The 71,644-nt window shown below is 39.3% G+C and overlaps 4 protein-coding genes across 4 annotated transcripts; 2 read left to right on the top strand and 2 right to left on the bottom strand.

Annotated features, from left to right (window-relative positions):
- Window positions 1-38,623: 38,623 nt before the first annotated feature.
- fkbp3 (FKBP prolyl isomerase 3) lies at window positions 38,624-40,393 on the top strand. The gene is made up of 7 exons (XM_041804466.1): window positions 38,624-38,746; window positions 39,092-39,193; window positions 39,291-39,392; window positions 39,482-39,617; window positions 39,704-39,771; window positions 39,856-39,953; window positions 40,069-40,393. The coding sequence occupies exons 1-7, from the start codon at window positions 38,642-38,644 to the stop codon at window positions 40,121-40,123; spliced, it is 666 nt and encodes a 221-aa protein (XP_041660400.1). The 5' UTR covers window positions 38,624-38,641; the 3' UTR covers window positions 40,124-40,393.
- A 1,806-nt stretch (window positions 40,394-42,199) lies between these two features.
- On the bottom strand, window positions 42,200-44,452 carry faua (FAU ubiquitin like and ribosomal protein S30 fusion a). Its single transcript, XM_041804467.1, has 5 exons — window positions 44,317-44,452; window positions 43,778-43,859; window positions 43,515-43,659; window positions 42,559-42,614; window positions 42,200-42,423 (listed from the first exon to the last, which is right to left on the bottom strand). Exons 2-5 carry the CDS (start codon window positions 43,850-43,852, stop codon window positions 42,298-42,300), a joined length of 402 nt encoding a protein of 133 aa, XP_041660401.1. The 5' UTR covers window positions 43,853-43,859; window positions 44,317-44,452; the 3' UTR covers window positions 42,200-42,297.
- Window positions 44,453-46,242: 1,790 nt separating this feature from the next.
- Window positions 46,243-55,469, bottom strand: prpf39 (PRP39 pre-mRNA processing factor 39 homolog (yeast)). Its single transcript, XM_041806056.1, has 15 exons — window positions 55,344-55,469; window positions 53,618-54,070; window positions 53,256-53,449; window positions 52,985-53,110; window positions 52,595-52,713; window positions 52,265-52,432; window positions 51,926-52,106; window positions 51,402-51,509; window positions 51,144-51,308; window positions 50,574-50,700; window positions 50,197-50,465; window positions 47,630-47,814; window positions 47,452-47,535; window positions 47,116-47,230; window positions 46,243-46,903 (listed from the first exon to the last, which is right to left on the bottom strand). The coding sequence occupies exons 1-15, from the start codon at window positions 55,354-55,356 to the stop codon at window positions 46,814-46,816; spliced, it is 2,397 nt and encodes a 798-aa protein (XP_041661990.1). The 5' UTR covers window positions 55,357-55,469; the 3' UTR covers window positions 46,243-46,813.
- A 3,398-nt stretch (window positions 55,470-58,867) lies between these two features.
- On the top strand, window positions 58,868-61,323 carry arf6a (ADP-ribosylation factor 6a). The gene is made up of 2 exons (XM_041805687.1): window positions 58,868-58,989; window positions 59,113-61,323. The coding sequence occupies exon 2, from the start codon at window positions 59,734-59,736 to the stop codon at window positions 60,259-60,261; it is 528 nt and encodes a 175-aa protein (XP_041661621.1). The 5' UTR covers window positions 58,868-58,989; window positions 59,113-59,733; the 3' UTR covers window positions 60,262-61,323.
- Window positions 61,324-71,644: the final 10,321 nt, after the last annotated feature.

The following is a 71,644-nucleotide window of genomic DNA, read 5'->3' as shown; positions in this document are numbered from 1 at the left end:
TTCAACATATGATAAGTTATTTATGTCTTATTGCAAATAAAATATGGGTTTATGAGATTTGCAAATAATTGTGTTCTTTTTTTTATTTACCTTGACAAAGTGCCCCAACTTTTTTGGAATGGGGGTTGTTTATTACCAGATCTAAGTGCAGAATTTGAGGTGTGAGAGTGTATCCAGCATTAAAAATCTCCAGTTTTTAGCTTTATGTGTGAAAAGCAGTCCGGAGTTGCTAAAGTCTTTACACTGACAATGGTTTTCCCAAGTGTTCCCAAGGCCACGTTGTATTTTTTTTACAAAATGACGCAAGGTTTTAATGCAGTGACGAATCAAAGGTCACGGCCATTCAACGCTTGTTTTTTTTTTTGCCTTGCCCCTTACATACATAGATTTCTGTAGATTCTTTGAGCGTTTATGTAGACTTTAGATGGAAAAATCCTTACAAATGCTTGAGGAGGAATGTTATTCATGAACTGCTGGACTATTTGCCCACACAATCTTTCATGAAGTGGAGAACCACAAGCCATTATGACTGTGAATGACTGAGCTTTTTTGGACCACTCCTTTTATATCCAGTCTGTGTTCTGCCTTTATTTGCGTTTTACACAACATCCCACCTTTTATGGAATTTGGGTTTGTAGAAAAATGGGTGAGTTAATGACCTTGTTCACACTGAACAGAGTTTGCTGATGCTTTCTTTTCACCTTTATTGCTTTTCTACTGCATTTGACTCAAGCATTTCTATTGGCTGTTTGCAGATGATGTCACCTTACTGTGAATAACTCCAGATGGGGACAGTGAGTGATTCTGCATGGAGAGGCGCTATCAAAATGCCAAAGATTTGTGCTGTTTTTCCACCCAGTGGTCCAGTTTGGTTTACTTCAGTTTGGCATGGTCTGGCTCAGTAAACCTTGGTCGTGATTGGGTTTCAACAGCCAGTGTACAGTACATGGACAAAAGTATTTGGCCACTCCCTTTGATTATTGAATCCAGGTGTTCCATTTAGACCCATTGCCACAGGTGTATAAAATCCTGCACCTACCCATGCAGTCTCTATTTGCAAACAATCGTGTTACAAAATGGGTCTTTCTGAAAAGCCCAGCAACTTAAAGCTGTAATGGATCAAAGCGGAATACAACATCAAATCCCAGAGCAGGAGTCACATGGTGTGTAGATGTTGCCAATGCTCTACTAATTTCATAGCTGAAGAACTCCAAACTTTTACCTGCATTAAGAGAGGGCCAATCCTAATGCATCAGCATATCAAGACATTTTGGACATATGCTTCCAACTATATGGCAGCAGTTTGGGGATGGCCCTTTTTTTATTCCAACATGACTGCCCAATTACACAAAGCAAGAACTGTAAAGAAAAGGTTTGATGAGTCTGGTGTGGAGGAACTTGACTGGCTCGCACAGAGCAACCCCAGTAAGTACCTTTGGGCTGAACTGGGAAAGAGACTGTGAGTCAGTACTTCTTGTCCAACATCAGTGGGAATCAATGGGCGTAAATTCCCACAGAATCATTTCAAAATCTTGTGGAAAGCCTTCATTTTCGTTTTGAAGAAAGAGCTCTTTTGTGGGAAAAAAACATACCCAGTTGCTTACCAAACAGGGTTTATTAGCCTGATAGTATATCACCAATTCAATTTAGAGCATGTTTACGACAAACATGATGGAGAAAAGCTGTTAAAAGGGGAGCAGCTAGCCTCTTAGCTTAGTACAAGACTCCTCACCACTCTTGGCTCCCTTCATCTGGCTAGACGCACAGTAGGACAATAGGACACAATTGATCTGTGATATCAATAGCGTCATATGAATCAGTTACCATGTTATCACGGAAAAATCCAATTTTTTTGTAAAGTGCAGGATTCAACCCTAGAGTAGGTAGAAATTTTCTGAAAACTGCAATGTGGAAGTCCATTTAGAGCTTTAATGTTCTCACTTTCCTACATTCATATTGATTCCTTGCTGCTGATCCTCACTTCCTGACCCCACAGTTGACACGTTATTGTGATATTAACTCAAAAAAGAGTCCCCATTACCTGAACCATTGGTTTCAAACAATAAGCACCCTCTTCCTCTATGTATGAAAAGTAAACAGAGCCTCACATCACACCATGAAATCTCAGGGGGCACCTGGACTCCAGGTTGGGAACTTATAACATTATCCAGCTCTTTAAGACATGTTCAGAAGGCAATTTTTCAGTAACTGATTTCTAGATCATAAGGTAATAACATTACTAGACTACAGTAATTACTAAAAATGTCTATCCCTGGTAAAAAGCCAATAAGATAGAGATCTTACAGTGTGGAAAAGTAAGGATAAAGGTTAAGAAGTAAAGACGCAGGGCCTTAAAACAGCGAAACTACTCTCGCCCTCACGTTGGCACTGGAGTGTGGCTGGAGGCTGGCTATGAGTGTAGGTAACCAGCCTTAGCAGCGTGGACTCTCCTGGGCACTGTTCTCTTCTATCTCATCCTCTGCACTCAGTGGAGCACAGCAATCGCTCCTCTCCACACCCAACCACAGATCTGCACCCGCAATTACACCCCAAATCAAATGAGTCTGGGACTGAGAGATGAATGGAGAGGGGAGAGAGAGCAGGGAAGGTGCGAGAGGCAGAGAGAGGACAGGGATGGTTTGGCAGATGTGCATACAGATTTATCATGCCAACTGTGGATGCAGAGAGAAAGTGGTGAGTGAAGCACATTGAGTGATTTAGAATTCATCTAAAGCCTGTTGGTTTAGAAAGGGCATTCATGCAGAGAAATGACTTGAGCGTTTTTGCAAAGATTCAGGGTGAACAATAGTGCCTGCACGAAAGGAGCTGAAAGCAAGTTTTTATGCAAATTGGCATGCTGAGATCTACGTTCTAGTTTCACAAAAAGCAAACTATGTTGATACCCTGTGAAGACAGGCAGAAAGGAGCGGGTAGAAATGGAAATAGTAAATGGCAGATTACATTGGTCATTTATGAAGGCAGACGACAGACTGGCATTGGAAACGGTGACTGCGACAACAGAACGGAAGGAGCCGGAGGAAAAATATTTAAATCATTTACCATCCTGTGCCACAGACTTCCAAACAGGATATGAAGGTGCTTCCTCTGCCAACGAGTCCGTGTAACTTTGGAAGAGTCCTTTAAAAGAGTATGAAGCCTTGAGGACATAAATCCATACATTTTATGTCACCCATGTTATAGAGTAGTATCAGTTGTTGCCTTTATCCTCCTGTATCATGAAAATACAGCTGGTTTTCCCGCTCATTTTCCTGAGATCTCAAGAAAATTATCATGGGAAAACCTGCATTGTTATTCCAATATTACAAGGTAAATTAGTCAAGACCTCAATCAAACAACTACAATTTACTCATTAATAAGGGGAAATTGAGTAACACCATATCCTAACAGTATGCCAGCATTAGATAACGCTTCACATTATGCAGCACTGCACACTTGCTGTCCACACTGCATCCATTAAATATGTAATCCTCTGCCCTGCAAACTTCCCTTTTCCCTTTAAACAGAGCGACATCTAGCACTTCAGCTTTGGATGTTGAAAAGTGGAAGTGTTTTTGCTTTACATTGACAAGCCTTTGATGGTGGTGGAATGGAAGTATGAAATTTCAAACTCAGATATTCATGCATCTCCACCATCAAGCTCTGTCGAGTGGGAAAATGACTCATCTAGGTCGTTTATACCGAGCAGTCCGGTTCAGTTTGGTACACCACAGTAGGCATTTATTTTCATTTACATTATCAAAAGTTGGAAAGGGTCCCAAACAACTGATCCTCACAGTCCCATTTTGTTGGCACCCTTTTAAAGGGGTGGGCTGTTGACAAATCAGGTTCCCTGACATTTATGTGGACCCGACTCCAAGTTCATGAAGCAAAGCCTGAAGGCTTACATCAGCCCAGTTCATCAGTGATGGATGTGAATCAAAGTTTTGTAATTATGAAGCTTTAGAACGTTTTTTTTTTTTCCTCTGTTTTTCAGTGCTTCATTTATTTTGTTTGCTCAAGGTAATCTTTTAAAAATCGTTCTGTGGTTTCTCAAGCTGTTTGCAAAAATTTGGGGTGTAATTTAAAACAAGATCAGATTTTCCCAGGTGTCTTACTTAATCTTGTTTGATTTTAACATCTGATAAACCTTCATTTTATTTTTAATGTGGCAAATTCACACAGTACATCTCTCATCTTTCATAATATGCCATATAAAAAATAAAAAAGTCAAAGCATCGGATACGTTCACTTCATGAAGTGAAACAGAAACAACTTCAATATTTAACCAAATAGAAATCACATTAATTTACAAAGGCTAGTATATTCAATCATTGATAAATATCAGTGGACTTTTTTGGTCTTTCTCTAATAAAGTTATGTTAATCAGACATTGCGAGACTGTTTACAACTATAAATCATAATCTATTGTCATTAGATGCCTTGTCACCTTAGATATTATTCTACCATATAGTTGATCAGCTAAAATTCAGTGCTAATTTTCCTTTAAGATAAAAGGAAGGTGAGTGGAATAGGGGGTATTATGCCTTTTTCAAGGCTTTACACCATCTTTCTGATACCCAAGTAGTAGCTTTACATGGTTTACAGCTCGAAAAACTCCTCGTTTCTCACACTGGCATCCTGAAAAACTCTTATTTTAACCTCTGTCTGAAACACTTAGTTTTTTGCTGCTGTCTCTTTGACATAAAAAAAGAAAAACTCTAAAACTGGAAATAACTTGAGATAATGAGATGTACAGTCTGGAGCCAGACCCCTCTTACCAAACTGGCCATGGTGGAAACTCATATACAGGTGAGTGTTGGTTGGGCCACCCAGGTACATTTGCCAACAGTTTTTTCTTCTTTGTTTTTTATAATCTATGTATTATTATCCATGCATAAGGTGTCTACTTATGAATAAATACAATTTTTAAAGAGAGTTTGGTTTTATTTTGAAAATTTAGATTCATAAACAATAATTTTCCCATTATATTCCTGTAGCTGATTGCTTCAGATAAGAGAGAATATATACACAAAAGTGGGAACACCCTCTCTGCCAATGTTATCCTGTGGGAAATAAAAATCTAACAGTTGGGTACTTCAAACTGTCAGTCTCCCTTGTTCCTTTGTCCTCATCCGTGTCAACTCAAGCAACAGAGAGGAAAATAGGAACAGGACAGAGTAAAAACAGCATGGTGTGGACTACTGCTTTACATGCTGGCTGTTAAGACAGCATTAGGAATCAATTGAATAAAGCCGATTTATTTGCTGCTGTGGCTCGTGCCACATGCTGTTAGGACACTGTAAAATAAAATGTGTGGAAGTGTAATTAAGACCTCTGTACTCTTGTGATGTAGCATTTAACTACTGTGTGGCATTTTAACTGTATTTGTAAGACAGTTAATCATTACTGTGCCTCATATTGAAAGTAAAGCTGTATATGGCCTCGTTCCTCCATACATCACAGACCTCCTTTATGTCCCTACTATTTCCCTTAGGTCCTCGACTGCTTCACTTTTACATGTCACACGTGGGACCCACACAAGCACCGGGGAAAGACCTTTCTGTTTTTTGCCCCAAAACCTTGGAAGTCAATCCCCCTGGACGTTACACTATCCAGCTCCACTGATGTTTTTAAAAGAAAACTGAAAACACATCTTTTTAATTTGGTTTTTAACATGAAGTAATTTTTTACTGTTCTTTTATCTTTTTACCTTCATTTTACCATCATTTTTTAATCTACAGTTTTGTGTTTTACTAATTTTTAGTTTTTTTAGTCTCTCTTCTGTAATGATTTTATTTCCTCAGTTTGTTTTCTTCTATTCTTCACTGTCTGTTTTTGTTTTCATTGATCTTTGCTGTCTGTCTCTTCCTTGTAAACCACTTTGTGCTACATGTCTTATGTATGAGAGGTGGTATACAAATAAATAAAGGTGAGTTGAGTTGAGTTATTGGCTTCAGCCTGATGAGGAAAGTATGTGGGTTTCTCTAAAGCATGCTGCCCTGAAGATGTATAGAGAAATTATACTCTCTGCCGATGATACCTACGGTGTCTCTTAGGGACACTGCCGGTAGAAGACCAAAGGTGACCACTTCCTGTCTCAATGTATGTTGATATATAGTTTAAAATACAACCAGTATTCAGCCTCCTCTCAACAATTGTTGACCATCTGGTCTTATGAGCTGATACAACCTCATTTCCCAAAAAGTTGGGGTGCTATAATAAAATGTAAAAAAAAAGAAAAAAAAAAAAAAAAGCAATGATTGTTAAATCTCATTAAACCATATTTTGTTCACAATAGAACAAACAACGTATCCTATTAACTTTGATATTTTACCTTTTCATCACAAAAACATATCTATTTTAAATTTGATGGATGCAACACTAATTAGGTTAATTGGCAATAGACCAGAAACATGACTGGGTATAAAAGGCACATTTTAGAGAGGCAGAGCCTCTCAGAAGTAACGATGGGCATAGGTTTGCCAATCAACAAAATACTGCAACAAAAATTGTTTAACAATTTCAGATAAAAATTCCTCAAAATAAAAATTGCAGTAACAATCAGGACTGTTACCAGTGCATAATTTTAAAGCCTGAATCTCTGATGGTATGTGGTTGCATTAGTGTCTATGGCATGGGTAGCTTACACATCTAGAAAGGCACTATCAGTGCTGAAGTATATCAAGGCTTTGGAGTAACACATGCTCCCATCCAGGCAATGTCTCTTCCAGGGAAGGCCTTGCATATTTCAGCAAGACAATCTGCATCCATCACATCAACATGGCTTTACAGTATAGTCTGGGTGCTAACTGGTCAGCCTGCAGTCTAGACTTTGAGACTTGCAAATCACTGCATGGTGTTTTTTTTTTTTTTTTTCCTTTTTTTTTTTTTATTGTACACAGTGTCCCAGCTTTTATGGAACTGGAATGTATTTTTACACAAAGGGTAACTATTTTCTTTGAACGTATGCATATTAGTTTATGATCAGTCTCAACTTCAAGGAAGTTTATCTCACAAACTCTTTCATAATTACAGACTTTAGTAATCTCCATAATTATCTTTTGATATCCAACAGCATTTAGATTACTTGATTGGTTATTAAGAAACCATTTCTTTGTATCATACCAAGTTTTTTTCAGAATTTCCTGCTCCTTTTCAACACTATAAAAAAGATTGTTTAAATATTTACCAGGAAAAATACATTTGAATGGAGTCTGAAAGATGACTGCAAATGCAAGACATGTATTTTATTTTTGCACGTTTTTATTCATTAAACACAAGAAACACAGCAAACATTGCTGTTGCAAGTCTTTCTAACTTGCATACATGCCATTATTCCACAGACATTAAAAAAACAGTCAAGGAAGAAATTGAAGAATCTTCTCTGTGGTGGAGTGTTTCCAACCTCTGGGGTCCATAGGCTGGTAACAGTTTCCTCTTTCACGGAGGGAAACCCGATTGGTTTGTTGTCTGGGTCTCTCTGCAAATCCAGAAGACTTGGACGCTCCTCTTTGGGCAGCTGGTCGTAACGTTCCAGCTCAGTGGGATCATCCAAAGAAGAAAGCCCAGTGGCTTTCAGGTCTGGGTGCTCATTTTTCTCCCCAGTATGCTGCGTCTCAGTCAAAGTTTAGCCTCTTCACTTTTCAGTTTGGCATCACCAGGGTTTGGATGAAGTGGAACGTCATGAGCAATGACACTGGCAGGTTGGGGCTTATCTTACTTATCTTAAATCATTATGCATACTTAGGCACCAATCATGTCCATCAAGGGAGGCCTGCCATCCGATCACAACCCCCCATATGTGCATTAGATCCCCCAGTCAAAGAGGCAAATCCTGCAGAAAAAAGTTTCACTCAAGAATGTCCTGTTTGTTTGGCCAGTGGTAGATAAAGTAGACAAAAATACAGATAAACAGGGGAGAAGCCAGAAGTGTTGGATAACTTGCAGAAACTATATCCATTTTTTTCTTTTTATTTACACAACATGGATAGGGTATGGATGTACTGAAAGGTTAAAATTGGCACTGTTTGTTTTTGAAAAGAAAATACTATCAAAAAATAGGGTTCTAGATTTAAAAATACTTTTAAAATACAGAAAACTAGAAAAGCACTCGCAGAATGCATACCTCCGCCATTAGCCCTATCTCCTAATAGTACAGAATCCTTTAAAAAAGTTCCTGGATCCAGACGGCAATCCAGATCACTCCCAAAATCTAATCAGTTCTTCCTTTTGCAATTTCTGACATTTCCTCAAAATTTCATCAACCCAGTCATATAACCTCCTTGGCGGAGGTACTTAGAAATTATACCAATCAAAGCTTGTACATATCTAAATCGTAATTGTGATACATAGCTAATGTATGTATTACTGTATATAATGTGGCATTCCTGTACATTGAGAGGAAAGCCAGAGTCAACATTGTTGTTGCGTAAGCATACTGTCATGGTTTGGGGTTTTGTTGTGTTCATTTTTAGTTACTTAGGTTTCTTGTGCTCCTTGTGTTTGATTTACTGCCTCCTATGTTCCCTAGTCTTTGTGTTTTCCAGTTTAGTTTCTAGTTGTGTGTCATTTTGTAGTCCTCGTCCCTCCATGTGTTCCTTGTTCTCCTGTTCAGTGTTTCCTGTTTTATTTTGTAGTTTTCTTCTCCCTGTGTGTGTTCTCTGGCTTTCTTCCTGCCCTTGTGTTTTTCCCTCCACATTAATTGCCTTCACCTGTGTCTCGTTTTCCCTCACCTGTGTCACTGGCCTCACCTGTCTCCCTGTGTCTAATCACTCCCTGCCTATTTAGTTTCTGTGTCTTTCTGTGCCTTTATCAGTTTGTCTGTGTATCCTGCCTGTGCTTCCCCAGCTTTAAAACCTCTTTTAATTTTGCTCCAGTGTTCCCCTTGTGTTTTATTTTGTGAGTTTTAGTTTATGTATTTTTTTAGCCTTTAGTGCATTTTGGTTTTGGATTAGTTTTGTTGTATTTTTGCCTAATCAAACCTTTTTGCATATGTGCCTTGTGGTTGGGTCCTACTTTTGTTTGATTTCTCTGAAATCCTGACACATACTAGGCCAGTAAAGCTGATTCTGAGTGCAGGCCCACTGTCTTCTCTAGTGTCAGGAATACATTTCGGTCATCTCACATGCACATTTGCACTAATAGATCATACTAACTGTAACTGTAACTAACTGTAAAGTACTGTGGTAAAATGCCACGACATACGTGTTTGTGCACCAAGTAACCTACCATATTACTTAGTAATTTAATGTATGTGCTGTCCTCAGATGTTGAAGTAATGAATATTATTGTTGTAACTGAGATACTGTGAGAAGGCTCCCCCATCTCATGTGCACATTTAGTCTGCGTACAGCCTTACATATTACATACAGTACTTCGGATTGTGTGTAGTCAGCATTCTTGCATCCTTTACACGTCTTGCAGCCATGCTATCATTACACAGACCTGTATGTACTGGAAAACAGTAACAAAGTAGCTACACATTTGTTTGGGCCATATTCAAATCATATGTCTTCTCTTGTAGACAGAGTTCTTATCGATACCACTAACAATACTTTTCTACAGTTTAGGGTAAAGACAAAATGAGGACAAAGACTTTCAATAGAAGTGGTAAAAACTGAGTTGTGTTTGAGTTAAAATGTCATGATGCAGTCTGTAACATTTACATCCCTCAGATACCAACAATTTCCTCATACTCACAGCTGCATTTATCGAAGTTTCTCGTCAAAAACTAAATTTTCCGATTTTTTATGGGAAATTTGAACATATAACATATACCATAACAGTCGTCTAATTTACTGAGGTTACCTGAATGCACCATATTTTCCATCTTTCATCTCGTGAAGTTTGCTGACTAACTTCAGTTCTGTCAATTCCAGCACGGATTTCTACACTGGGTTAATATTTTTAACAAACTGGACTTGTTGTAAAGTTTGGGAGCACTTCTCAGCATTTATCTGAGCACATGAAGAAGAAAACTGTCTTAGAGAATTTGAAGAGTTTGTTATGACTGCCTATTCCTCCCAGCACAGGCCGAGTCTGTCTTCCTCAAGCTGACAGTTAAAGGTACCACATTCTGGCTTATAGGTATATCTTAAAATGACCTTGTTTTATGGAGCCTGTGAAACTTGATAGCAGTATCGATAATCCAAAATGTTATTGATTTTCAGGTTTTTAAAAATTCAGAACGGGTGTTGATCCCCATGCCTAATCGTCATGTGTCACTTCTGTGCAGAGTTTAAGTAAATAATAAGTAAGTTTGGTTACTTATCATGATTGAGTAAATGTTGTGGTTAATTTGATGTCAGTTAATTGCAGGTGTCAGCAACAAAATTAGCTTGATTACATAGTGCCATTGTATTATCCTGACAGTTTGTGAGTATGTGAAACACTTTTCATGTATCACCCCTTTCCTATTTTCCTCTCTGTCGCTCACGGTAAGATGAATGAGGCACAATCTAACATTTCCATTTCTTCAAGTTGTCCTCTTGTTTTTTTGCTACAGCACCTCATCCCCATCACACCTTATGCTGTCACTTGAAATTCATGAATGTGTTTTTTGAGACTGATGAGGAGCATTCTTCAGTTGACTGGACCAACAATAAATCCCCTGAACAACACTCTCACAGAGGAAATCATCACCTTTTTAGAGCTCTCAGGTAAGAGCTAAAATTGTCACAGACCATGTCCACGCTGATCAGTGCCATCACTCTGAGAAAAACTAGACAGCACAAAGCCTCAAAGAGGCAATAAACTCTTTTTATAAAGCCAAATAATTCTGATTCAGAGAATGACATTCTTTAATGCAAGACCAGGCTTTGCTAAGTCTACTTGCATATATCTTTTGGGGGAGTTTTCCATTTAAAAAGTGTAAGAAGAGTGTACAACAAACATGTACTGTCTTTTGTGTCAGTATATATATTGTCGCCTCGGCTTTTTGCCCGTTTAACTTTCAATGGTAGCCCCTAAAAACTCAGTTTCAGTGTGATTCACTGTCACTCTTAAGCCCGCTGATGGCAGAGAGCATCACACAGTCGATGAGCAGAAAGATACCTCTTTCATGTTCAAACAACACTCTGAAGCTCTTCAAACTGAGAGGCATGATGTGCCATCACCGGGTTACACCTCTCTGCCTCCTGCTCAGGTGTACAGGCTGCTTCACAAGCATATGAGTCATCTCTGGATGTATAAAATCTGTAATACACAAATAGAAAATGAACAAAGTAATGCATTTATATAAATACTGAACTGATATGCATTCTTGGTGCCATTGAGTTCAGATATTTTTATCAGCCTAATGGATGTAGGATCCTTTCATAAGAGCTCTCTGACTGTGGGCACATTTCACTCCAGAATGCCTGGATAGTCTTGAGATTTCAGTGGACCCTGCACAGATTCAAGACACTTTGTGCCAGATGCAGCAAAGCAGCCCCAGAACCGAGCCTTCTCCATGTTTCACAGTAGGTACAGTGTTCTTTTCTTTGTTGGCTTCACTTTTGCATCTGTGAACATAGAGCTGATGTGACTTACCAAAAAGCTCCAGTTTTTTCTCATTTGTCAAAAGGACAATCTCCAAGATTCTTTGTGCCTGGTCAATATGAATTTTGGCAAACCCAAGGCTGGCTTTTTTATGATTTGTTTTTAACAGTGAAGTCTTCCTCAGCCGTCTTCCATCAAGTCCACTTTGGCTCAAACAGCAACGGATGCTGTGTTTTTACACTGATGTACTTTGACCTTGGAGTTCCCCTCTAATCTTTTTAGGAGTTTTTCTTGGCTCTTTGGTTATCCTTCATACATCTGTCATCAATTTTCCCCTTGTGGCCACGTCCAGGGAGATTGGCTACAGTCCCTGGACCTTTAACCTCTGAATAACATGTGCAACTCTAGTCACAGGAACATCAAGCTGCTTGGGGATGGTCTTATAGCCTTTACCTTTAACATGTTTATCTATCATTTTCTTTCTAATCTCATGGGACAGCTGTCTCCTTAGCTTTCTGTGGTCCATGTTCAGTGTGGCACACACCATGAGGAGCACAGTGACTACTTTTCACCATTTAAATATACAGACCGACTGATTAAAAGTTTGAAGACACCCTTGATGTTAATTACAGGACACAACTTAGTTTAACATGTCCCTATGGTCAAATTATTTGCAATCTATTCTAGTGGTACCATGCCAGTTTCATTAATTTGTTTTTTAAATCGATTCTGTGGAACCATGATTCAAAGGCAATGTTGGACTTTCATTAGTTCATTTTATATAAATTTGTATTTATTATTTTCGCAGCTTCAAGTTAATTCAGTGACCACTGTGGTTTCTTTTTCTTTAACAGAAGGGTACCAACAATTTTGTCCACATGTAAAGTACATAATGTCATCAACAGATTAAGAGAATCTGGAGAAGTCTCTGTGCAAAAGGGAGAAGGCCAAAGGTTGACACAGGATGTTTGGGCCCACAGGCAGCACCAAGTTAAAACCAGGCGTAATTCTGTTCTGTATGGGCTCAGGAATACCTCCAGAAATCATCGTCTGTCAACACAATTCCCCATGCCCTCCACAAATGCACGTTAAAGCTGTAAGAAGAAGCCGTATGTACACAGGATCCAGAAACGCTGCCATCAAACCTGATTTAAAACGGATCAAGGCTGAATATGAAAGTGTGGTCACATGAATCAAAATTTGAAATTCTTTTTAAATACCATGGATGCCATGTCCTGAAGACTAAAGAGGAGAGAGGCCATCCAGCTTGTTATCATTGCACAATTATGATGGTATTGGGATGCATTAGTGCCTATGGCATGGACAGCTTACACATCTGGAAAGTTACTATCACTGCTGAAAAGTATATAGAGGCTTTAAAGCAACATATGCTCCCATCCAGGCAATGTCTCTTTCAGGGAAGGCCTTGACTATTTCAGCAATACAGTCCTAAACCACATACCACATCCATCACAACAGCATGGCTTCACAATATTCACCAGCCTGCAGTCCAGACCTTTCACCAATAGGCAATATTTGGCACATCATAAAATGAAAACTCCAGCAAAGATAACCCAGGAATATTGAGCAGAAACTTTCATCAGACAAGAATGGGAAAACATTCCTCTCCCAGAACTCCAGAAACAGGCCTCTTAACTTGAAGTTTACAGATTGTTGTTAAATCAAGAGGGGATGCTACATGATGGTTTACATGGCCCTGAAAGGAATGGTTCCTACAGTTATGCCATAGTTGACCTGTTGTGAGGGCCAGTTCTCTTCCCAGTCCAGCCCCAACAGCAATGGACCTACTGTTTCAATTAGTCAGACCATGTTAAATTTCTTCTTAAGTGTAGACATGAGTGTTGAATGGTTTGCTGTAGTCAATTGTATTTTTTCTTTTTGGACAACAGCAGTAATCCTGGAGCATTATGAGTAAATGGGTCCATGCTGAGGGATTTTGACACACTGTTTAGTCTCTGGACAAGACAGGCTCTAAGCAGGCGAGAATTGTAAATGCTTCAATGTGAATGACTCAAAGCAGAAATGAATGAGACAACAGGGTGACTGGCCCATTGCACTTACAAAGAGGCAGAGAAAACAGAGAGCTTTTTCTTTGTTTTCCTCTAGAGAGGAGAAAAGAGGGCATAAGGTGTGTTATTCTGTGAGTGACACAGAATGAAGAGATGGGTAGTGAAGGGAGATAAGGTTCATTAGAGGAGGTGAGCAGGAACAAAGCCTAATCTCCATTTTAACCTTACCTTTAGAGGAGGAGCGCAGTTGCTGCTGTGATAAAGGACTAGTGCAGCCCCGAGCTATGCACAGAATACTGATTAATCCCTTACCATTGTTATCAGGAGACGTCAGCTAATGCTGCGATGCTGAATCGCACTCAGCTGCTGTGGCTGAGGACATTTTCTCTCTATCTTTCCCTTCTCCTTTTTTCTCTCTCCTGTCCATTCTTTTGGTCTATCCATCTCTCTCTTCGTGAGGGGAGAACAGGAGCCTGGGGCCTTTGATGGCATAAGGGGGCGTTCGTGTTTTGATAAGCATTGATATCAATCTTATAAATCTGAATTTAATGACCCAATGTGCCTGGACTGTGGACATTTGTCATGGAATCCTCATATGAGGAATAAAGCTAATAGCTTCCCTGAATTCACATTGACTTTTTCGGACAAAGGATGGCTTGCTCATGCATTATGTGCTACTCTGATGACAACCTCGTGTATTCGTGTTATCGACCTATCCTACTCGCTCCCAAGTAGCATGAAAGATGGAACATTTTCATGTTAAGAGTATGAGAAGACTCTGAAAAAGCATTAAAGACATGTCAAAGGGCAGTGATGAAAAAGAACGAGGGGGAAAAAAACAGAAAAGAGAGATCAAACGGAGGAAGAGTGCTTTAGCCTCAGCATGAGCTCTTACCGTCCTTCCCTGTTTCCCTCCTCCTCCCTCCTTCCCTCTTTGAGACTGTCTCTCTTGATGGATTGGCCCATCAGTTAGAAATAATTAGGATGAGCTGGAGTCTTGTCTTGCTGAATGCAGTATCACCAGGGAGCAGGGTCAAGCCTTAAAAGCAGGACTCCATCCTGTCTTCGCTTTATGCTCCTAAGGGGGACATGAAATTGCATCATTCTGCTTTATTACTGTGATTCCTCTGTGAAGAAACATGCAAAGACAAGCAGTTAAACTCTAGTGGGTTCACCTGCTGCTCAGCCAGTGTTGTAAGCTGTTATTTTCAACCGTGTAAGTGCCAGCCTCAGCTTGATCGAACATAACACAAAGAATAGTGCCTTCAGACAATGCATCACTTGTCAGCCTGTTAATAGATAATGTAGCCTGAGTCTGAATGCGTCATCACATACGCATTCTTCCTTCCAGTATGCCTACAATGAGAATCATTCCCTCTTTAGCAGACACTCTCATCCACTGGAGGCCAGCACTCCTTCCTGCAGCCTGCTGATTATATCGTTTTAATACTCACAATCCTCAGGTGTGTGCTGTTTATTAAAGTAGAGATGGTTGAACTGAATGCACGGAGGGACTTATCAGTGTGAAGTTGTGATGTTGAATCGAGAGTAAGGAATGAAAGTGGTGTCAAGGATCTGTTCTGTGGTGAAACATAACACTGAACATGTGTCTTTATGTGGATTTGGAACAGGCTTACAACCCTGACCCAGGGGGGATTGTGGGGGAGTGCTGCAGAAATATGGGGACCCTGCATGGCCAAAGTAAGAGCTGTGTTTACATCCTTGGCACAAACACATGGCCACAGTCTATGTTAGCCTCTACCAGGTTGAATGGAGCAAAATATGACAAAAAGTAGCAAAAATATGTTAAAAGAGGCAAATAGATGTGGTAAAAAATTAACAAAAGGTGGCCAAAAATGGAGAAAAAAATGTTTTAAATGGGCAAAAAGTTGTCAAAAGTGGCAAAAAGAGGTGTCAAAAATTTGGATAAAAATATATTTTAAAAAAGACGTGGCATAAATGGATAAAAATTGGTTAAAAGTGGCAAAAAGAAAAGCAAAGTTTGATAACAACTGACAAAAAGTGTCAAGAAAGCTTCAAACACGGGTTAAAAGTGGCCAACATAGGGCAAGAGGCTGCAAAAATGGTCGAAAAGGGGGGAGGGGATGATAAATGTAGCATAAATTGGGTAAAAGTGGCACAATAAAGAGCTTAGAGTGGCAAAAAGAAGTAGCAAAATTGGTGACAATTGGCATAGAAATTGGTCAAAATGGGCAATAAGTAGCAAAAATGAGCAAGAAGTGGCCATAAATGGAGCAGAAAAAGGAAAAATAGGTTAAAGTTGGCAAAAATGGGTTCCAAGTGACAAAAGATGTGGCAAAAATGGTTGAAAGAAGCAAAAATGCTAAAATTGACAACAACAAACAGCAAAAATAGGTGAAAAATGGTTTAAAAAATACATTTGTAAGATTTGTTTTTGGGCTTTTTATGTCTTCACTGATAATTAGATAGAGGAGCACAGTTGACAGAACTGGAAACAGGGACAAGGGACATTGTGACCACTATTCATGGTCGTGATGTCTCTTGTCCCTGTTTCCCTGTGATGTCCTTAAACTGATTCTTTCTTTATTCAGAGCCTGCTAGATGTAGACTCTCCTACCTTTTCAGTGGTGTTGTTTTGTGCTTTTTTTCCTCTGCCTACATTTTTAATATACCTCTGAAGCCTCGTCTATGTTAGGGAGCGAACCTCCAGGTAAAAATCCACATCTGAATCCGTTCCTAACAGCCGGGTTCAATATATTCTACTCATATAAATCACACGTCACACCATTTGATTTTTCCTTTATTAACACATCTTTGCTCTTATTAAATTTCATACCAAAATTATATCAGATTTATTTTCGCTCAGCAGGTTCAGCCAAAAGTTTTAAGGAGCAGTGTAACACATTACTACACTGAAGCAGATACCAAATAGCCGTGCCAGTGACCTCTAACACGTACAGTATCTCCACCTGTACAGTTTGTTGTTGGAACACTTCTGCATTGGTCTTGTCTCTGCATTTCTCTCTGTGTCCTTTCTAGTGATGAGCTCTGAGCCCCAGTGGACCGTCTCACCCTCTCAGATAATGGCTTATTTGTCATGATGGCGTCTGACCTTGTGTTAATACCACTGAACAATGCCATGATGTTAGTCATCATCATCATCACTGTACCGCTTTGTCTCCATTTTTTCTTTTAATGGCACGTATAAGGCCTTGACAAAGCACATGTAAAGATTGTTACTTGTCTCTCCAGTCATACTCTCTCTATTTTTTACTGTTTGAAACTTTTATTCTTTAAGACAGAAAGTTTAGCCCTCATTACCTCTAGTGTCTCTGACAAAGATTGGACTTGTGGTCAGCGTCTCTTATACCTGAAGAAAATTTGCCATAAAGTCAAACAGACACCGGGGCTGTAGTTCATCCTCTTCACAGATTCATTATTTAAACATGACCTTTCTTCCCTCTCTCTTTTTTAAAAGTGGCACATTCATGAATTTTGTCAGACGGAGAGATAGGTTGGCACCGTGTAAAGTGCAAGGTGGTAAAGGTGCCACAGATAATCTGGATTGGGCACTTTCCTCTCCTCAATTATTGAGATGAATTTGACTCTAAGAGTGAATGAAAAGTGCAGACAGGGACACAGTGAGTGGATTAAGTATTGTTCTGTTTCAAGTCTTTCTCCAAAATGAAGGAACTGATCAAACTGCAGCTATTTTCTTCTGGGAGATTGTAAGTTAAAGTTTTAATTTACCAGCTATTGACTTACAACACAACCAAAAGACAATGAATAAAGAAAATCTCAGGGAAATAGAGGCATTTTAATAGCCTCTCAGCTTCTGTGAGATATCAGCTAAAATATTTATTTATTGCCCCCTAATGAATTGCTAGCTAAAATGAACATAGCTTACAGTGGCTAGGTTTATCAGCTACCTAATGGTCACATTTATACTATATTATTTTGCAAAAGACAAAAAGTTGTGTGGTATAATCCAGCTATTAGTAGTAGGCTGTGTCCAAGTTACTGGCATAAGCCATATGTATCTGTAACCCTTATAATCAGAGCATTGTTTTTATTTTTGTTAAATTATTTGTTGTTGCTCTGTATTTTTTTGGTTTGTGACATGTAAGGTAATGTATATTTTCTCACAGGAAAAGAGCCTGTAAAAGAAATGTGAAGATTTATGTGTTAATGACGTTGCAAGGCTGTTCAGGGTATTGACCAGCAGGGGGAGCAGACAGGCAAGGAGAGGTAGTGAAGTGTGAGCGCGAGGAGGAGAGCAGGGAAGAGAAGCGAGTAGGGAAGAGAACGCAAAAGCAGGATGATTAGCAGAGACACAAGTCTTGAACTGACTTTTGGAGTTTTATTTGGACTTTCTAAAGTTGTCAGCTAGATAACTGTAACTGCACACACGGAAAAGTACGTCAGACGGTCAGCCCGATGTTCGTTTGCAGAATGGACTTGAACGTGTGCTGTGTTTACCAGTTTGTTAGCATAACAAACGGACATTAGCCTTTAGCCTACAGCCTCTCTAGCTCGGTGGGACTTTGTGGAGCTGGAGTTTTCAGTCATCGACCACATTGCTGCTTGGACGACAGCTGCTTGCTGAGCGAAGGGGCCATTAAGTTTTAGGCCACACCGAACCCATGCATCGACCCAGGCCTGCAAGTAAAGTTATATTTATAAGTGCTGGCTTTAAATAAGGTATGACATGCATTTTTTTTTTACAGTGTGGGCCTAAAATGTGCTATATACAAACTGTGCTTTGACACAACATTTTCATAAGTAAATGTTCTAAAAACTTCAGATTTACATGGTTTTCATTGTGTTGCTAGTGATTTAAGCCATTTTTTTTTCAGGTTTAGGCTGTTTATTTGTGGACTGTTTGGGTACAAAAGCGCAAAAATCTACTGAGGGGAAGCTCTTACATTAAGGTACTTACCTGAAATGTTTTTTTTCAAACTCTGTGATTTGAAAGGATTTTAAAGTTTTTTCTCCAAGAATATAAAAGGAGTTTAAAACAAATTTCTCAAACTAAACAATACACAGAGTTGAAACTGGTTAATGTGGTTACAGTTTAAAGAACCCAGGGCCCTGCTCTGACTAGTATAGGGAGCAGGAGCATTACTAGTACAATCACTGACCATTACTTACTCTGTTCATTTTCAGATAGGAACATTTATCTGTATTTGTTACATATTCATTGAAAGCTATAGTTTTAAAGATTTATTTTTGGGGTTTTCATGCCTTTATTTGGATGGAGCACAGTAGATGGAACAGGAAACAGGGATAAGAGATTGGGAAATTAAATGAAAGGAAACCACGGGTAGTACCACAGCCTTGGCCAACTGCATATGTGGGACACGGCCTAACCAGCTGCTATGAAGTGAAACTGATCATAGTTACACTTGTGTTGCTTGTAAAAATGCAATGGTATTGTTAATTTTGTGGTATCCCAGTGACAGAGGCATCCCAATGTTGTCCTGGGCATGGTGGTTTCAAACAAAAGCTGTTCAGGGCAAAAAATGTAGTTTTTTAGTGGAGCAGAGCAAAAGGAAGTGGGAACTACAGTTACCGTAAGCGCTTGCGTACCCCTCATCCTTTGTGATCTACTCACTGGCTTGCTCTAACAGCAATAGAATGGAGGATGCTACAGCTGGCAAGAGAGAACTGAGTGACTAAGTTTTGGATATTGTGGAGGCTCCAGCGACTTTTAAATCAGACATGTGGAAGCGGTTTGGTTTCCTGGTATCAGGAAGTGAGAAAGGAGAAAAAGGTGAGAGACAAACAAACAACAACATGCACACACTGCCAGACTGTGGGGACACACTTGATGGGGACTACAAGTAACATGAGTAGCCCCTTGGTAAATCATCACCCTGAAAAGATTTTTGAAGATGTCAGGAGCAGAATCAGGCCAGGCTGAAAGACTCTTAAGGAAGCTTTCACAATCCCACTTCACCAACAGCACAAAAGCTCAACAGAATAAATCACCAAAGACCTGCAGCTGTTTTCAGCTGTGGACAATGAAGGTTCTAGACGGTTAGTACACACGGAGCCAAAGTATAAGTACATATTTTTAAGCCTAATGCACACCTATGGCACTTTTTTTGCACATATTGAAACAGTCAAAGTGCAATTGTTGTTTAATAGATGCCAACTTTTCCAAGTTTTCATTTGTTGTTTTGGGGTCTTTCTGATGCTACATTAAATACCTTGTTACCGAGGTATTATTGTACAATGAGATTTTGATACCATTACATTCCTACTTACTAGATGTTACTTTGCTTTTAAAGACTGGCAATGACTTGCAAAAATTCACAGCTAATGGTAATATAAGCTAAATGTACCCAAGGCTAGCGTTTGGTAGCTAGCAAAACAAATTGTCTGAATAACATTACCTGCTTAATACTGGAAAAAACTAGCATAACGTGTTATTAGAAACAGCAGCACATTTCAATCAAAAAAAGGGCATTAAAGGCAAAATAAGTTCCCTTTCTTTAAGCAAGTAATGAAAACAAAAATGAAAGTTACAAGAATCTAATAGTGAGTAAAAAAAGTTGTCAAAGTTCGATTAAAATTGCCAAACGTCTGTTAGCAACTTTAATATAGAGGTAGAGATAGAAAACAGGTGGTTACCGTTGTCACTTCCTGTAAGTGCAAATCAAGAGTGTGTTATTTAGGATAATACGTACACGCTGTGTTGAGGTGCTCGGTACTGCATTTAAGTGTGCTGTCATTACAGTATACTTACAGAATTAGAGACACACTTGTTAGCTTATGGTGCCTAAGGGTAATGTAAATAGTTAGCTTGTGATTAAGACAGGTGAAGTCTGGTGTCGATTCCAAATTAATACTAATGTCACCTCATTATTCATAGCAACAGTATTTGTTTGCATACAGCCTACATTAGATTAAAAGGCATAAATCCTATGCTAAGGGTAATTTGTCCTAGCAGGAGCTAAAAGTAACATTTTTTTAATCTTAACTCAAAATACAGACAGTATATTTTGATACATTGTGTATGCACTGCTGAATATTTTTGCATGAGTAGGTGTGGGCATACCTGGGTGTTTGCAGAGCCTTTCATGTTCATTGCATGGTGCTTGTTCGTGTCAGCCTCACATCCTGATCAAACCTTGAGCCTGAGTGGCTCAGCTGGCGGGAGAGGACAGGGCAGGACAGCTGCACATAAAAAATATGACCGGTCACCTCTTTTATGGCTTTTGTACTTTAATGTCCTGTGGTTTTTGCACCAGGTGTGTACCCTGAGTATGAACAGGATTTAACACACATCACTTCATCCCTGAAATACCCTCTGCCCCCAGTCTGTCTCATCTTCCTCCAAAGTGCATTCGGGCTCATGCATGGGTCTGAGCTGCTTATGGAGTACGATTTTATTTGCAAACAACATAATGAGTTCATGACTCTATGACACTGCCTGTCACGTTCACCCATCTTTCCTGTTCCCCTTCATCCGTAAGAGGAGAGATTCAGCCTCAGGAATAACCTCCAGGAGTTGTTTCATAAATACTAAGCACAGGAAACATGTCGTGTTATCAGAAGTTGTCTTCTCTCTGCAGCCATGATGTATTTTACATGGCAGCCGCAGTGAAACCTGCTTCATCCCAGCGATGAGACGAAACGGAGGAAGATGGAATTTCATCTCCTGAACGTGAACCCATTTTCAATTACATAAAACCCTCTCACGCACGGTGATGGTCTGTGTTTTTATAAAAGACAGGTAAGGCTAAAAATACAATCCAATCTTTGAAGAAATGGGGGAAAGAAGTCACTACATCCCAGGTTTAAAAATACATTCTGCTTAGTGTGAGTAAAGCAAAATTGCTCTGTGTATTACTCCACATCCAAATAGGAAGAACAAGGTGTGCCATCTTTTTTGTAAAAATAAAAAAATATTTAGTTGAAATTTGGAGGAGCTAGGTGCCAGGCCTTGTTGGGTATATGGGCATAGCTTAAAGGGAGGCTGATGTAGGCAGTGATTCACATATTGTAAGTGCACACTCCTAAATGAAACATGGAAGTGATAACATGCTTAAATCATTCAGCCACAATGCTGAGCAGTTAAAAAAATAAATGGAGCTTTGAAAACTGGCATATTTTTGAATGATGAACATATCAATAAGATGGAAATCTGTGTTATGATTCAAATAATAAATGTGCCAAGTCTCCCTTCATTCTGTTTCCTGAAATTAAAAATACTAGCTTTCAGTCATACAGTGCACTTGCCACATTCAAATCAAATAAAAATGAAAAAAGGACTCATAATCTAAACCTTCAGTTTTGAGGTATGTCTTTCAATGTCGCTGAGCCCTGCTTGTGACTCAAAACCTGCTTGCAATCAGAATTCCCCTCACTACTGAGTTGCATCGACCATCTCAGTCCAGAGGTTTCTCCTTCAGGGCACACGTGTGTACCTCATCCTAAGGTTGGTAAACACAAATCAAAGCTGTGTTTGGAGATGGATCCTGAGGGTAGGGGCAGGGAGGCTGTGAGGTGTATGTGAGTCTGGATGAGATGGGCCTTGATCTCAGGCTGGGGGGCAAGCCCTGAATGAAGGCTGAGACAATATCATTTCATAGATCAGCAGGTGGGTTTATAATGTATGAATCGATTTCCAATGTATGAGTATATGGACATTAAAATGTTTATTTTCTTTCAACATAATCTGTGTGTGATTTTGATCAGGCTGGCACTAAGAGATGTGACTAGTTGTTTACTGACAGAGTAGGCTCAATGAAAACCAGCATTAAGAGTATGATATTGCATGTGCATTCCAACATATTGTCTGTTTGGCTGGTAGTGGTGTTTGGCGGTTATCAGCTAAAGATAATTGCAACTAGAAAAGCACTCAGAGAGCGCAGACTTCTGCCATTAGTCCTATCTCCTAATAGTACAGAATCCTTTAAAAAAGTTCCTGGATCCAGACGGTGATCCTGATCAGTCCCAAAATCTAATCAGTTCTTCCTTATGCCATTTCTGACATTTCCTGAAATTTTCATCCAAATATGCCATAACTTTTCGAGCTATGTTGCTAACAAACAAACAAAGAAAACTAACTAACTAACTAACAAACCCTGCCAATCACATAACCTCCTTGGCGGAGGTAAAATTGACAACAGGGGCATAGACTACAGAGACACTAGTATTTAACCTACAGGCCCTCCTATAACACTTTTAGGACCCTTCAGTTGTGTTTTTGCTCTCGTTTTGACAGTTTTTATGCTGACATTAGGATATCTGACAAAGATGCTCCGTTTTTAATGAATTTTAGAATTTCAGCATCCACACTGTGTTGACAAAAATTTCCACTGTGTAGACAAAAAACTTAGAGCTGTTTTTGGTTGTTTTGACTTGCACTGAAACCACTTTTTTTCATTCTCACGCCATTGCAATACAGTATGAATATGAAATCCTGTTAAGTCCTCAGTAACCCTGTCATTCAAAGGCAACAAAAAAATGCACACACAAATAATCACCATCAGATGTTGCCATTTTTTCATGTTTGCAGAGAGGCATTGTGGGAGATAAATAGCTTGTTTGAACTGATAGGATGTAACAGTGACTGTAGGCCAATGGAATAAATTATTTCAACTAGAACTATATGGGGTGTTTTCTATGGATGTTAGAGTCTAGTGTGTACGTGTATTGAGAATTTAGTGTGGGTGTGTGTGTGTGGGGGTGTGTGTGTGTGTGTGTGGGGATGTGTAGGTGTAGCCAAAACTATATGAAAATGTGAATTTGTTTATGTTGTGAATGCATCCTGGACTTAAATCTTCAAAGATGTTACTTTTATTGTTTTCATCTCATTCACATTTCTTACAGGACTGATTTGCAGAGACATTGCATGGTATTTCTAATAGGTTACATTATATGGTGCAAAATACTACTCTCAGGGTTATAGAGATTTAAAGGGTTATAAGATAAGTGTATTCATTTGAAAATGGTGTCTTTGTATTCCTTGACATTTGCAACCATGTCTAACCTTGCAAAGCAGATGGATTCGCCCCTTTCCATTTTTCTCACAGGTGAATCCATCTTGCAGAGCTCCTGTCTGAACTGTTTGGGCCTGGTTAGAATGTGACAGGACCAATCAGCGTCGAGGGGCAGTACTTTAGGGCGCTGCAAAGTTGTGACGTAAGCAAGCAGCGACAAGAGGCCGGTGCAATTATGGTGGAAGAGATTTGCATGGATGCTGCTATTGTGTCAGTTTCATCTGAACTTGATGACATTTCTTCTTAAAAAGAAGAACAAAGAACAGCAGTGAGTGTTTTTCTTTACAGAAACGACAAAAGTCGTGTACTGGCATGTCTACAGTCACCATAGTTTGTTATGAAGTTCTGTATGGAGTTTACTTCTCGGTAGCGGCTACACTTGTTTTGTTGCTCTGAATGGCCCGTAAAGATGTGACAAACAGAACGTTCATCCAATCACCCTCAGAGTTTTTGTTTTTTTTACAAAGGCTCTGCCCTTTCCTAAACTCTGTCCATGAGATGTTATCCATCTGATGTGTCATGCGTCATAAAAAAGTTCGGTAACCAAGAAGCAGCCAACCCCTGCAGAACAGAATGTAAACAATGCCGCCAGGCGCCTCAGTTTGTTTATGCAGGTGCACCTGCTAATAAGAGTTAGAAGTTTAGCCAGGGACAGAGTTGTACATTTCTACCTGTCTGCAAACAAAAAAAATGTTTACATGTTTCAAATCAATTTTTAAAAAGTCCAAAAAGTTTATTGGATAATTTGCATGTAATATTTCTTTTTTTATTATTTATGAAGGCTATTTATTTATGGTTTCCCTTTTTTAGGGCTACAAGGGGGAAGTGTGAGGGTTTGTTTGTTTGTTTGTTTGTTTGTTTGTTTGTTTGTTTGTTTTTTGGTAATTGCACAAATGGTAATAATCTGTCAAAATCAGTGTTGTTGCTAATCACTGATGATCCCTGCACAACAAATCTTTGTATTCATCAAATAGAAAATCATTAATTTTGTGTTTAAAAAATTGGCATTATCTAAATAAACTGGTTGAAATGCAAAAATGAATTCACATTTGGTATTCCTGATGAGAAATGAGTTAATGACTAAAACAAGTTTTTTTATGTTTGATATTTTTCAACATATCCAATGACCTAAAATGGCCTTAAGGGAAAAGGTGTTAATTATTAAAGGGTGGCCTGAGGGTTGAATTAGGGGTTTGGATGTTTACTACCTCATACAGAGTTTGGACAAAAAGCAGAAAAGCCACAAACACAAAATTAAGGACAATCCCATGGTATTATCGGTATTTGTGGAAAAGGTAAATAACATGATATCTGAATATGACAAAAAGAAACATGATATGGAATAGTGTAAGTGAGAAAGTCGATGTATGTGGTAAAACAGGAAGAACAGATGAAATAAAGAGAAAATAGCAATATAAAAGAGAAAAAATTAGACAACTTTCAGTACTCTTGATGGTCTGACAAAGCCATAAATGCTCTAAGAAGAGGGCTCAAAGATGGGGTACAAGGAGTTGTGAGATCTCCCAATCCGAGTAATCCCTGAGCAAAGAGGAAGGAGAAGAGCACAGTGGGAAGATACATGCTTATGCCACCTCCTTGCCAAAATACCAGCAGTCATATGTGCTTAACTCTGGGCACGTAAATACCTGGAGGTGGATTAACACCTTAAAGGTGCTAATCCAGGTGAACGGCCAATCAATTAAACTTTGGGTGTTTGAATGTAGTATGTTTATGATTGGTCATATTGATATTAACCAAGTGAAATCTTGCAAATACAAACATAGTGACCTCTGTAGAAACCGCCCACTGTGAGGGTCTTGTGTGAAAGGAAAACTGAGGAAAGGCAGACTTAAAATTTTCCAGAGTACATGTGTAAAAGGGGCTAAAGATGATACTGGAGTACGAGTCAGTGGATCATTGGAGTTTCAACACTGCCTGAGGGGAACATGATTGTGTCTGCCAAATATCACAGCAGTTCATGCATCAGCTGTTGAAACATTTCACTCTGGAGCACAAATGTGAAACTCACAGTGCTGAAAGAGGAATAGTCAGGCGATTACCAAAGTAATTAGGATTCATTATTTAGGAACAATGACTGTCTGTAACTAATTTCATGGTAATCCATCCGTAGTTGCTGAAATATTTCAGTCTGGAGAAAAGTGGTGGACAAACAGGCAGACCAATTCATCATTAAAATTCTAAGCCATGCAAAAACATAATTCAGCATTTCACATGGCCTCTCTTTTTGTTGGCATGTAATTTATCTATTGTGCACTTCTTTATTTAACAGTTCAGAAGTCTGGAGGCAGACCTGAGTAAAGTTATAGCAATAGAAAATGTCATGGCCAACCTCCCACAATCATGGTTCTACCAAACTTTTTTAAAGGTTTAAGATCAAACAAAGATGAGCTGCTGACATCCTACTCAGAGGTAAAATAAAGTTATACAACAGAGCAGCAACAAATCGGATTGTTTAACTGCAAGCAGGCAAAGTGAGAGTAATGTGAGGAGACAAGAGTTTCTCGGAGCATGTGGCTCACCAGGCTGTCCCTTTAAGCCCTATGAGATATCATACCGGGACCAGCTCCAATCTGAACTTCAAATCCATCTTTTCTCTTTGGTTTCTAATTAGCCGTTAACAGATGATGCATCACAGAGACAGAAGGGAAAGAGAGCACGTAGGGCTGTACAGGAAAGCCTCCAAAGACTGATACCAGCCCCTTATGCCACCACTTCTTGTGAGTTTGAGACTTTTCAGGTGAGTGATTCCCCTCTTTCCCTCTGAACGCCTCAGATCTGGGCCAGGCTGATCTCGGTTAAACTCTTAATAAGCCCCATTTCACGGCATGCAGCCCAGAGATTAGATCTGACAGGGCAGGCATGGGCTAGGACTGAGACTACAGATCTGCAGGCTTAGATCAGGATTGGAAATGTTCCAAAGCTAGATGCAGCATGTTGGACAGAGTCCCCTGTTGCACCTTGATACCAGGAAATGATTCATTTATCAGTAAACCTGATGGACTGATCTTTAGTCCAAAATTAAGGGCCGATGTCCTCTGACAGTATTTTCTTGTGACACCGGATCATGTAAAATTAGTGCATTTTTGGCGCACATTGCCCTGAGTGTCAGCAATTTTTTGATCATTGCATCCTTTGTGTTCTTAGTTGAAATAGTTAAACCTTTGGCACATTGCTGCATTTGTAAGTGAGTATGTTGCAGTGATAAACCAACCATTATCTGATTTGTGGTCATGTAGTTTAATCAAATATTACTTATAGGATACAGACCATATTTTGAAAAACAGCCCAATATCATAACCCCTCCTCCACCAAACTTCACACTGTTGGGCACAATGCAATCAGGGAGGTAATGTTTTCCCAGCATCCAACGAACCCAGACTCACCCATTTGACTGTCAAACAGACAGGCATGATTTGTCTCCACAGAATGCGTTTCCACTGCTCCACAGTCTGGTGTCAGTGTGCTTTGCACCACTCCATCTGATGCTTGGCACTGGACTTGGTGATGTGGGCCTTGCATGCAGCTGCTTGGCCATGGAGCTCCTGACACACAGCTTTAGTGCTTACATTAGTGCCATTGGAAGTTCAGACCTCTTTAGCTATGGAATCAGCAGAGTGTTGGCAACTTTTACACACCTTAGCAGACGTGGCTGAGTTGCTGTTGTTCCCAAACGCTTCCGCTTTCTAATAATATCTCTGACTCTTGACTAGAATATCCAAGAGGAGGGAAATTTCATTAACCATCTTATTGCAAAAGTGGCATCTATCACAGTACCATACTTGAAGTCACTATGCTCTTCAGAATGACTCATTTGTATCAAAAATGTTTGCAAAGGAGTCTGCATGGCTGGGTGCTTGATTTTATACACCTGTAGCAACACTACAATGATGTACCAGTGTGGCCAGATACTTTCATCCATATAGCATATGTTGTTTGAGCTACATGTATGCCTAATGAATTTCACTTTTCTATATCCAACTGGTTGCAGATTAATTTGCAGGTGGTGAAATGATAAAAAATATCTGATCCTATATGATTGTAAGGATTAAGAGCTGCAGTAATGCAATAGGGCAAATGTAACCATTTCTGCCAGATGTTGTAGGTTTTGATCTATCTTTCTTTCCACTCCTTAAGTGCTCCTCAATCACATGAAGTGTAAGCTGTTGGTTTAAACTGCAGCAGCATATGAATCAGACTCCATATGAAGCTAAAGATATGTTCTCACAGCCCCGGGTGCAGGCAGGTGAACTGGGCTTGCCATATGGCTTAGAGGGAGCTTATTAGGCTCTAAGCAGAAAACACATTATCCACAGTGGACCGAGGCCACCGAGAGATGATTTCCATTATGAAAGCCTTTAATTCCACTGCTGCAAGAAAAAGTAGGAGGGGAGGGGAGGGAGTGGGAAAGTGGAGAAATGCTTCAGGAGAAGATCTGCACCCAGACTGCTCGGCTCATGCATGAGTGGATGATTTCTTTGAGGCCTGTGTGTGCCTCTCACTGGCATCGAGGCGAGAGTTTGATTCTTCAGGTATTCAAGTTGTTGGCAGCCCATCTGACCTCAGTGATCTTTCTTTTACTCTCTGCTGGTCTTCCTTCTAATTAATCTAAAAATCAGGATCTCTAAGGAAAATTCATTTTGATAGTTGATAAGAAAAACTAATAGACTGCAAAAGAAAAAGAATATTTTTACACAAAAGAAGTGGTATAATGGCACATTTTCTTCCATACATGTCAAATGTTGATCTTTTTTTAAGGCAGGAACTAACTGAATTACCTCTACGATGATATGTTATTCAGACAGTCACTCTAAGGTGTTCAGAAACACATCCTTTGGTTGCACTTATTAAGAATAATTAAGCAGTATTTTACAGAATTTCACTAAGAAATCAAGCAAAGTAAGAGTTAACCATAAAGTATATAACCTACCATTTTTTCATCTACCCTTGTAAAAAACACACTTGGCATTTCAGCCACAAACACTGAAGTAACACCACCCACCCATACTGAGAATTATAGTCTCTGGAGTAGAGCAACACTGCAAACCTTTTGCTTTTTTCCTCACCATGACCTGTTATTTATTTTCATTGTTTATGGTATTTATTATTGTTGCACTCTTCAGCACAGTGAATCATGGCCAATTTTCCCTACTGTCAAACGTTATTGTAAGCCTCATTTATTGGAAATATCAATCTTTTGTAGATGGGTTATGAACCTGATTCACTCACATTAATGATGTGTGTATACTGACCCCTGGTGGATGAAAATAGAAACTGCAGCCAGAGTGAAATCCTGGTTGGCTAAAGTGAAACTCAGATGGAATGATGCTCTGTAGATGGAGGGGTGGATTAGATGGATATGTACCCTCACCTGCTACTTTATTTGGTACACCTTGCTAGTACCGGGTTAGACCCCCGTTTGTTTTCAGAACTGCCTTAATTCTTCATGGCATAGCTTCAACAAGGTGCTGGAAACATTCCTCAGAGATACTGGTCCATACTGACATGATAGCATCATGCAGTTGCTGCACATTTGTCAGGTGCAAATCCATGACACAAACCTCCCATTCCATACCATCCCAAAGGTGCTCTACTGGATTGACATCTGGTGACTTGGGGGCCAGTGGAGTACAGTGAACTCATTCTCAGGTTCAAGAAACCACTGTGACATGATTTGAGCTTTGTGGCATGAGTACACTGTGGTCATAAAGGGATGGTCAATACTCAGATAGACTGTGGTGTTTAAACAATGCTCGGTTAGTAGTAATGGGCCCAAAGTGTGCCAAGAAAATATCCCCCACGTCATTACGCCATCACCAGCAGCCTGAACTATTGATACAAGGAAGGATGGATTCTTTCATGTGTTTTACACCAAATTCTGACCCTATCATCTGAATGTTGCAGCTGAAATCAAGACTCATCAGTCCAGGCAACAATTTCCCAATCTTCTACTGTCCAAATTTGGTAAACCTGTGTGAAAAGTATACTCTGTTTCCTGTTCTTAGCTGACAGGAGTGTGGTCTTCTGCTGCTGTAGGCCTTCTTCTTCAAGGTTTGATGGATGGATGGATGGATGGATGGATGGATGGATGGATGGATGTGTGGGTGGATGGATGGATGGATTGATTGATGATTCATTAATTGATGCAGATATTAAAGATGATCAAATGGATGGATATATCATGGATGGACTGATCAATATACATTGGTGGATGGATGTTTAGACATTAAACATCCACCAAGCAATAAAATCAATACACATTTAAGGGATGTTGCATGTTTGGGAGGGGAACCATCACATTAAAATTTTTTAGCACTTTGATTTTATCAAACACTTTCTGTTCATACAAGCACAGAATCTGAACAAAAGATCAACTCACTTCCGTATTCCTGGGATAATTGCTCACATAGATCCTCAGTTATCCAGTTCTTCTGATTTACAAACTTTTTGAGGATCACAACCTTGTTTTAGCGGACAAAGTTAACACAAACTATTCATCTCATTTTCATTTTTTAAGAAATAACATCCATCCATTTCCTATCTGTAAATAAAATGGAGCCCCAAATGCAATAAGAGTAATATAGCAAACAAAATGAAACCAGTAATAGGTAATTTTTTTACATGGCCGCTCAAGACATTTTGTGTGTTATTTACCATTAATGTCAACCAAAGAAAAGATAGAATCTACTAATTAAGTATTTAATTAGGATACTAGCACTGGACGAGTCATGGATCCATAAAAGCAGATTTAGATCTTCAGTGGAGCAGTGTTAGAATGTTCCAAGGGGAGAAAAGTCAAGCTAATAATCTGATGGATAAAACCCCCTTTTTTTTCTGGTGCTGAAAAGTGACCTGAATGTCAACTTTATAACAAATACACAGTATTTTGTTTTGTATTTGTGCTAAAACCCTGTTTTTCCCATCAGACATGGTTGACTTGTCAGAAGCTAAAATAAGGCTTTGACTGACGGGGCTTGTGCTCAAATTGAGAGTATCTAAGGACATGATTTTTCAAACATTACCGGAGGATTACATTGTTTGCAATCTCTGTGCTGAGAGGCACATCTCAGGGAGTGTGTGCATCACTTGTTTGTGTAACCTGTGGATGTGAAGAGCTCTCAGGAGCTGCATCAGTGAGCTCATTTAAGCTCCTCAGCTTTGCATTCCTCAGAAACACTTCATCACTACACAATGCACTAGACATGATCCTCTGAGGCCTTTTTTACTCCTCAAACTTCTGCTGATGCATCCAGACACTCATAAACACTGAGAGACATCACTCCTTAATGCAAAAGTAAACGTTACACCAGCGGCATGAAAATGAAAGAAGGAAATGGAGAGAATTTAAAGAGGCCCTCTGGCAAAGCAATAACTAAAGTAACAGATATAAGCAAAGGTGTCAACATAAATATGATGCCATTTCAAAAACAAGATTTCTATATTTTCTTTCCTTTATATTTTGTTGTTCAGACGCCTGGGAAATTTCCTCTGAAGAAGTCTAGTAGCATCCCTCCTCTCACTGCTGTTGCCTCGTAACCAGCCCACAAAGGTTGATCATCTCCATCTTCTCACTGCTTTTTCTTAAGGTTACTGATGAATAGAAGCAGACAAGGTCAGCTGGGAGACATATTCATACAAGCCCTTTTTATGTCAGATCTTTCATCACTGGTGCGAGGAGCAAAGATTTCCAGAGGAACAGCGGGGTACAAACAGAAAGGCCGGCTGATGCAACAAAGACGAGGCTGACATGACAACCATGAGAGAGGCAGCAGGAGGCTCCGGGCTGACAGAACACATGAGGGTAATACAGGCTTTCTGTAGGGCCATCAGTGGGAAATATGCTGGAAGAAAAATCTATAAATCTATATATCATTGCATAAGCAGACATGTTGCATTGAACAAAATAACAGCTGAGACAAATGTTTTACTTATTCATTATGTGATTCAGGTGCATTGTCAAGAGATAAAGTTAGATTATGTGAACTCTGATCCCAGATCGACAGATTCTGCTTTAATATCAATCTAAAGAGGGTGATGGAAACAGGAGATGATTCAATTAGATTCACATACATAAGACTTTATCAAGCAAAGGAGCTGTCAAAGACTCATAAATGTTCATAAATGTTTTTCACTGTTATGTTACTTATTCAGTGATGGTTCTGTATGGAAGCCAAAGGCAGACAAGCATCCTTACATTTTATTTGCCATGTTATTCCTCATAAGTTAGTTCTAGGGCTGTCAGCATTAGTTCACAAATCCTGGTTAATTAAGGTCTGTAATTAGTGCTTTAACTGTTTTTCATTGTGATTGATTGCATGCATTATTGTCCCTTTCAGCACACCTTGATTCAGCAACTGCAACGTCACCCTGCAGCCACAGTGATGTAAAAGAAGTCCACCACTGGACATCACTTTAAAAGCCACACAGTCAGCTAAATGGGCAAGTAAAAGTCATCTGAACCTTGTGTTGGCAAACAATAAACTTTTTACTGTTTATCTATTTCCTTTCAATTCATAACAAGCTCCTTTTTTCGAGAGGATTCTGGCTGTGGACCGTACGTTTTTGTTGAACACTTTCACAGGCCGTTCATCTGAGACACCGTATTTGTCAGAAAGGAAGTACAACCTATTTTCAGTTTCTGATTGGTTTTTAATTCGACTTTATTCATGAAGCCTGGCAATTAAATTCATGAAATAAACCACGTTGCAAACATTAAAGACTAAAACATTTCATAAATTAATCAAAGAAAAAGGTCAGAGGTCTAATCCAGGATTAAATTATGTATAGACCCGTTTAAGAAGCAGTTAGACAAATTGTAGCTTGTTGTAGCTTTGTTCGCTTTAGCTAAAGTGAACATAGCTGCTCTAGCTAATGTAGCTAATGTTACGTAATAAGCCAGTGTAGCTAATGTTAGCTTTAGTAACATAAGCTTTAGCAAACATAGCTAAAGCTAAACTAGCTAAGTAAACAATGAATGTATTTAGCTTCAGAGCTGCTGTGTGATCTTAAATTAGTACCTTAGCTACGTTAATCTACGTTAGCTATGTTAGCTACATAGCTACGTTATCTATAGCTAAGTAAGCTATAGAAACATTAACTTTAGCAAACTTAGCTCAAGCTAACGTAGCTATGTAGATTATCTGTCTACATGGCTTACATGGCTAAAGCTAAACTTAACATAACTTTAAGTGCATAATAATAACATAATATGAATAATATGAAAGATCAGTATCTTAGCAACCTTGGGGCAACAACACTAAAAACATTTTCATTGGTCAGTGAGAGCAGGCGTAGTGGAAACCTGATGCTTTTCATTGGTCGATAAAAATCAGTGCATGTTCCAAGCAGAGCAACAACAGCAGCTGGGATTATTTCATTAGAATGAAAACTTCAAAGATATTGATTTTCAATAGATCAAAAATAAGGAACAAATTGTGTTTTCTTATTTTAAGGAATGGCTGTCAAAGCTATTAGCAAATGTAGCTAAAGCTAACTTGGCTACATAGATAATGTAGATACATAGCTTACGTAGCTGCTTTGTGAGCTTTGCTTTGTGCGCTTAGCTTTAGCTACGAGTAACCCAATAACCCAGCTACGAGGCAATGTTAGCTACACTTGCTGTGATTGAATGTTTGACGGAGGATAAGCCTTTTTCCTACAATCAGACTTCATTAAGTGTTTTGTAATCAGGTTTTGCAGGTTAGGTTTTTAACTTTAACTTTTGGTATCCTAACTCTTACCTTATCTCTTATCCTAACCCTAAATGGAAGTTTAATCTGATTTTATTCCAAAAGTTTTAGCATGCATTTCTATTGAGATATATGGTGTCTCAGATACCAGTCTGTGAGAGAATCAATTATTAAGACCACACCATAATCTCTAATCTACCAAAAGTTCTTTATTGTCCTGAAAAAAATCAGGTCTGTTTCCAATCATGGATTCAGTTACCCTAAATGCCTAACTACAGCAATTCTGAGATATAATCACAATTAAGAAGTTTTAATAATTTGACAGCTCTAGTTATTTCAAGTTTGTTTCCTTACTTTCTCCACCTGTTTGTCTTGTATCCCCAGAATTGCAAAAGCATGTAAGAAACATATAAATAGGCTTAACTTACCTCATTAGTGTGAGAAGGCAGTGTGATACCTATCACACTGACCAGCCTAATGTTTGTTCCTCGGATCTCCAGATCGTGTTATAATGAGAAAAAAACAACTTTGTTACCTCAGGATGATGTGTCAGTGGTGAGGGAATTGTTTAGATCTCATGAAAACAGCCCAAATTAACTCATCACACTAATATCTCAAGATAATACATTGACAACTCTGATAAACAACCATAAATGGCTTACTCTCACAGGAAAGTCGAGTAAATTAAATGCATGGATGCATATCTGCTCAGTGCTTCAGTAGTTTTGCCATCAAACTTTCAAAAAACTGCAGCTTTCACTTTTAATTAACTAGCTGTCTTTTTAATGGACTCATGTCATTCACAGAGCTCGAGCTTGATAAAGGATTATTGTTTGTCTTGATTTACTATATTGATTTACTAGTGTTTCAAAGGCGTCTAGCCTCAAGGTTGATGTTTTCAGACATTTCTCTTGTATTCAGTTAAAAATAACAGAAAAAAAAATCACTAAAAGTTGCTTGTGAAGACAAAAGAAGGGGATTTTTAATTAGATCATCTAGATCATGGGTGTCCAAACCACCTGCAGGCCAACTGCAGCCCCTGGTTCAGTTTTAATTGGCTCACAGCACATTCTAAAAATAAAATAAAAATATGCATGCATGAGTGTGAACAGGAATGTCTGTCTCTATGTGACAGCAGGCCTGTCCACAGAGAAGGCTGGGTCCCTCGAAGTCTCAATAAAAGGGTCCAAAAAAGGAACATTAGAATAAGTGTATTGGGCCTTCTCTAGATGATATCAGCACATGCACATTGGATCTGTAGTGTTAGTGTCAGCCCAAGGGTTACCATAGCTGACATTAGAGCATGAAGCTCGGGCTTCACGGTTGTACTTCTTTGTTTCAACACTGGGTGGTGTTGTTGTGTTAATTCTGTAAACAAACATTTTGACAAGAGACAAAAGGTTTACAGAAGCAAGTAACAGCACAAATCACACACCTTTGTGCTCCCATCTTCTCCATCTGAAGGTCCAAGTTACAAAGCACATCATCTATTAAGCATAAATACTTGTTTATAAGCATCATGCAGTTTGCTCTTGTTCAGTGTCTGAATGTGGAAATAAGCCATCAGCAGTTCCCTCTCTGCTGCACAGAGCCTTGTTCTCAAGTCTTATTTGCCACCCTAAAATCCTTAGCAGTGATCAGCTACTTGTCTTGATAGCCACTAATGGAAAATTATAATGAATGATGTTTTTTTTTTAAGCATCTTGAAGAATATCTTTTTTCCTTTGTTTGAGTTGCTTAACTAACTTTAATACATTAAAACTGCGGTATATAATAGTGGCTGAGTTGTCCTTGAATATTTATATATTTGGCCCTCAGTAATAGAAAACTTTGGACACCTCTGATGTTTTAAATAAAAACATGATTATTAGGCCTGGTAAGATCTGTAATTTATACTGTGTGAAGTGGATCTCTATAAGATCTCTTAAGCCAGGACATCATACCGAGGATGCAGTTGTATAAATAATGAGCTGGATAGTGTACTTTCAAACAGTACTGGATACAGGAAAAAAAATAACAGAGATAAAAATCTAAGAAGGGTGCTGTTACATGAAAATGACTATGCTTTGCATGGCTGCTTTCCTGTCAGTGGTGAGGCTGCTGCAGACTGTGAATAGAAACAGAAAAATAAGGCACAGAGAAATTAGGTGCATCCACTGTGGTATGATAATGAAGAAGATGATTTAACAAAGTAAAGACCTTTAATGCCTATAATACAACATTTTAAAAAAGGCAAGAGCACAACCACCTATCCTTTATCTTTACAAGTTATCCTACTTTGGGTCATAGGGAGAGTGAGTCCAATCTCAGCTGTCACTGGTCTGAAGGCAGGGTACACCTGGACTGACTGCCAGTCAATCACAGGGCTAGCACCCTCAAACTCAAAATATCACAATGCTATGAGTTCCTGCCCGTCTCTGTCATGTTTTGTTTCCACTGTCTGTACTGTTTGAACGCAGTATTGTCGCAGCTTTCTGCAAGTATTGTATGTATGTTGTCCTTCAACCGTCATGTTCTGTCTTGCAGTTTTAAAAAAAATCACAGGGTTAACAACAAGCATACCCAGAGAAAACTCACATGTAAAGGGAGAGCATGCAAACTCCACATGTTTGACCAGGATTTGAACAAAAAACCTTCTTGCTGTGAAGGGCTAGCACTAACCACTGTGTGACTGTGCAGTTAATGGCACAATCATGACAAGAGTAGATGTGAAAATGCATTTTATAAAACAAATCCCACAGAAAGATCAATCAATAAACTTCTTTGTATGTCCCCCTTTCTGACTTTAGACTTTCATAATGTACCCATTTTACTCATTTTTACTCATTCACTAGGTCATTTTTGTCATTGCACTCAAATTGCTCAACAGTTATCCCTTAGTCTGCACAGCTTTCGCAGAATGCCTTTGGGCATTAGACACTTCAGCAACATGAGTGAAGTTATTGACTCAGTTAGAGAAGTCCTGCCTATGGTGAGCAATGTCAACTTACTGTGCCCCCTTGGATGTTTTACCCTTGTATTGATTTTTAAAATTAATCATGGTCAATAAAAGTTGGCTTTTTGACAAAAAAAAAACTCTTTAATGTCAAAGTGAAAACCGATTTCTACAATTCAATGTCAATTGAATAAAATATGTAATGTAAGATGAGTGACTGCATAAGTATTCAGCCACTTCAAGTTAGTAGTTAGTGCTTACAAATCTGGACACTGTGATTTTACTCCATTCTTCTTTCTAAAACTGCTCAAGCTCCATCGGGTTACACAGGGATCTGGCATGAACAGCCCTTTTTGAGTCCAGCCACATATTCTTTATTAGAATGAGGTCTGGGCATTGACTTACCCACTCTAGCATATTCACCTTGTCTTTAAACCATTTCTGTGTAGCTTTGGCTGTATGTTTCAGGTAATTGTCTTGCTGGTAAAAAAAAAAAAATGTTCTTCCAAGCTGTAGTTCTATTGTCTAATGGTTGTGGTGATGTGCATGTTTGCTGTCTGCCAAACATAGCCAAAAAAGCCATTTTGGTCTCATCAGACCAAAGAACTTTCTTCCACTTGACTATGGAGTCTCCCACATGCCTTTTAGAAAACTCTAGTCCACTCAGTTTATGATGACAGCCAGATCTTGGCAGATTTGCATATCTGCCATATTCCTTCCATATCTCCATGATGGGGATGTTTTTTTTGCCTTTGAAAGTTTTTTTTTGCATCCATCCCCTTACTTTTACTTTTCAATAACCCTTTCTCTGAGTTGCTTGGAGTGTTCCTTTCTCTTCATTGTGTAATGGTAGCCAGGAATACTAATGAACCAGTGACTGGACCATCCAGACACAGATGTCTTTATACTACAATCACTTGAGACACATTCACTGCATTCAAAGAATCCCCATTTCATTAACTGTTAGACTACTAGCATCAATTTGCTGGACCTCTGGTGAATTAGATCAGCCACTTTAAAGAGGATGAATATTTATGCAGTCACTTATTTTGCATTACATATTTTTATTGAATCAATATTACTTTGTAGAAATCTGTTTTCACTTCGACATGAAAGAGTTTTATTGTATTTTTTTTCTTGCCAAAAAGCCAAATTATATTGACCATGAATGATTTATAAAAACTAATAAAAGGGTAAAACATCAAAGGGGTGAATAGTTTTTGTAAGCACTGCAGCATGGACTGTATGTGGAACACAATGAAAGAGCACTGCCTAGTTCAGTGTGCACCTTTCAGTTATTGGCACATTTAGTCACTAAAATTAGTCTACCTTTGGTGGTATTAATGTAAAAAAAAAAATTTTAAGTTTCTTTAAGTGTAGGAAAGTTTCCATAGCTTAGTTAAACATATGCAAGTTAAGTTGACCTAACATAAATGTACAAGTATATTGAGTGGATATAACTTGAAATGGCTAAATACATGCAATTTATTCAGTTAATATGACTATTTTTAATTAGGTGATTGGTTTCCTCTAGTACAGTGGTTCTCAGCTAGTACGTCAGGAGCTTTTTTTCATTCGGTGATCTGTGGTTAGTAGTACCAAACATGAACACTACGATCCTCTTCTGCACTGAAAACAGCTTACAACCTCTCTGCAAGGCATTTCTGGATTGAGAGTTGGCCTACACTTATCTTGAGCTCACCTTGATGAGATCCACATTAATGCAAACATGCTTAATATCATATTAAAATGTTTTCTGCATTTTTGTGACACATTAAAAGAAACAAGGAAGTCGACACCTGTGGTCACAACTGAATAAAGTAACGGGGAAAAGAGCAAGTAAAAACTGGTAAATTTCCACAGACAAATAAATAAAATTGAAGATATTTTATGTCCAACATGCCAAGAAACATTTATTTATTCAATATACAAAATGAATGAATAAAGATTTATTAAAGTTGTTCCTATACGATTTTTCCAGCCTTAGATATTGAATGATCTAAAACTGAAACCTGGTACTTATATCTAATGGTCAAAACATTTATAATAGTTTGTCATGAACAGTAATGATTCTTTAAATATGTTTTCTTTAAAATGGTTCTATCACATATCCTCCACTCTTGCATTTCACTTATTTCTCCTCTAGATGGCAGGAAACACATAATGTAGCTATACACGCTATATAGTCTACACTTATTAGTTCCCTGTATTGTAAATATTGTTAATTTAATGTTGACGAGTATTGTGCGTACATCTTTTATAGCTTTCATTCATACGGACAGCTTCTGCTATTGCGTTTGTATCTCTTGATTTCGTATCTCCGTTTCCAGTGGTTACATTTTTTTTCTTTTTAACGGATTTTTCCCCTTAATTCACCCTAATTATTACCCGACAAACTAGTGTTTTCTTATTAAATAGCTGTCACGATAAATGAGAAGTTTATACAGTTTTTGATATACGCCACAGGGGTCAAAGTTGAACAGTACGCCTCTCAAAATGGCGGAAGAACCAACACGGGAGTGGAGCGATGAGCAGCTCAAAAGTGATGATTTACCCAAAAAAGACATTATAAAGTTCATTCAGGACAATGCAGCACACTCGGTATGTTTGCTAATTTTTTCCCCTTGGGATTTTATTTTTAATAGTTTAAGGTTTAAGTGTTAATGCTGCCTTCAAACAGCAGCATGCTGCATGGTTAGCTAAGATGAGCTAACAGGAAGGCTGGAGTGATATAGCATCATTTTAGCCTATAGGTGAAATGGACTATAATTAAATTACGCCGATATTGTGCATAATGAAGTTAAAACGTGTATCATCTGCATATCAGACTAGCACAGCTACATATACTCATCACTATTGCTTTAGTCAGGTTATAATCTGTCCATGACGTACAGGTACATAAGTGTTTAATATCTTACCTGTATTATTGTCACGTTTCCGTTTCAGTTCCTCAATGAGCACAAACTGCTGGGAAACATAAAAAATGTGGCCAAAACAGCAAAGAAAGAGCAATTGATCGTCGCCTACAATGCGCTCTTTGAGAGCAAAGTAAGTGGTGCTAATAAGACCTCATTTTACTGCATCCATGGAGCTCATGTGTTTGCATCCAGCCACAATAGTGTCGTGTTTTCTCTCTCATTTGCAGAGGTTCAAAGGCACTGAGCCGGTTGAAGTAGTAACTGAGCAGGTGAAAGCTGTGAAAATTGAAGAGAAACCCAAAGAAGTCAAGACAGAAGTCATAGATGAGGTACTGATCCAACATATTAAATTCAGGATGTTGGTTGTTTCAATATTTACTGTGTGTGCTTAGCAACTATTATGTACTATATCTTGAAGGGTCCGCCCAAGTACACAAAGTCAGTGCTGAAGAAAGGTGACAAAGAAAACTTCCCAAAGAAAGGCGACACTGTGGGCTGCTGGTACACTGGCTCTTTGGAGGATGGAACTGTGTTTGACACAAATATTCCCCCAAGTATGTTTGAGTTTAAGCTTCAAGTGTAACTCGACTGTGAACAGTAGAAGCAGTATGATGGTCAACTATCACTGTTGTCTCTACAGCAGCTAGAAAGAAGAAGCAGACTAAACCACTGACCTTCAAAGTGGGCATGGGCAAAGTCATCAGAGGAGTGAGTTGCCTTTTAACTGCATGTGTATTTCTGTCATGGCTCATTTCTTCACTATGCATCATCTGTTATGTTTCTCTTTCATAGTGGGACGAGGCCCTTCTGACAATGAGCAAGGGTGAAACAGCCCGACTGGAGATTGAACCAGAGTGGGCCTATGGAAAAAAGGGTCTCCCTGACTCCAAGTATCCTTCTCTTCAGATGTGTTTACTTTGCATGTCATGTACACATTTTAACAGTATGCTTTAATGAAAATTTTTCCATAAATCATCGATTTCTCCTTAACTCCAGCTTCACCAGAATTCCGCCCAATGCAAAGCTGATTTTTGAGGTTGAACTGGTGTCTGTGGATTGATCAAGTTTTGGCCAGCATGCACTACATTTCAAAGCTGGAGGGACGTTAAATCCCTGCTGACTTTATTGTAAAGAGTCAAATTGAAAAAAGCCATTAGTTTGCAATTTTCTGTTTTTACTTGTTACAAGGAACAGCCAGTTATTACAGCATTTTAAGTTTTGGCTTGTCAATAATGTAAATATGAGACACCCTGAAACCTTACTCTCTGTATTTTTGTTTTGTTCTTATGCATGTACCATGTAAATGATATAAACACGTTTCAGAGACTAAGGAACAATGGTTGTTAATTTTCTCCTCACTAATAATGAAATCATAACCATTTTTATATGCAGTTTATGTATTTGAACTTTGATATAGCTAAATTATATTTTATATATAACGTGTTAAGTTAAATGTGTTGGTAGCAAAGTAATCTGTACACAACTAGATTTGCTGTTTTAAAATCTTAGGACTACACGGATCAAACAACAGGATTCCTACACATTTACACATTTCTAAAAATCAATTTTAAGATTTTTAAAATCTTTTAAGACCCAAACTGCAAATTAAAAAAAAAAAACTTCTTGCACAGAAAACAGCCAAAAATGAGGGGTTTGAGATTTCTCAGTACACTAAACCAGGTCTGAATTTTCTGATTTCATGTATGTTTATAAAATGACATATGGTTTGGAGCAAAGACATTTTTGGGGTCATAAATGCCCAAATCAGATGTTTTCTGGTACAATTAATGTCTCTTCCATATGGTAGTATTTATGCTGACATATTTTCAGGTGTGCTAACCTGATATTTCATTATTAAAAGAGGGAAATAGCACTCTTTGTCAGGGAGGAGCAGTCAAAATCGGGGCAGCCTTACCTATTTTTAAGGGGCAACTTGGTAAGCCCGAGAACTGTAACATGGACAATTATATACACTACGAGAATTAATAAAAGCATCTAATTTGACCGTCAGCAATGATTTGTCAGACATGTCTTACAGTCCCATTTAAATTTTAAGACCTTTCGTGAGTAAAAGATGACCTTTTATGACCTTGAATTTCAAATGTCCAATTTTGGACTTTTCAAGGATCTGCAGGAACCATGATAAAAATAAAATGAACAACTTCTAGGGAATCCCACAAATGTAGATATACTGACATTAGATAAAGAATTGTGTCTTGTATGCATGATGTATGGAAAAACCCTAGATATCAACGATATCAACTAAGGATGCATAGTAGTATTAGCATTAAGGTATTAGCAAATAACCTAAGAAGTTAAAATACCTATCATCATATATGAAAATTTCAGTGAATATATTGGCTGTACATATTGGAAGTATAACATATCAGCCATAAATACCAGTAAGATGTCTGTGTACCACCAGGTATAGGTGGATGCCTAGGGCATCAAACTCTCAGGCCCACCATCAGCCCTGAACATTTTAAATGAAACTCAATGTAAATTGTATACTACCACACTCATCTTGACTCAGCCTCTTTTCACAAGACACTTGGTGTTAGTACTATTAAAAGAAAAGCATGTGCACAGTACATACTGGTATCAGTATCAGCTACAATGTGCTTGGAATATTAAAAGTCCAACAGCATGCATCCTTTTCATTTAGAAAATTACAATACCCTCACAAGTAGGCTACTGCTGTTCAATGTACGCTTATACTGGCCTTCATCAGTAACATTCCCTTTATTCTCCTCACTTAAAATAATCTTGTCAAAATTAAAAAAGCTTTAAGGACAACACTCCAGAGGCAAAGATAAAGAGAACAATGCACTATAAAATCTGGCATCAATACCCAGAGTGCATTACACAACACTGACAGCCTACTTGTCAGTTTTAAATTGTTTTTCTTTGTAGAAAGTCTGCACATAAGACACAAATGTTCATGTATTTAAGTCAGTCTTAATGTGCAAGATTAAACCCATTAATGGCACAGTTTACCATCAAGTGAGTAAATTAGCATTGCCTACATCTTTAATTCCTCATTATGTGAACACTGTGTCATAACACACCCCAAGTGGCAACTACTCCATCCAACAAAGCTGTGTACAACTGAAGGATACATCTCACAAAAGCTTTGTCCAAGTCAAATGGTTTATTCTGTACAGAAAGAGAACATTGAACTTGGTAAAAACTGATGAGGGATGACTGTGTTTCTCCTTTCAGGCATAGAAGCACTTAGGAGTTGGCGTTGGGTCCCTTCTTCTTTCCGAAGGTGGGCACAACGTTCACAAAGCGCCTGTTGTACTGGATGCGACGCTTAGCACGGCCGGTCTTCTTCTTCTTCTTCTCCTGCTTGTCAACCTAAAAATTAAAGCAGTCAAAGACATGCAATTGTTATTCGTGTTGTCATTAAAAAAAGTAAAGAAAAAAAAATAAAAAGATGGGTTAATATTATGATGATTAGCTGGGATAAAAGGCAACAGGAAAAGGTCTTACCTTGGGTGTCTGTCCCCTGACTTTACCGGCACGAGCCAGAGAGCCGTGAACCTTACCTGAAGAAGGGAAAAAGACAAAAGGTTAAATGGGGAAATTCTCTACGCCAGTGGTTCTCAAGTGTTGGGCCAGGACTCAAAAGTGGGTTTGTCGAGGTCCTCCAAGTAAGTGCTTCGAAAACACTGTGGCAAAAAGGCTATGGTGTACAGAACACGTAAGTAAATATACATAAATACTTGATATGACTTAGTTTTTCTCTGAGAGCAAGTGCATTTCAGTTATTTTCTCTGGATCAATACTGATTTCCTGTTCTTAGGATGAAGAAACTGGTTCTCCCAAGATGCTGAGGAAATTTCTCAAGAAATTACCAAACTTTTTTAAGTATCTCAGGAAAAAGGTTGCCATGCAGACGCCCCCAACTTTAACATGCTCATTTTGTTCTGTCTCCTCGTTTGGTCAAGTTTTGTTCCATCTAGGGTCCGAAACAAGACAATTTTGAGTTTAATTTAGAGCAGTAGAAATTTGGGCCCCAATTTCTCAAAGAGTGGTGGAATTGGTCCCGATGCCTGACCAGTTGAGAGCTACTGCTCTAAGTAAACCAAGGCTCCTGCAAATGCTTTGAACACAAACAAGGAGGCATGATCTGCAAAAAAAAACATTTGTTGTGTTCTTCCATAATAATGCTTATTTACATGACCAATGACTGGCCTTAAAAGGCAGCAGAAACTAGTGCTCAGGCAAAATAAAGTGAGATGAACAAATATGAAAGACGCAACGTTTTTATAAAGTGTATTAAAGACAGTCTGATCTCAATAGCATCCATATATAAGTCGCTAAACACCAAGTTTGTGTATTCCTTTCTAAGTATATCCAGCAAGCCTTCTGGCAATACCATGTTTCACTTCCTATACATTTTTCTCACAAGCATAAACTCTTTTTACTGTAGCCTCTTTACTGACCTCCCAGCAGCCTGCCAGCTACCTCCAGGGTGCAGTGCTCTGTGACCCCACAGGATGCCAGAGAGGCATCATCCTCCAGTGGGCACCCAGCAAGCAACAGCACCTGATCCTCAACCAGGAGACCCTCAACTTCCTGGACATGAGCCTGAGCGACACAGGAATAAATATGAATCAAAAGTGTCATTATAAACATCACCCTAATTTCACATTAGGACTACTTTGGGAGAAAACGTCTAGTACATCGTTAACATTATTAGTTTTACCTTAATCTGTCCGACAGTCTCCTGTCCGGTCACCTCAAGGGTGTGAGTATTCTGGGCACGCAAGAAGAGCTGCATCTTGTTGCTAAAAAATAAAGGACCCAAAGAATTGTTAATTGGCATTTATTGCTGCGGAAATAAAACTTGTGGCGTTACATCAGCCAACCAGCACACATTTCTACCAATACCGACAAGAAAGGTGAATGTCCGGTAGTCTGATGTAACTAGTACATGTGCATACACATAACCATCACCCTATGGCGACTGGCGGATAAATAAAATTAAAAAGAAACGGCGCAAACAACGTGCTGAGAACTTGTACAGACATGTCTCTCTCGGTATCGCTAATGCTATGCTAGCATAACTAGCCACATGGGGAACGCGTTTCATAAAGTTCCTTAAAAATACACATAATTTGACAAAATAACTGATAATTGGATAAACCGTGACATAAATGACTATTATGGCGCCACATTTACTAACCAGAACCTTTGTGGGATTTACATTAGTTGGGTTTTTCAATGAAATTGTTCGGGCCTTACCTCGTTTGATGCTAGTCGTTCAACACTAGGCATAAAAAGGGCTGTATGAGGGTCGCGACTGCGCATGTGCGGATTTACGTATCCAGGGTTGGAACCCGTAGCCACGCCCACTGAACTTTGGAGTATGATACAACTGCATGCAAGACTGAAACGTTTTTAATGTTTTTGTTGTCAGGTACGCCTCAGTATCATTGCAAACATAAACAAGTCTAATTACAGCCATTAAACCTTCAGTCAAACCAGGTCATTATAAACAAGCTACAGCTTAAACAGTCCTAGGTGCATGGCTCTTCAGTTACACGTACGCGCAGGTAAAGAAAATGTTTGCGCATTAACTATTAGTTATGATTCCTTCCAGAACAAATATGTTGTGGACTTTAGGAACTTTTTTAATTATAAAAATGTGAACGTAATATCTCCTCATTGCTCACGTCAGCTTTCCAAAAAAACAAGTTAGGATATCAGTCAACAGAGGAATTTGTACAGGTGCATCTCAATAAATTAGAATATCGTGGAAAAGTTTGTAATTAAAAAAGTAAAACTTCCATATATTTTAGATTCATCAATAAAAATTGAAATATTTAAAGCCTTTTTTTCTGTTGATATGATGATGATTATGGCTTACAGCAAGCAAAAATCCACCATCTCAATAGTAGAATATCACAAAACATCCGTACATAAAAAAACTGATTTATGATACAGAAATGTTGACCATCTGGAAAATCATTCACGCAATACTTGGTTAGGGCCCCTTCTACTTTAATTACTGCATCAATGCGGTGTGGCATGGAGGCAATCTGCCTGAGGCACTGCTGGGGTTTTTATGGAGCCCTGATTACTCTGATCGCAGCCTTCAGCTTGTTTGTATTTAGTCTGGTGCCTTTCAGCATTCTCTTCATAAAACCTTATTCTTGACAGGGTTCAGGTCTGGCTAGTCAGCTGGCCAATCAAACAGTATTACCACGGACAGCAAACCAGTTTCAGGGATTTTTTTCTTTGCTTTGGAGGTGCCAAGTCCTGCTGGAAAAAAAATCAGTATCTCTAACAAGCTTCTCAACATGGAAGCACAAAGTGCTCTAAAATCTCCTGGTAGACGGGTGACTGCTTGACTCTAGACTTGATAAAGCACAGTGGACCAACAGCAGCAGATGACATGGCAACCAAAACCATCTCTGACTGTGAAAACTTTACAGTGGACTTCAGGCATCTTTGATTCTGAGTCTCTCTGGTCTTCCTCCAGTTCTTTTTCTCCTTTGCCCAAGTGATGCGCTAATGATGTCTATGGTTCAGAAATGGCCCAACACTAGGAACACAACTCTCATGTAGCCTATTTCCTGGACGTCTGTGGTGGTTCTTGATCCACTGACTCCACTCCTTATGAAGCTCCTCTAAGTTCTTGAATCTGCTTTGTTTGACCATCCTTTGAAAGCTGAGCATATCCCTGCTACTTGTGCACCTTTAATTTACCACATTTTCACTTCCAGTCAACTTTTTAATGAATGTTTTTATACAGCAATCTGACAACAGCCTGTCTTTCAACACTGGCCTCCTGTGGTTTACCCTCCTTGTGGAGGATATTGACTGTCCTCTGGGCAAATGTCACCATGATTGCAATTGTGTAGCACCAGAATGATACAATAACAGCTTGTAACTGTGAAAAAAATTGGACGTTTTCCACTATATTTTTATAATCCAAGATAGTATATTTCCAAATTTCATGAGGCATACACTGTAATCAAGATTAAAATGAAAGACAGTTGAAATATTTCAATTTGTATTTGATGCATTATCTAGAATAAACACAGTCTTACCTTTTTGAATCAAATCATTGGAAAATACTTTTTTTTTCTATTATTTTAGATGCTCCTGTATGCCTCTTGGCATATTTGGAAATAGGATATAAGTATGAGAAATAAACACGACACATCAGCATATCAATCTCTTTATTATGAAATCAAGTCAAAATAAAAAAGGAGGAACTCTTCATTTTCTCAATGAAAACAACCATGAAATATTAAAAATCTTTTCATTTTTGGGAAAGAGAATCACACAACTCAGAGGTACATCTATGAATGCCTCCTTGACAGGTTCAAATCTTTAACACAAAGAAAGAGATCAAACTAAGTCATCCGATCTAAAAGATAAAAAGTCTTTTTCACACAGGAAAAATAATTCTGCCTTCAGTTAACATGCATTAAACAATCAAAAAAAGCAGCCAGTGTTGGAGATGATGAATGATCGATTAGATCTTATAAACATAACTAATCAGCAGGACTGCCATTGAGGGCCAAGTAGTTTAAATTTTTTTTTTTTTTCAGATAATGGCTACAAACCTGGTATAGTTTATCAGATAAGCACACAGTAAACCACAGAGGAGGAAAAAATCAGTTTGTTTTCTCCCAATGACAGCTTGTTGAGTAGTCATGTTCAGAGACATAGGCAGGTCAGAAAGGATGCTTTTCACTGAGTCTCCATCTTCACATCAGGATTTTGTCCATTATGTAGGAGGAGGGGGGTAGTACTGGTTATACTGGGCATATTGGTTGTACTGCCCCCATGAGTTTTGTCCCCAACCGCCGTACTGTTGCTAAAACAGAGAAAAAAGTACATGTTAAATCTACTTTGGAAGTTTTTAACTAGCTTTAACAATTGAGTTCAGTGGGAATTTATTCTCCATTTCAAACTATAAGATTTGAACCTATTTCTGTTATTCTTGTGCATGGTCTTGCTTAATTGTGGCATTAAGTTAAAGAAACAAAAATTTAAATTGCCAAAGTCTGTTCAGATACAACACCCCACCTGGTACCAGTTGTAGTTGTATGCAGAGTTGTTAGCTTGTGTGTCCGTCACTGCGTTCGCTGCAGCTGAAGGGTCATCATCCACACGCTGTCTCTTGGCGTCTGGTTCCTGGGAGCTGGAGACAAAAAGTTTAAAATGAATAAAATTATTAGAGTTTAGGATGCATCACGGAGCCAGCACGACATCAGTTAACTTTTCAGATGTTTAACTAGTGTCAAACACCCACTTTTATGCAATGAGTAACCAACTCCAGGACACTGATTGGACTGTTGATAGTTGAATGGAAAGTTACTTAAAAACGTGTGTAAATGACCAAAGCCCTGTCCCGTTATTTACCTGTCATACCCGTTTTCTGCCTTCCTCTTTGAGGGTTCATTTTCTTTCTGTAGTTTCTTATGTTCCTCGTATGCAGCCACAAGCCTTGAAGATGTAAAGGTAAAATGTTAACTCAACGTGGAACCTGAATAAATAAATTTAAAAACCTCCCATCTCTTACAGGAAATAATAAACATACACATTGATGTCGCTGCCAAAGTCCTCAAGGAACTCGACTTTGCGCTGGCTGAAAAGGAGGCGGGATTCAAGAGGCATGGGGCTCTGCAGGGCTCTGTCAAAACAAGCCAAGATCTCAGCCTCGTTCTGTGTCACGTCCCCACTGTATTCCAGCTCCAGCAGGTTCAGATACAGCTTTGGACTCGTCTGTAGAGCAAAAAAACACAGGGGTTTAAATTCACAAATACAATATGGGCATTATGAGAAGAAAGTAGGTTTGATGTTTTATGCATACATTAGTGTCCTTTACCATTTTGCAAAACATCGAGATTTTAATTGTCTGATCTTTAAGTAACAGAAAAACAAAACACTACCTATTTTTCTTAACATGCGTCCATTCACAGAGATGACACTAAAGTGATGTATAACTGAAACGAATACTGATCTTCTGGTTTAATAAAAATTCTTGGAAATTCTTGAAAAATTATCACAAAATTTGCAAAGAAATTTTTTTTTTTTTTTTTTGGATAAATAAAACAGTCTCCAGGCGCACCGGTAGTCGAGTGGTTAAGGTGCACGCCATATACGCAGGCAACCCCGGTTTGAATCCGGCCTGTGGCACTATTTCCTGCATGTCTCTCCCCGCTCTCCTCCCTGTTTCCGACTCTATCCACTGTCCTATCTAATAAAGGCAAAAAAGGCCAAAAATAAATCTTTAAAAAAATTTAAAAAAAAAAAAAAAATTCTCCTGTCTTTTACAAAGTCAACACACAGCAGTAGTAATTCAGGGCAGAGATATCTGAATCATATTAAAGGGTGCGACTGTGGAAACTGTTGAACATTGTACTGATATCTACAGAGGGCTTTGTTGCTCATTAACTTAAACAGCATGTTTATGAATTATTACAACTACAGATAGAGACAGATACCGCATTAACTCAGAGGGAAATTCAAGGTATCCAGTCACAGCTTACAGACCCCACCCCAATACCGAAACAAAAATTACACAGACTTATACACATAAGTGAGAACCTCACAAAGTTATAATTATATTACAATCAAATATAAACCATAACGAAAAGATAAATAAAAACAAAAAAATTAAAAACTGAAAAATAAAAGCCTTTTTGAGGAACTCAAATTAACCCATGTACAATTTAAACCAAAAATACAAAAAAAACAAGGAAAGATCTCGAGCGTTTGATGGATGAATAAAAAGTTTAATTATACAAGCATTTTTTTCTAGGATATACAAGTCTTTGTGCATTGATAGTATGGTTGCAGCCCCTGAGTAGCCAGATGCAGTGTGTCGCTGCCTCCATTGACTGAGCGTGTCTGCTGACGTGCAGACAGCTGCACAAACTTTAACTAAAACATTTTATGAAGGTAAACACTGTCATCAGTAAAGATTCATGGCAGTCACATCAGTAAATATGTTACTCACATAAAGAAGACAGGTTTTAACTTCCAAATTTAAGTGTTTATTTTTAATCTGTATTTTATTACTGTTGGATGAGCTCGACAGAGGAGTGCCTAACCCTAACTCTGTGTAAGAGAAGAGAGAAGAGGAAGTCCGCCGGTGCTGCGTCTCTTCAATAAGGTCATTCATTAAAGTGTGCTGCCTATTTTAATCTGAAGCTTCCCATTTCCACGTTTTAACTATTTCTCCAGCCACATCCTGCCGATGCTCTCTCACACCCAGATCTTATGACAATTACGCTGATGCGCGTCATCAACGAGCAGCCTATAACACACACGGATCACATGTGGAGAAAACGTCATATCTCGTGAAATTTGTACAAACGTGGGTGTTTTATTTGATCTTTAATGCACTAATGATCATAAATATTGTCAAAAGAGCAGAAATATAAAACCAAAGCTCCAAAATGAGGTAGGGTGAAATGATTTGTCTGGAGAGCTGCAGGTGTGAGGCAGGGCTGGTTTTAGTCATTTGGAGCCCCAGGGCAAAGACCAATATGAGGCCCCACCACCTTTAACTAAAGAATTAATAATGAGTGGAAAAAAATTAGAAAGCACCTCTTTTATGTTAATAAAGCCACAGAACTACAGTAAATGTTTTAAGTTTGGTGAAAGCGGGGTCACTTTATTAATCCCTAGGGGGATTTATCTGTCTTTGTTAAAGGTTTGCACTTTATATTTATTCAAATTGTTTGCCAATTTATGAAATAAAAAATTGAAATAATTTATTCTATTTGAGATTTCAGAGAAAAAAAAAAATCGAGATTTTGTTTTTAGCCAAAATCGTGCAGCACTAGATGGTTGATTAATGCAAATGTGCATATGAGGCAAGTTTTTTAACACAGTGAGCTTCCTACAGTATTTGAGACTTGAATTCCCCTTGGAATTAATAAAGTATCTATCTATGTAGACACAATAAAACATTAACAAAGTGCAGGATATTTTACATTCAGCAGGGCTAAAGGTGATTGTTAAATTGAAGTTCTATTTTCCAGCACTCTGTGACTCTTTCTCACTCAAACCATGGTCTAAATGTTGTCATTAAGGATATAATCTCTTTTTGCCGACATTAATGGACATGTATATCAAGAACCTTCAGCCTCCTCTCACCTGATCTTTTTCAATTGCATCCAGTAGCACCTTCCTGGCCTTGCTCAGACTCCTCTGGACCTTCATTTGCTGCCTGGCCAGCTTCACAGCATAAAACGATGTCTCTGTAGAATTCTTCCCAGACTCCATCGCCTCCCGTAAAAGGGCTTCTGCTTCCTCCAAGTTTCCATGGCGACGCTCAAGGCTGACCCTCCGAAGACGCACCATGGCCAGACCGGGGACTGCTGCTTCCAGGGACTTCAAGATGGCACGGGCCTCATCTGCGCTTCCTGTGGATAAAAAGGTGTCCTTAATAAGCATGGCCATATTTAAAAATGTATGTTGCATCAAAAATACACGCATGTAATTACAACTATTGTGGTGTGACTGTGACTGACCTTGTTGCTCCTCAAAGGCAGCCCACAGCAGGTGGATGGCTGGTTTCTTGGGCAGATGGATGGTGCACGCCTTCTTGTAGACATGTCTCACACCGTCAGTGCTGAAGCCCTCTAGATATTTTGCATACTTCAGAGTGAAAAAGAGAAAGCGAGTTGGAGGAAATGCAGGAGAGGATAGAGGAAAAAAAGAAAAGAGGAGAAAGAGAAAGGCAAAAGAGACAAGACATTTAAACCTAAAATTTCAGTTGACAGAAACAGTGAATTTCTTCATTGACAAGATCGTTTTTAGAAATTTTCTGTGTAAACCCATCAGCACCTTCATGGAACCAATTAGATAAGTTTCTGTAAGGTAGTGGGAGACGAAGAAGATGCAACGTAGTAGTTGGCAAATGCTGCAGTCATATCTTGTGTGGCAAGCTGGCCATCCCCTAATACAACAGATACAGTCACATATCAACGTTACACGCAAAGAGAGTGCAGGACGTTTTACTGTGTCGTTGTGATTATCATCGTTCTTGGGGAAGTGCAGGGAGGTAGCAGGAGTGACAGAGAGGTTAAAAGTCCTGTTACCTTGATCCAGAACTCCTCGTAGAGTGCGCAGGCGATGAGGCAGCGTTCAAAAAGCACAACCACACGCTCTGGGGTCCCGTTTTCGATTTCAAACTCCAGGTACTCCTTCCAGTTGTTTAGCTGCGTCTTCTCCAAGGCTTTGACATGGAAGTATGGTCTCTTGATCTAAAGAAAAGAAATGTTTTTATTTTAGTTTTAGTGAAAACTACAAGGGCATTTTTCCTCAAATCTATTTAGAGAAAAAAACCTGACACATACCCCTTCTTCAAACGTCCAGCGCTTGCTGACTTCATGTTCATTGTGGTTGAAAACCTCCTGTCGCACCTCGATCACCTTGTGCCGCATATTTTCAATCTCCGTAACTCTCTACACAAAGACACAACGACACAACATGGTCAATACCCTCATGAATTTATCATCAAATTACTTTCTCCACTTGATGAAATAAACATCTAGTCCTGCAGCCGAGGATTTACATCACCATGAGCTTGCCAGACACAAGCAGCCTGCAGAGGGGAGAGGTATGTTTGCACCCTGCATGTCAGCCTCTGGGTGCCTGTTCCGGGGTCAAACGGGCCACTGTTGTTTAAGGGTGAGTCCCTGACTGGATACCAACTTGAATCCCCCCTGGCATTCATTGGCTTTGCTGCTGACATAAAGAAACCTCTTCAAACCTAAACAACGCTTTCTAGCCATCATCATGGAGAATCCATCCTCCTGTGACCCCCTGCAAGCACTACTTTCATCAATGTGTCTCCCCTGCAGTCAAACTGGATTTTTACCTTTGCTGGGTCTGCAAGATCTTCTGTACCAGGCGGCAGATCCTCCTGAGGAATGGGTGTCTCGCTATCATCGCTGACCATCGGCGTCAGGCTGGTTTTAGAGAGCTCGAGCCTCAGCTGAACAAACTCCTCCTCTGACAGGAAATGTTTGGGGTTGTTGTTCTGCACATGATCTTTGAACCTGTTTAGTTTAAAGAAAGTATTTAAGTTTCAATATGGAAACATTTTGGTAAGATTTTACTGCTAGTCTCATTTTTTGTCTTCATGATTCAAAGTCTCACTGAGGAGCTGATAAAACCAAAAAAACTTTGGGATTTGAATTATGTTCGTTTCTGTTACCTTTGGAAGTGCTGGGAATATAGCTGAGTTGGGATGCCCAAGATGCGATCATAAATGGCAGTGACATTAGCCAGCTTTGCCTGCTCGGTCTCCCAGTTGATGAAGGATTCCCACAGACGGTCCGAGCGAAAGTCTGTGCCTGCTGCCAGCACAGCATGTTCATAGGCACTAATGACAGAAAAAAGGAAGGAAAATATTAATTTCATGCAACTATTTGTCATTTTGAAACTGACCAGGAAATATCTTTGAAGTCTAAAATGAAAATTTATCAGTAACGGTTTCTGCTATGAATGTGAAGGAAAAAAATCACTAAAACAATCTTTCACTCACGCTCGGATGCGTCCCTCAGTGTCAGGGTCAGCAGGATCCGAGTTCTCTTTAATGAAGGTGAGGTAGTGCAGCCACAGGTCCACACTGAGAGGGATGGCCTGCAAACCTCTTCTGTACACCTAGGAGGAGACAAAACAACACTGTTAATGGGAGGAACAATTTCATAGCATTCATAAAAGACGCCTTCTATTTGACCTTCTGCCTCAGCCTCTTTTTTTGTTGAAACTATATGGCGTTACTATAGAACCAAGCCTTAGGCACCATCACATGCTCTGACACTGTGTACTTTCTTTTAAGGTATAAAGAGAGAAGACAGCTCAGTGAAAATGTGGGACAGTCAAATGTTTTACTGGCCAGAGCTACATTACTAGAAAGCGAATTTAAGCTTACCTCCTCTGCAACCTGTATATTGCCATGCTTCTTCTCTATATCTGCATACTTCTTCCAGTAGCCATAGCAGTAGGGATATCGCAAGAAGAATGCATCAAATGCTTTTCTCACAGCTGCAAGGATATTCTGCAAGAGAAAAGTCATAGCAGAAATAAGTCAATATTTCATTTTCAGTAATACTCAGGAATTTCATGATTTACAATGATATAAAAGTAAATGTTGACCTCATTCTGTTAAAGTGAATAAAATTTATCCTCATGTCTTATCTTACCTCTTGCTCTACTTGCTGCAGCAGGTAGACCCATCCATTGAAGTCTTCTGGGTTGTCCTCGCACCCTTTGAAGAGCTTTTCAAACTCACTCGGCAGCTCTGGTTCTGCAGGAACAGTCGCCTCCCCTGCTGTGTCCTTGGATGATTCTTCTAGCTCCATGCCATCTTCTGTCACCTGTGCAGCCTCAGTTGCACCTGGAGAATTTTACATTTACAAAAAGGATTTTATTTACCTTCTAATATGGTGCAGTGTTTTTTTTCCTTAGTTTGTAGCAAGATTTGGGTGGGAATATTTCTACTTTTTTTTTTGTTTTACAAAATGAAAACATAGCACCAACAACCACAAACTATAATAATGATTACCTTGACTGCCATCTTGTTCAGCAACTTGTGACTCTATTCTTATTTTATCACTGCTTTCCTGAGCCTCCTCAGACTCTGCCTTGTGTTCTGGGGGCTGTGCTGGCTCCTCTGTTGGCTGTGGTGGAGGTGGAGGAGGAGGTGGTGGTGGCTGCTCCTCTTGGAAAAGCTGAGCACTGGCAAGCTGAAATTGTTCCACAGCTTTCTCGACAGCACCCAGCCCGCTAGTAATCATCTGCTGCTCTGGTAACTGCGGCTGCTCTGGAGCATCCTGGGACGCATCTGAATCCTCAGGCAAAATGCTGGTAAGGGGTTCTGGAGCAACTTGGTCAAGTGACCAGTCAGCAGCTTGGCCTAGAACTGGAAGATCAGGAAGAAAGGCATCCCCATTGCTTTCCATGACAGGGGACTCTGTGTCCAGCATTCCAGTGATTGTGTCGTCTGAGAGTTGTGGGCCTGTTGAAAAGACAGGGTCATTAATGGAGCTTCAATGATTTATTATAGACAGAAAATCTAGGTTTTTAATCCACTTTATTAATTTTGATGTTAAACTTCACATACCAGTTGTTCTTTGTGCAAAAAGTATTTTTTTTTCATCAAATTTAAATGTATTTTACCATTGTAAATAACAGGATAGATTTATATTTTCGAATTTCTTTTAATACCTTTTATGCTGATCAGGCAAATTATGGTTGGATAAATCTATAATCAAAATATTTATAGCAGTAACACTAGCATGCCAGATAAGGGAAGCCAAGATAAGCTTAGTTATACATTGCGGGTTGTTTTAAGTGACCATAAAGTGGCCTATGTACTCACTATGTGCCAACAAAGTATACTGGATGTTGAATGAGAATAAAAAGATTCTAGTTTTACTTGAACTGCAAATTTATTGATGAGGATTTTCTATAACCCGTTGCGCCATATTTTCTGTCGGTAACAACCCTTTCAACAAGGTAATGAGATGATAAAATTTGCAGTAATGTGTCATTTCTTGAAATGTAGTATGTCTTAATGCCATCTAAATCGTTAACTATAAAGCAAAAAGCTCTGCAACCAAAAAGGTCACCCTCGAAGAAGCAGCAGCTGGTGCTACAGCCCACTTCCTTGTACAAACATTAAAACGACGCCAGCTTTAGCTTAAACCCGTGTGTTAACTGCTATAAATAATGCGTCCACGTGATAGCTTTCCTTATTTAATGGCAACCACCTTGTGCATTAGATATCGAAAAAGGTTTGTGAATACTTAAAATGTTCGAAAAAGATTAGTAAAATTGTAACACTCGCTGTCTATTTCACACCGTGTTGCACCGTCGAGGTTGTTTGCATAGTCAAAGTTCAATCAGAAGTTGGGCCTTGACTCAGTCTATTTCCTGAAACAAGCACCGAGCTCAAGTGTGCAGTGGCTGATGGCAGCTTCACATTTATGCTCGCTAGTTACCGAAAACGTGTATTCCTTATGAAATCAGTCGAAACTTACACGCTACAACTGGAATATAATTCGAGTTCAAGAATTAACACAATTGAGGTTTGCAACATTAAACTCTAACACGAAGAGAACAACTACAACGTGCTGGGGATATGCCTTCGTATCCAGGAATTAGTCGGTACCATCGGCTTTTCCACGTTAGCTAGCCGGCTAGCGTCGGCAGTTACACAAGCAACTATCTCTACAGTTAAACCTATTTTACACGAGTTGAATGAATAAAGACACGTTTTGTGAGCTTACCAGTATTTTCCATGAAATTTCAGTCAACCTTGGAAACTCTAGTACAGCTTTCGAAGTCACTAACCTAGAACAGCGAGGCGCGTTTCGCCCACCATTCTTAACTGGTAACTTGGGGGAAGAACTGAGGCTTAGTGTGCGCATGCTCAGAGTGGCGCCAACCCGCGCGTACGCGCGCGTTCTAGTTCTGTTGACAGATCCCCAAGGAGTTTTCTTTGCATTATTATTGACACGTTTCTATACATTTTCTAACATGTAGATACATTTTTTACGACGAGAAAACGATTATAAATGCAAAAATGAAGGAAATAAGAGTTGGTTCATGCAGAGGTAACACTGATTAATCCTATTATCAGAGTTAACGTTGCACAGTTACTGAGGGAATGGCAGGCTGTGGTGCTTTTACAGTCTCAAATGTGTAAAGATGTATCATTAAAACTTAAAAAGATAAACATACTAAAAATGATTAGGTCACATAACAACTTTCAACATCAGTTGCATGGACTTTGAACTTAATTAAGATTGGTGATGAGGTTTTTGTTAGCAATAAAGAACTTTTAATCTATGCACCAATGTGAAGGCCAATGTTTAAAAGATAATGTTTTTTAGTTGTTACTTTGTCGGTTGTACATTGCAGCAAAACAGTTGCTGATAACAGCAAAACTGATAAGTTGCCTATAGTATGAGGGCTGATAAAACTTTTATTGCTTTCACTGCCATTTTCCTCTTCTCCTGACTTTTCACTTCCCCTTGGAGAAGTCTTACTTTGCTCCAATGAAAGTGTTGCTGCACTGGCAAAGACGTGGGGAAGATGCTGTGAAAGATCTTAGGTAACAAAGACATGAGAATGAGGATTTTTGTTGCTGGTGTAAAATTTTTGTCCATAGACCTGTAAAATCTGCAAATATAGTGAAACCGTTCTAACATAGTTTACCATCCTAAATGTACCTGATTAGGCTTACATACAGGCCTAACACATAGGAAGTGTTTATTAAAGAAATATAAGGCTGCATATTTATATTGGTTGTCACTGCAAACTCTTAAAGTGTCTGTGCATTGTAAGCCTGAAAAAAATCCCATAAGGATGAAGCCATATACTGCATTTGTACAAGGGCCAGATTTTGTTTTGATGGGCACTCTCGGCCAGACTTTGAAATTAACTAAAGTGAAATAAATATCTTGGTCCAAAATAATATTATTGTACTAGTATTGTCTTTCAAAATGTAAGTAATTTTAAGCATGAACAGTGAGATCAGGTCTTAACGCCTGTTGATTGAAACTTTGGCTACATATTTCTAGGACTGGCACAATTCCCATTTTTAGGTCTGACGTTAATACATGGAGTCCTGGTTGGTGAAACACAATGGAAAAGCAGGTCTTTTTTATTCTCAGGCAGGAAAATCACACTTGAAGAACCTGAAGTGAAAAATTGACACTGAAAACTGTAGATTTAACCAGAGCTAGACTGCTAAGTACGTGTTCATGATGCATCATATTTACTTAAAAAAAAGGGGGGGGGGGGGGGGTCAAACAATAGCTCATTCTTCATAAAACTCTTGCAATCTTGATTGTTTTAGAGTTGACTGATAGCCATAGGGATTTGAACCAAATGCTATCCTAACAACCACAACATCTTTTTTTCCTCCCCACATTTTCTGAACTTAATCATCTTTTGGTGGCTGTGCGGGTTTATGAACATAGTCCTAAGGAATTAAAATATGTTAAAAACTGATTTCCACCATGTGAATACTGGAGGCCGAGTTTGTTTGATATAAAAAGCTCCAGTAGGCCTATGTATTGCCTCTGTAACCTTTAGAGGTCACTTTTTCTTTTTTTTTACCAAAATCTTTGAAATACATGTGTACAAAGTCAGTTAACTATAGACTGAGGCTATTTCACGGGATTAAAACTGATATACTTCAACATGTGGCAAAGCCTCACCAGGTTTGTGTTCTATGATTTATCTTAGCTGCTTTCTTGCTCTGTTGCTGTTTTCTACTTAAAACACCGTGAGACTGTAGTTCCTGCTGCCCTGCCCACTCACAACCTCCACGTCACAGACTGATCACACGGAACCGTTTTGAATGAATGATGAGGCATGTCGTAGAAAACCAACCTGAAATCCTCTATAAAGAGTATTTTTTCATTTATCCTTTAACATCTGTTTCGTAGTACGCATAATATCTTTGCTATATTAAACATCATAGACGATTTCATGCATAATGGAAGCCTACATGAGCTAATGGACCGGTCTGACGATCCGTTTTTTTAATGAGCGCGCATGCGAAATGGCGTATGCCGCATTTAGGTGCGGTTGGAAATCTTACAGTTTTGTAGTGTTTTCCCCCCATATCTTGGATGGCTTGTTCAGAGCAGTGGTTCTCAGTTGGTCTGGCGTAAGTAGGCTACTCATCATCGCCTCCTTAATGACAAATCGCGACCCAAATTTCAGTCAATTTGTTTTTAGATATTGTTTTCAAATATTGCTTTATCTTAATTGGCACATATGTAGCTGATGCCCTGTTTTTCCAAACTTAGTTCCAACCTTGTAGACCAGTTGGATCGGCATAAAAGAGAAAGCAATACTGTTAAAATAAATCACCAAACCTGCTCTTCTCAGAAAATAATGTGTTTATGTCTTCATCATGATAAGAAGTTTAATAAGTAATGAAATATTCAGAAAATGCAAGTTATTAAAACCCAGATACTTTTGTGCCACATTTTAACCCCATTTCACCACCTTTCCACCAATTTCTGCTACTTTTGAGCCTTTTTTGCCACTTTCTGCCATTGGTTTCCTCAGTTGACCCATTTTTGCCATTATAACCCCTTTTCAGGCTTTTTTCAAAGCACGTTTTTTCCATTTATGAAACAATTCACTATTTGTTACACTCATTTTTGCCACCATTTTTTCTGGCAGTCTTCTTCCACTTTAACCCATTTCTGCTACTTTTAAATCAAATTCTACCTCCTTTTCTGCACGCTTGCCTCTTTAAACACATTTTAATTCTGTTTCAGAAAAGTGGTCCACATTTTAAAGAAGGGTATAATAGCACAAATAAATAAAAACGTTTCGCTGATTTGATAAGAGTAGTCATTATTCAGGTGAAAGGAATAAAATATGGTCATTACAGTTTAACGTTACTGTGGACCGTGATTTTGCTGACGTCCGTGGGCCCCCAATTGAGCAGTGCCCCAGAAGGATCTCCCCTTTTCCCCCCATCTGCGTGGTCTTCATTACTGTTGGCTGATTAATTCTTAAACAAAGTAACACGTGAAATAAACAAAGAACATTTAGCATGTTGTTTAAAAAATTCGCTTAATAGAAAAAAAACAGCACATCATAAGGTATGATAGTGCGAGAAAGAGTGATCAAAAGTCATTCAAAGCTTTCTACAGACTGAGTTGTTTGCGTCTTCAAATTTCTGAGCTCACGAGGCGCCCCTGAACGCAGCGCCAGTGTGTGAGAGCAGTGTAGAGGAAGTGGCGGCTGATCTAGGTCCGCACCTTTTCCGGTAACACAGCACCGCCACCGCTGTGACTGAACGGCTGGAGAGAGAGCGAGAGAGGGAGGGAGGAAGAGAGCCAGAGAGCGGCAAGAGCGGGGAATAACAGCCCGGGGACAGGGGGTGGATTGCCGCAGACGGAGGTACGTATCCCGCTCTTTTGCTTCTCTGGTTTGGTTTGGCTTTTCAGCCGGCGGAGAGAGTGTTTTTTTCGGATCCAAAGTTGTCCTCTGTTTCTAACACCCCTCCCTTCTCTTGTGTCACAGGGGGAAGAGAAGAAAGTCGGGTGAATCAATGACCTTTTGAAGCGCTCTTCCTCTGGGTGTCCCGGTGTAGACACAGACCGGAGAGACGCACATTTTGGTGCATTTTTTTGAAAGACGTTGCGCTTTGAAATTCATCGACTGGACTGGACAAGTGTGGACACCCGGCAGCTAAGGAGGAAGTGGGAACCCCGGGCTTTGACTGGGCCTGATTTATAGCGTAAAAACTGCCGAACCCTTCTCTAAAGGGGGTTTCGAGGAGATCAAATGGTTTGAATGTGGATTTTGGAGGAAGTTTTAAACAAGGGGATGTCATTTTTTTCCTCTACATTGGAGAGCAGTGGATCATGAAAGTATATCCCCACCCAGTTCAGCGAGGGCTCCACTCAAACTGCTCCCTCTGAAAGCTCACCCTCTCAGGTCACATCATTTTTCAAATGCAGCTAATTGTAGCCGGTCTGTTCTCAAAGTGAACCAAATCCTTTAGAATTGGACACTTGTACGAGCCCACTTCTGCCATCACGTGGAAGGCTTTCACTGTAACTTCCCTCTCCTGTTAACTTTCCCTCTCATTAGAGAAGCCTTAATTTCTTCCCATCAAAGTATTTATGCACAGAAAACACAATGGGGAAAATGCTGTCAAAGATCTTTGGCAACAAGGAGATGAGGATATTGATGCTTGGACTTGATGCTGCTGGGAAAACAACCATCCTGTACAAGCTGAAGCTGGGACAGTCTGTCACCACCATCCCCACTGTGGGATTCAACGTGGAGACGGTCACCTATAAGAATGTGAAGTTCAACGTGTGGGATGTGGGCGGCCAGGACAAGATCAGGCCGCTCTGGAGACATTACTACACAGGCACCCAGGGTCTCATTTTCGTGGTGGACTGCGCCGACAGGGACAGGATCGACGAGGCCAGGCAGGAGCTCCACCGGATCATCAACGACCGGGAGATGAACGACACCATCATCCTCATCTTCGCCAACAAGCAGGACCTCCCAGACGCCATGAAGCCCCACGAGATCCAGGAGAAGCTGGGCCTGACTCGGATCAGGGATAGGAATTGGTACGTTCAGCCTTCGTGTGCGACAACAGGGGATGGACTATGCGAAGGCCTTACCTGGCTTACCTCAAATTACAAATATTAAAGGTTCCTCTCACCAGCATGGACATTTGATGGGAAAAAGTAGCTGAGAATGACAACAAGAGTTGAAAATGCAATCTGAAGCAATTAATACCATGACCTCTCTGCTGAGTATCAAAGAGAGTGTCGATTATTGTTTATTTTTTCCTTTTGATAATGATGATTTCACTATAACCGCAGATTTCATTTAAACAAAGGACTATTGTTTTTGCTGGCTTTCTTTTTCTATTTGCTTTAGATCACATTCTGTATAACCCTTAAATACAGTAAGCTTAATTTTGGTGACATTTCCTTTACTTTCCTTGTTTTATTTTGTATCATTTCCTCGAAAGGGACATGTGGACACACTTCATTCAGTATTCTCCCAACCCAGCTACATACCCAAAGGATGGAGAAGTCCAGAAAAACCATCAGCATATCACTTTTGTGACTTAAACTGCCTCTGTACTTTGTCCGAATGTGTATTCTGGATGGACCTTGATAAATAATTGTTTTTGATTGTACTGGAGTGAATGAGGAAACATGTCAGTGCTTACTCCCTGTGCCGTGATTACATCCATCATGTCTGCTGTGGCGGTTTGTTAAAAGACACTATGTGGACGCTGGATATTCACACTGTGATATGGATATATACTTTTGTTGTTTCAGGGTCTTGATCTGTTACCACCAGTCTTATTCTCGCCTTTTTTGTCCTATCTGAGCTTCCATAACTTGAGTATTTCTAGTTTCTGCTGCCTTAAAGGAGGCTACAGGTGCCCAGAAGTTAAGACAGCTACTACAGCTGAAGCTTTGCTCCACTGCTGAGTTTGCACTTTGGAGGGAAAAGAGGGGGTGGGGTCACCAGCGAGCTGTGTACGCACATTTTGACTGACTTTTGGACCCCAGCAAATGTTTAAAAAATCCCCAACCCCCCTCCAACTCCAATGTAGGTGCTTCGTCCTTTCTCTTTCTTTAACCTAAATCATCTTCAGGTTCTTACACTCACCAGCTTTCTGTTAATAGATCTGCTCTTTAATTGTTGTTCCTTTTTTGCTATGCTGATGAAATAATAAAAAATATATCCAGATCAGTGCAGAAGTGATGCCTTTTTCAATGAGCAGCTGTGTTCAAAGTCAAACGTCTATTTCACTTCTGAAAAAGATGAGCTGATAGAAGAGGAAGTGAAAGCACAGGGCGTTAGGTTAAAAGAAAAAAAAAAAGGACAAGTTAGAGCAAACTGTGAAGTGAAGTGAGCCCTGGCCGGTTTCCTTTCTGCACATGCATGTGTGACTCACTGGCTGTGAATAAATGATGACATCTCTGGTTTCAGAGAAGTGATTGTCAGGTAAACCAGAAGCTTTTTCTTAAGGTTGAAGAGAATCAGTTTGTTGAACCAAGGAGCTAAATCTATGAATGGTGTTTAAATGGGTGAAAGTCACAAGATTAAACAGAAACTCATGGTATAACTTCGGTACATCTGTTCAATCAAAGAGGCTTTTCAAAGTTAAATCAGTTACTTTCATAAGCAGGATGTGACACATTTCTTCCAAACAACGATAAACATTGTCATGAAAAAACTTCCAGTCTAGTGAGAATTTTCCTCATAAGCAGACTGAATTTGGGTCATTGAGAAGTTGATGAGTGCAAATATTTCATGATTGTGTAACTGCTGAGGTTTGTTAAACAGGCCTGGGTACATGTGAGTCACTATAAGACAGAATGTGCCACAACTTTAATGCAGGTCATTCAGGTTAGAGTGTCTGTGCTTACAGTTTTAATGTGTTCCCCAGCAATGAAAAGAGGCTCTGTATGTAAAGTTGATTTCTCCAGCTATGTGCATCAAAATAGGGCGGGTGTGATCTGTATTGTTGGTGGTGACTTCACCCCATGAAGTCAGGAAACCTTTACAGGAAAAAATATGTCATGAAAGTTACTGCTTTAGCTTACAGCGCCATCTGTAAGTGTCTGGTTGAATTGTAAAGATAACTGAAAAATTAGTAAATATACAGCACACCTTTTGTCTTCAACATTGGGTGCTAGAAAATAGGCAGGGGTGATTTTAACAATTTTTAGGCCTTGGGCAAAGACCAGTATGAGGCCCCTCTCCTTTCAGCCGAAAGTAATCATTGTGAGTGAACAAAATATTTCAAAGCTCTTTTTCACTGTCTGCAAATTTTAGAGAAATAGAGGACATACACAAATGTAGGGGTGGACAACAGGGACGGAGCCAGATATGTTAAATATCCCAGGCTAAGCCCATCAAGGGGGCTGCTTCCCAAGAAATGTTTACTTATTGGGAAGTTGTGTGCACTGCTGTAACACAATTTTAAACACAAACCAAGAATTAAAATGCCAACAAATCAATTCATCATTTTGGCAAAAATGATGCAGTTCAAAAAGTCAACTCAGTGCTTGCAATTTTTTCTCAGTTTAGTTGTGCTCAAAGTGTCATTGTCACTCTAAAATACTGAAATCCCATTTTGAAGCTAAATGCCTTTCACTTCTGCCTCATAAAAACATACAACATTTCTTCTTTAAGTTACTGTGCATAGGTAGGGTAGGACCTTAGTGTAAAAGTTTATGACTGGAACTATTCATTTTCAAACAAAGAACAGAAAAAGCAACAGATGGAGTTACATATTTTGATTTATTCATCAAAAAATGTTCAAAACTGTACTTTTAAACGAGGTTAGAAGAATTGTAAAAATTGTACAAAAATATTGTTATCATTTACAGAGAGGTCTTACATACCATGTGGTTCAAAATGATTGAATCGCCATTACTTTAATGATCAGCAGTAAAAGGGGGCACAGAACATTAATGATTTTTTATGGGGTGACTGTGACTCAGTATGGAAACGCCAAAAAAAGCGTGCCGTACCGCACCGAACTGAACCGAACTGCTCATTGGAAACGACCTATATATTGAGTCAGTGGTCCCAAAGCTTGTGGGTTCGATCCCCAGCTCCTGCTATCGAATCTTGATGTGTCCTTGGACAAGACACTTAACCCCAACTTGCTCCCACGGTTTCCTCAGTAGCATTTAAATGTGTATGTATATATTTGAATGGGATTAGCTAATACTGATGGTCAATTCTCCATGGCAACCTCTGCCATGAGTGTGTAAATGGGTGTGAATGGGTAGGTGTGACCTGTGGTGTAAAGGCACTTTCAGTACTCACTAGAAAAGCGCTATGTGAACTCAAGTCCACCATCTTCATATTTTTATCTAAAGTGGAGAGAAATATGGAACTGATCAAAAGCAAGGCTATTTGCCTGCAATTTTTGATAACTTTAAAAAAATCAGCAACATAACAACAGACCATCAGTCAATTTACTGGTCAATCTTAGTCCTCACCCTCACCTATGATCATGAGCTTTAGCTAATAACACCTGCCAGGTTATCTAATGTAGGCTACATGCTGTAGATTCACAATTTCAACTATAGTGAGTTGTATCTCTGTGGTTGAATGCAATTTTTAAAAATGTAAAATAGATCATACAGATCTTTACAGAGTTTTCTTCTAGAGTGTTGGCTAAGAATGAGGTCACTGATATAGGCAGGTAAAATGAAATTCCTCAGGAAGCTGGCTAGGATCAGCCTTGGAGATATGGTGAGGAGTTCAGACATCCAGGGGGATCTTTGAGTGCCATTGCTTCTTTGTATCGAAAGGAGCCAATTGAGGTGGTTTAGACATCTGGTCAGGATACCTCAAGGTCACATCCAACTGGAGGAAGACTTTGGGGCAGGCCCAGAGCTTGCCTGAGGGATTTTTCTACCCCACCTGGTCTGGAAACACCCCAGAATCCCCCAAAAGGAGCTGGAAAATGTTGCTGGGGTTGACCAGCTTGAGAGAATGGATGGACCCAATATCTGATCGGAAAATATTGAATGTATTATAATAAACTCTGTATTGCCCAGCCCTAACCACAATGACTTTATCTTGAGACGGGAGCATGAGGCCCCCGGCCAATCATCTACCTTTGTCCAGTGGTAAAACTACCCATGGCAATATGACCAAGTGATAGAAACCAAAAAATCATATCATATACATCAATAGTCATGTGCTTTTTCTGTAAAGGAAAAATAAATGGTTGTCACAATACCTGAATAAAATTTTTTGATATGGTTATAGAAAAAATCACACTGTATTGAAACTTGTTTGATACCACAGCAGCAAAAATAGAAGTCTTTGACAACCAATAAAGGGCAATTTTTAATTTTCTATCACCAAAAATGACAGACAAACTCTGTCATCTGTCAGAAAAACTGTACAAACACATTAGCAACATCTTTCTCTAGACATATAAAGTCTCCATAGTAATCTGCGTAGTGCAAGTTTTAGACATGGAAAGTTTAGAAAGCTTGAATTGCCAGAATTAGATACCTGAAAGTCATTTAAAGCATTTTCCACAGCAACATCTCATTTGCAACAAAAGCAATGAATGGGCAGACGCTGATGATGGCAAAAGCCAGTGCTAAAGTTTAATACATGATCCTCTTTCACTTGTTGTAATGAGTGACATCATAAAAGTCACATGTCTGCAAAAGATCGGCTGCATTTCCATTTCCCTTATCCTTGCAAAGCAGATGGATATGCCCATTTCTGTGTTTCTCACTGGCGAATCCGTCTTGCAAAGGTCTCGTCTGAACCGTTTGGGCTCAGTTAGAAAGTGACAGGACCAATCAGTGATGAGGGACAGTGCTTTCGGGCGCGGCGGAGTCGTGACGTATGCAAGCAGCAACAAGAGGCCGGTGCAATTATGGCAGAAGACATTAGCGTGGATGCTGCTAAAGCGTAAGTTCATCATAACTTAATGACATTTCTTCATTCAAGGAAGAACAAATAACAACATTGAGTTGTTTTCTTTTAAAAAACAACAAAAGTTGTGTACTGACATGTCTACAGTTGCCTTGGTTTGCGTTACGCAGTTATCTATGGATTTACTCCTTGATAGAGGCCACGTCACATGTTTTGTTGCTCTGATTGGCCTGTAAAGATTTGACAGACAGAACATTCATCCAGTCACCCTCTGAGTTTTTTTCAATGCCTCCGCCCTTTCCCAAACGCTGTGTATGAGAGGCTTACCATCCATCTGACGTGTCAGGTTACATTTCCCTTAGAAATGTGCAAAATCTAAATTCCGCAGTAAAGAACTGGTAGTGGAAACACCTGAATTTCGAAAAACCTCTCAAATATTGCTAAAAAGTTTTTACGGTCTCATGAGGAGGTTTTTCAGATGTTTCAGTACAAATATATATCGCAAAAGTGCAACTGAAACACTTTTTCTGCATTTCCAGGATGTAACATGCACTGTCACTTGACCAGTTCACTCTGAGACAACATGACGCGGTCAGCGTGGACAGAAGAGGAGACAAGCCTTTTCTTAACATCATACTTCTACCCTTATACATGGCTTTTGCCATACATACAGACTTTGCCTCTGAGCTATCATCCGTTGCCTTTGTCTTTTGTTCGAAATTATCAAGGCAATGGCTGTAGATGTAATCATAAGTGTACCAACACGCAACAGGTTTTGAGCATCCAGCTTCCATGCAGCAGAGTCACGTGAGATGAGATTTTATGAGGATTGCAAGGCTCATGCCCAAAACTGCCTTCAATGGAAACACAGTCAAAACACAAGGTATTTAGTCGAAATTTAAGAAATATCGCTTTTATTTTGCGAAAACCTGCAATGGAACCTCAGCTAGTAATGATTGTCAAAATGTTATAGGTACATGTGTTTTAAAATGGTAAAATCTCTTTTATATTAATGAATAGTGGTACCATAAAGTACAGAAATGTTGAGATCTTCAGACATTTTTAAGAGAGAGAGGGAGCTGCCTAAGTTGCACAAATTGGAAGCACTTGGAAAAGTGGTAAGAACTGCAGAGGACTGAAGGTTTTCTTCACTCTTCATCAGTTCCATCAACTTTTCCAAATGTTGCAGACATATTGATGCAATTTATGCGTTGACCAGGGGGTTGCCTGCAATTTTTCCTAATCAAAAACAATAAATTACTCGACACAGAGTTATATCAAACAGGTATCTATATTATATGATTTACTATCAACATAAATGCTCCTAAATTAAATGATATAGTTCTCTTTTTAGATCAAATACCTCCAAAAATATTAGTAAGCGTATTACTGCAGCATACTATCTTACAGTAAGTAATTATTTTAACCAGAATTAGGCATTGTATCTTTCCTTTCACATTCTTATTTCTCCTTTTCTTTTCTATTTTGAATCAGCATAAACTAAATTGGTCTTGTTTGAAACCATACTGATCTATCAAAAAAACTCAATCTATTGCCCAGCCTCACTAAGAAGTAATAGCACAATAATCCCATGTTTCACTTAAAAGCGATCAAACAACAATGTATTGGGGAGTCACGGTGCTGGAATTTCTCTGCAGGAATCCTCATTCTCTGTATATTTGCTCTGTGCTGTTTGCTCTTTGGCTGCTGATCTGAAGTTTGACCTGTTGCTGTGCTGAAAGCAGTGTTTGTGTGAAGGACAGGGACAGGCAGTGCAGCTGAGACAGACGCACAAATGCTGCTGTCTTTTATCTCTCCTGAAACTGCTGTGTTTGTAGCAGGAATTCCTGCCTCCTTTTCACAGCAGGCAATTCTCATGAAAGCACTTTATTTGAACAGTTGAGGGCAGTGCCTCTGCAGTGTCAGACATGATCGTATTTGCTTACAATTTTCCATTGAAATCTACAAGCGTGTTTCTTTTCTCAGGAGAGGAAGCGTGTGAGAGGGGAGGGCAGTTTGAAATGGCTCCTGATGTTACATCAGCACTGAGCCGGTGAATCATGGAGCACATGTCAAAGACCTTTTGTACAGCTGTCAGTGAACTCAGCAGCAGATGCACTATATACACTGGTGGGTGTCAAACGCTGTCTGAGTCACCTGTGGCTCTCAGTTATAGAACAGGATGTAAGGGTTTGATTCAAAAACCTTGGGAGTTTGGGGTGTCGATATTGAACTGACATTTCCTACTCTTGAGCATTATTGTCAAAAATCACATCAGGATTCACCTAAGAGGCAGACTGTCTTAGTTTTTCTGACATTCACAGTTTCAGCCCCTGAGTGCTGCCATTGTGTATCAGTGGGTGGAGGTTGGACTGGACTATTGTACACCGTTTGAAGGGGGGGTGGTTTCAAACAATACTTTTAAACTGAGCTTATTGGCAGTTGTTTGTGTACTCAGGCGTTCCTCTTTGATTTTAATCTCACTGCAGTTCTTCATTCAGAGAACCAGGAAATAGTGAAATATCAGCATGAAAGACTCAGAAACATGGACTTTAGTTTGTACTTTCTAGGAAATGTGTATCTATTGAAATGTTGTCTCTAGCTGAATCTGCCTAGATCAGGCCGTCCTCACAAACTGAGCAAGAAGGAGACAAGTGAGAGAGGCCACCAAGACACCTATCACTACTCTGAAGAAGTTACAAGCTTCAGCAGCTGAGATGAGAGAGACTGCAAACTGTTGCCCTGTTCTTCACTTGTCAAAGCTTTATGGGGAGAAGAAAACTGGTACAAAATGCCCTTGGGCGACTAGAGTTCACCAAAAGTCATGTGGGAGACTTGATGGTCAAGTGGAAGGAAGTTCTTTGGTCAGATGAGACCAAAATGGTGCTTTTAGGCCATCAGACGAGACGCTATGTTTGGCAGACAACAAACACTGCACATCACCACAAACACACCATCCCCTCTATGAAGCACAATGGTGGCAGCATCATGCTGTGGGAATGCTTCTCGACAGCTGGCGATAGAAGGCTCATAAAGGTAGAGGGTAAAATGAATGTGGCAAAATATGGGAAAATCCCAAAGGACAATCTGATTCAGTCTGCAAGAGAACTACAGCTTGAGAGAAGATTTATTTTCCAGTAAGACAATGACCTGAAAGCTACGCAGAAATGGTTTAATGACAAGGTGAAATTCTAGAGTGGTAGAAATCTGTTTTAACTTTGACAATAAAAAGTTTATTTTTTGATTTATTTTGTCAAAAAATCCAAAAGTTTTTGACCATGATTGAGTTACATAATCAATAAAAGTGTAAAACATCCGAGGGTGAATATTTTATATGAGCACTGTAAATCTTACTAGTCTACAGTCAGTGCTTGAGTTGCTCAGTGAAGCCCTGACTGAGTTAGCTACAGTGCATATACTAAGCTAACACAGCTATAACGAGTTTAGTTTCTTTTTCTCACACCTCAGGCAGTCTCTGTCTGCCCCTGCCCACATGTTTCCATAGAGCCAGAGACTTCACACATGGTATGTTCACTTTACTTCAAGAGTCAGATGCTTAGCAAAGCACTCAGTGAGTCTTTCAACCTCAAGTGTTTCTCACAGTGATTGTACAAATGTGTTTAAATGTTAGCTTTATTAGCTGCTGTAGACATGTACACAACCAGAGGAATGAAAAGTGAACGGATACACAAGTTTAGACAACATGATTGGAGTGTATGGACCACCAACAGTTAACTACTGCTGTCTGTGACAGAGATAAATGACATGTTGGACTACTTAAACTATATTTCAAAGTGTAACTGTTTACCCTTGTTGAGCTAAGCTAACAGCTTGCTAGCTTTTACTTTATAGAGACACACAAGAGTGTTACCAAACTTCTGAACTATCTGCATCACAGCATTAAAAGAAACAGAACCTGATATCTTTCTCTGTCAGATTTATGAAATTTAGAGAGAAATTAAAAAGGGAACCTGGCTGATCCAATCTTCAAAGCCTTTTTCACATTTGTACTCCTGAAATTAATTATACAGCGCTTAGCTTCTGGTGTACTGATATTAGCTCAACTCTCTGTGGCGTTAGCTAGTTTCAGTAACCACTAAAATGACTGATTTAACAATTTAAATTAGGACAGGACAGCAGATGGAAAAAAAAAAAGAAAATGTTAGAGGGGCACCAGTTTAACTCAGTTGGCAGTGCAGTCACCAAGATACACAGGCTACAGTCATCAACGTACAGTGCTGCGAAATAGTATTTCCCCCCTTGGGTTTTTTTTTTTCTTGTCTTCTGCATATGTGTCACACTTAAATGTTTCAGATCATCAAACAAATTTAATATTAGGCAAAGATAACCTGTGTTAAGTTAGTTTTCTGTGATTATTTCATTTATTAAGGGAAAACAGCCATCAAAACTTATCTGGCTTTATTTGAAAAAGTTCTTACCCCTCCTTGTTAAATCATGAATTAACTATTTTAAGCCACATCATTAGATATCTGAGCTCAATTTCACTAGCCACACCTGTTAATTTCACTTGGCTCAGTTAAAGTCAGTGTTCATGATTCAATGATGAGAAAGAGACTGGAAAAAAGGCATCCATGAGAGAGTTCCAAGGCCAAAACCACTGCCGACCAAAAAGAACACAAAGACTTGTCTCACATTTTCCTAAAAAATATTGTGAGTATCTCCAAGACTTTTGGGAAAATATTCTATGAAATGATGAATCAAAAGTTGAACTTTCTGGAAGGTGTGCGTCCCGTTACATCCGGCATAAAACTAACACAGCATTTTATCAAAAGAGCATCATATCAGCAGTCAAACATGGTGGCAGTGTGATGGTCTGGGGCTGCTTTGCTGCTTCAGGACCTGGACCACTTGTCATAATCTATGGAACCATGAATTTTGCATTTTACCATAAAATCCTTAAGAATGTGTACACTTGGATTATGCAGCAGGACAATGATCCAAAAACACACTAAGTCCTCCTCCGAATGGCTTTTAAAAAATGAAGGTTTTGGTGTGGTCTAGTTTAAGCCCAGACTTAAATCTGATTGAGATGCTGTGGCCTGACCTCAAAAAGGCCATTCATTCTCAAAAACCTTCAAATGTGGCTGATTTAGAACAATTCTGCAAGAAGAGTGGGCCAAAAATCCTCCACAGCGATGTGAAAGACTTATTGCCAGTTATCACAAGCACTTGCTTGCAGTTGTTGCCGCCAAGGTTGGCACGACCAGTTATTAGGTGTAGGGGATATTACTTTTTATACATAGGGCCAAATAGGTTTGTCCGGCTTTTTCCCTTAAAAAATAATCATCATTATAAAACTGCATTTTTATTTACTCATGTTATCGTTATCTGTGTAAAAAATGTGTACACCTTGCTACTACCAGGTTGGACCCCCTTTTGCCTTCAGAACTGCCCTAAATCTTAGTGGCATAGTTTTAACAAGGTGTTGGAAAGATCCCTCAGAGATTTTGGTCCATATCGACATAACAGCATCACACAGTTGCTGCAGTATGTTGGCTGCAGATCTATGATGCAAATCTCCCATTCCACCACATCCCAGATGTGCTCTACTGGATTGAGTCTCTGTTATTAACTTTTTTTAAACACTTCATTCACAATTATTGTAACTTATGCTGCAACCAGACCTCCATGTCTCACTTTTCAGGGAGAATTAGTAAAAACAACATCAGCAATCCAACAGAAAGCAGAACATTCATGAGACAGAGCAGTTTATAAATACTTAAAATGAAAATCAAATCTTTTTTGGGGGACATAATAAATACAGAAAGATTGCATCAATGACACTGGAATCAGATCTGACAATAATAAAAAATAATTTGCTAACTAGTGTATTATTCAGACGTGTCACCCCTAAACAGCATGCTATCTTAATCTTGTATTTTACCACATTGTCACGGTCCTGCCCTGTACATTATCGACCTTTAAACACTTTTGGGGGTGTCTAGTGCATCCTCCAGTTGCCATGGGCAACAGGACAAAAAATCTTCTCCTTAAGTACGCCCCTCTGCCTAATCTTCCTCTAACCCGTTTTTATTCAGCTCATCATGGAGAAGATTCCCCCATGAGTCCTTTTGTTTCATCTTTTTCAAACCACTGTCTTTTGATTGAATGATTTTCTGTGCCAGTCTTCACAAGCATTTCCTGTCCAACAAAATCCACTATTGACTCACAAACACAAAAGAGACTTCAGGAGCGGCTGGATGTGCCGGAGCTGCAGTTTAGAGAGTCTGAGCGTCTCTGTTGTCATGGGGCCCATTTAAACAGTGTCATAAAAAAGCAGCATGTGGAGTGACATTCAGCTTCCAGGCGGTTGTAAGCTCCTCAGGATCTGTCGCACATTGCCTTTCCCTCCGCCTCGGACAATATGCTAATAATTACAGGGAGCCTGAGGCCTGTGTTTGCATTTGGAGAAGAAGTTGTGCAGTGGGAGGGACGTGCACTGCTGCAGAGATTCAGGCGCACAGATGTAATTAATGGAGGCTGTGGATTTAGAGCACTGCATCCTTTCAGAAAAAACATGGCTCCAGTAGAATAATTCTTTATCCATGATTTTACAACAGCAAAATAAGAGCAGGAGGAAAATACACCCCAGGCTGGTACAATTTATTTAATGGATCTATTATAT

The sequence above is a fragment of the Cheilinus undulatus genome, linkage group 14, assembly GCF_018320785.1.
Source record: "Cheilinus undulatus linkage group 14, ASM1832078v1, whole genome shotgun sequence".
NCBI classification, from domain to species: Eukaryota; Metazoa; Chordata; class Actinopteri; order Labriformes; family Labridae; genus Cheilinus; species Cheilinus undulatus.
The sequence above is the reverse complement of the archived record's forward strand: the minus strand, read 5'-3'. Positions and strand labels throughout refer to the sequence as shown.

Bases quoted from the DNA above. Each gene is read 5' to 3' on its own strand.
- arf6a (XM_041805687.1), top strand. From the start codon at position 59,734: ATGGGGAAAATGCTGTCAAAGATCTTTGGCAACAAGGAGATGAGGATA.
- prpf39 (XM_041806056.1), bottom strand. The intron at 50,466-50,573 runs GTCAGTCACAGT...TTTTATCCACAG, and splicing joins TGCCTTTGAGGAGCAACAAG to GAAGCGCAGATGAGGCCCGT. The intron at 46,904-47,115 runs GTGGGGTGTTGT...TCTCTGTTTTAG, and splicing joins ACAACTACAACTGGTACCAG to CAACAGTACGGCGGTTGGGG.
- fkbp3 (XM_041804466.1), top strand. From the start codon at position 38,642: ATGGCGGAAGAACCAACACGGGAGTGGAGCGATGAGCAGCTCAAAAGT. The intron at 38,747-39,091 runs GTATGTTTGCTA...TTTCCGTTTCAG, and splicing joins AGGACAATGCAGCACACTCG to TTCCTCAATGAGCACAAACT. The intron at 39,393-39,481 runs GTACTGATCCAA...TATATCTTGAAG, and splicing joins AGACAGAAGTCATAGATGAG to GGTCCGCCCAAGTACACAAA.
- faua (XM_041804467.1), bottom strand. From the start codon at position 43,852: ATGCAGCTCTTCTTGCGTGCCCAGAATACTCACACCCTTGAGGTGACC. The intron at 43,660-43,777 runs GTAAAACTAATA...TGTGTCGCTCAG, and splicing joins AGACTGTCGGACAGATTAAG to GCTCATGTCCAGGAAGTTGA. The intron at 42,615-43,514 runs GTCAGTAAAGAG...TCCCTTCTTCAG, and splicing joins AGCTGGCAGGCTGCTGGGAG to GTAAGGTTCACGGCTCTCTG.